The 72,089-nt window shown below is 39.3% G+C and overlaps 1 protein-coding gene, 1 long non-coding RNA gene and 1 other non-coding gene across 4 annotated transcripts; 1 reads left to right on the forward strand and 2 right to left on the reverse strand.

The window, feature by feature from the left end:
* Nucleotides 1-23,818: 23,818 nt before the first annotated feature.
* Nucleotides 23,819-24,373, forward strand: LOC140173212 (uncharacterized). Its single transcript, XM_072195977.1, has one exon. It carries the CDS (start codon nucleotides 23,819-23,821, stop codon nucleotides 24,371-24,373), a length of 555 nt encoding a protein of 184 aa, XP_072052078.1.
* Nucleotides 24,374-53,289: 28,916 nt separating this feature from the next.
* On the reverse strand, nucleotides 53,290-53,393 carry LOC112804382 (small nucleolar RNA R71). The gene has a single exon (XR_003202989.1). It is a non-coding gene; the product is annotated as a small nucleolar RNA R71 (small nucleolar RNA).
* A 14,522-nt stretch (nucleotides 53,394-67,915) lies between these two features.
* Nucleotides 67,916-70,425, reverse strand: LOC112799711 (uncharacterized). Of its 2 annotated transcripts, none has more exons than XR_011881666.1 (3): nucleotides 69,883-70,425; nucleotides 68,959-69,074; nucleotides 67,916-68,144 (listed from the first exon to the last, which is right to left on the reverse strand). It is a non-coding gene; the product is annotated as an uncharacterized lncRNA (long non-coding RNA). The 2 variants fall into 2 exon arrangements; XR_003201181.2 differs by having other exon boundaries at nucleotides 68,074-68,285; nucleotides 69,883-70,392.
* Nucleotides 70,426-72,089: the final 1,664 nt, after the last annotated feature.

The raw sequence follows: 72,089 nt of genomic DNA on the forward strand, positions 1-72,089 counted from the left end.
AACAATTAATCAGAAAGTGTCCCACTGACATGCTTTCTGAATGGAGCATCATAGGTATTTTCTATGATGGTCTCTCTGAACTGTCCAAGATATCTTTGGATAGCTCTTCTGGAGGATCTCTTCATCTGAAGAAGACGCCTACTGAAGCTCAAGAACTGATTGAAATGGTTACAAATAACCAATTCATGTACACTTCTGAAAGAAATCCTGTGAACAATGGGACTAGTCAGAAGAAAGGAGTTCTTGAGATGGATACTCTGAATGCCATATTGGCTCAGAACAAAATATTGATTCAACAAGTCAATATGATTTCTCAAAGTCTGTCTGGAATGCAAAATGCACCAAGCAGTACTAAGGAAGCTTCATCTGAGGAAGAAGCCTATGATCCTGAGAACCCTTCAATAGAAGAGGTGAATTACATAGGAGAACCCTATGGAAACACCTACAATCCTTCATGGAGGAATCATCCAACTCTTTCATGGAAGAATCAGCAGAGACCTCAACAAGGTTTCAATAACAATAATGGTGGAAGAAACAGGTTTAGCAATAGCAAACCTTTCCCATCATCTTCTCAGCAACAGACAGAGAGTTCTAAGCAGAATACCTCTGACTTAGCAACCATGGTCTCTGATCTAATCAAAACCACTCAAAGTTTCATGACTGAAACTAGGTCCTCCATTAGGAATTTGGAAAGACAAGTGGGTCAGCTGAGCAAGAAAATTACTGAACTCCCTCCTAGTACTCTCCCAAGCAATACAGAAGAAAATCCAAAAGGAGAGTGCAAGGCCATCAACATGGCCGAATTCTGGGAGGAAGAAGAGGCAGTGAATGCCACTGAGGAAGACCTCATTGGACATCCACTGGCTTCCAATGAGTTCCCCAATGAGGAACCTTGGGAATCTGAGGCTCAAACTGAGACCATAGAGATTCCATTGGACTTACTCCTGCCATTCATGAGCTCTGATGAGTATTCTTCCTCTGAAGAGGATGAGTATGTCACTGAAGAGCAAGTTGCTAAATACCTTGGAGCAATCATGAAGCTAAATGACAAGTTATTTGGAAATGAGACTTGGGAGGATGAATCCCCTTTGCTCACCAAAGAACTGAATGACTTGTCTAGGCAGAAACTGCCTCAAAAGAGGCAGGTTCCTGGGAAGTTTTCTATACCTTGTACCATAGGCACCATGACCTTCAAGAGGGCCTTGTGTGACTTAGGGTCAAGTGTAAACCTCATGCCCCTCTCTGTAATGGAGAAGCTAGGGATCTTTGAGGTTCAAGCTGTAAAAATCTCACTAGAGATGGCAGACAACTCAAGAAAACAAGCCTATGGACTTGTAGAGGATGTTCTGGTTAAAGTTGAAGACCATTACATCCCTACTGATTTCATAGTCCTAGATACTGGGAAGTGCATGGATGAATCCATCATCCTTGGCAGACGCTTCCTAGCCACAGCAAAGGCTGTGATTGATGTTGATAGAGGAGAGTTGATCATTCAAGTGAATGAAGAATCCTTGGTGTTTAAGGCCCAAAGATATCCCTCTGTCATCATGGAGAGGAAGCATGAAGAGCTTCTCTCAAAGCAGAGCCAAACAGAGCCCCCACAGTCAAACTCTAAGTTTGGTGTTGGGAGGCCACAACCAAACTCTAAGTTTGGTGTTGAACCCCCACATTCAAACTCTAAGTTTGGTGTTGGGAGGTTCCAACACGGTTCTGAGCATTTCTGAGGCTCCATGAGAGTCCTCTGTCAAGCTAATGACATTAAAGAAGCGCTTGTTGGGAGGCAACCCAATGTTTTATAATTAATTATTTTCTTTTGTTATTTTATGTCTTTTGTAGGTTGATGATCATAAGAAGTCACAAAATCCATGAAAAAAGCAAAAACAGAATGAAAAACAGGAAGAAAAACAGCACACCCTGGAGGACGCACCCACTGGCGTTTAAACGCCAGTGAGGTTAGCTGGTGGTCGTTTAACGCCCAGTCTGGCACCATTCTGGGCGTTTAACGCCAGAAAGGGGCACCAGACTGGCGTTAAACGCCAAAAAGGGGCAAGATGCTGGCGTTAAACGCCAGAAATGGGCACCAGCCCGGCGTTTAACGCCAGAAATGGCACAAAACGTGATTTTGAATGCCATTTGGTGCAGGGATGACTTTTCCTTGACATCTCAGGATCTGTGGACCCCACAGGATCCCCACCTACCCTACCACTCTCTCTCTTCTTCACCAATCACCTCAACACCTCTTCCCCAAAAACCCCTCACCTATCAAATCCCATCTTTCTCTTCACCACTCACATCCATCCTTCATAAAACCCCACCTACCTCACCATTCAAATTCAAACCACTTTCCCACCCAAACCCACCCTCAAATGGCCGAACCTCTCTCTCCCCCTCTCCTATATAAACCCTCCTTCACTCCTTCATTTTCACACACCTTAAACACTACTTCTTCTCCCTTTTGGCCGAACACAAAGCCCTCTCCATCTCCTCCATTTCTTCTTCTTCTACTCTCTTCTTTCTTCTTTTGCTCGAGGACGAGCAAACATTTTAAGTTTGGTGTGGTAAAAGCATTGCTTTTTGTTTTTCCATAACCATTTATGGCATCCAAGGCCGGAGAAACCTCTAGAAAGAGGAAAGGGAAGGCAAAAGCTTCCACCTCCGAGTCATGGGAGATGGAGAGATTCATCTCAAGGGTGCATCAAGACCACTTCTATGAAGTTGTGGCCTTGAAGAAGGTGATCCCCGAGGTCCCTTTTTCACTCAAAAAGGGTGAATATCCGGAAATCCGACATGAGATCCGAAGAAGAGGTTGGGAAGTTCTTACCAACCCCATTCAACAAGTCGGAATCTTGATGGTTCAAGAGTTCTATGCCAATGCATGGATCACCAAGAACCACGACCAAAGTGTGAACCCGAATCCCAAGAATTATCTTACTATGGCTCGGGGGAAATACTTGGATTTTAGTCCGGAGAGTGTGAGGGTGGCGTTCAACTTGCCTATGATGCAAGGAGATGAACATCCTTACACTAGAAGGGTCAACTTTGATCAAAGGTTGGACCAAGTCCTCACAGTCATATGTGAAGAGGGCGCCCAATGGAAGAGAGATTCAAGAGGAAAGCCGGTTCAATTAAGAAGGCACGACCTCAAGCCCGTGGCTAGAGGATGGTTAGAGTTCATACAATGCTCAATCATTCCCACTAGCAACCGGTCCAAAGTTACTATAGACCGGGCTATCATGATCCATAGCATCATGATTGGAGAAGAAATAGAGGTTCATGAGGTTATAGCCCAAGAACTCTATAAGGTGGCGGACAAGTCCTCTACCTTGGCAAGGTTAGCCTTTCCTCATCTCATTTGTCACCTCTGTTATTCAGTGGGAGTTGACATAGAGGGAGACACCCCCATTGAGGAGGACAAGCCCATCACTAAGAAGAGGATGGAGCACACAAGAGATCCCACTCATCATGAGATCCCTGAGATTCCTCAAGGGATGCACTTTCCTCCACAAAACTATTGGGAGCAATTAAACACCTCCCTAGGAGAGTTGAGTTCCAACATGGGACAACTAAGGGTGGAGCATCAAGAACACTCCATCATCCTTCATGAGATTAGAGAAGATCAAAGAATCATGAGGGAGGAGCAACAAAGACAAGGAAAAGACATTGAGGAGCTCAAGCACTCCATAGGATCTTCAAGAGCAAGGAAGAGCCGCCATCACTAAGGTGGACCCGTTCCTTGATTTTCTTGTTCTTTATTCTTCTGTTTTTCGAATTTTATGCTTATGTTTATCCATGTTTGTGTCTTGTGATCATTAGTGTCTTAGTGTCTATGCCTTAAAGTTATGAATGTCCTATGAATCCATCACCTTTCTTGAATAAAAATGTGCTTAATTGATAAAAGAAAGAACTGCATGAATTTTGAATTTTATAACAGTTTAATTATTTTGATGTGGTGGCAATATTTTTGTCTTCTGAATGTATGCTTAAACAGTGCATATGTATCTTGAATTTGTGGTTCATGAATGTTGGCTCTTGAAAGAATGATGAAAAAGGAGACATGTTACTGAGGATCTGAAAAATCATTACAATGATTCTTGAAGCAAGAAAAAGCATTACTATTCAAAAAAAAAAATCGAAAAAAAATAGAAAAAGAAAGGAAAACGAAAAAAAAAGAGAGAAAAAAAAGAAATAAAGTTGTGATCCAAGGCAATAAGAGTGTGCTTAAGAACCCTGGACACCTCTAATTGGGGACTTTAGCAAAGCTGAGTCACAATCTGAAAAGGTTCACCCAATTATGTGTCTGTGGCATGTATGTATCCGGTGGTAATACTGGAAGACAGAGTGCTTTGGGCCACAGCCAAGACTCAATAAGTAGCTTTGTTCAAGAATCATCATACTTTACTAGGAGAATCATTAACACTATCTGGATTCTAAGTTCCTAAAGAAGCCAACCATTCTGAATTTCAAAGGATAGAGTGAGATGCCAAAACTATTCAGAGGCAAAAAGCTAAAGCCCCGCTCATCTAATTAATACTGATCTTCATAGATGTTTTTGGAATTCATTGCATATTCTCTTCTTTTTATCTTATTTGATTTTCAGTTGCTTGAGGACAAGCAACAATTTAAGTTTGGTGTTGTGATGAGCGGATAATTTGTATGTTTTTTGGCATTGTTTTTAGTATGTTTTTGGTATGATATAGTTAGTTTTTAGTATATTTTTATTAGTTTTTAGTTAAAATTCACTTTTCTGGACTTTACTATGAGTTTGTGTGTTTTTCTGTGATTTCAGGTATTTTCTGGCTGAAATTGAGGGACCTGAGCAAAAATCTGATTCAGAGACTAAAAAGGACTGCAGATGCTGTTGGATTCTGACCTCCCTGCAGTCGAAGTGGATTTTCTGGAGCTGCAGAAGCCCAATTGGCGCGCTCTCAACGGCGTTGGAAAGTAGACATCCTGGGCTTTCCAGCAATATATGATAGTCCATACTTTGCCCAAGATTTGATGGCCCAAACCGGCGTTCAAAGTCACCCTCAGAAATCCCAGCGTTAAACGCTGGAACTGGCACCCAAATGGGAGTTAAACGCCCAAACTGGCACTAAAGCTGGCGTTTAACTCCAAGAAGAGTCTCTGCACGAAAAATGCTTCATTGCTCAGCCCAAGCACACACCAAGTGGGTCCGGAAGTGGATTTTTATGTCATTTACTCATTTCTGTACACCTTAGGCTACTAGTTTTCTATAAGTAGGACCTTTGACTATTGTATTAGGGAGTCTTTCGATCTTTGGATCTTTTGATCATGTTTTTATGATTGAACCCTCTTTGGGAGGCTGGCCATTCGGCCATGCCTAGACCTCATGCTTATGTATTTTCAACGGTGGAGTTTCTACACACCATAGATTAAGGTGTGGAGCTCTGCTGTACCTCGAGTATTAATGCAATTACTATTGTTCTTCCATTCAATTCCACTTGTTCTTATTCTAAGATATCACTTGTTCTTCAACTTGATGAATGTGATGATCCGTGACACTCATCATCATTCTCATCCATGAACAAGGTGACTGACAACCACTCTTGTTCTACAAGCGATCAAGGCTCTAGTGAATATCTCTTGGATTCCTGATTGCACGATGCATGGTTGATCGCCTGACAACCGAGTGCTCGCCTGACAAACGAGCCAACCATTCCGTGAGATCAGAGTCTTCGTGGTATAGGCGAGAACTGATGGCGGCATTCAAGAGAATCCGGAAGGTCTAACCTTGTCTGTGGTATTCTGAGTAGGATTCAATGACTGAATGACTGTGACGTGCTTCAAACTCCTGAGGGCGGGGCGTTAGTGACAGACGCAAAAGAATCACTGGATTCTATTCCGGCCTGATTGAGAACCGACAGATGAATTCCGCTATGCTGTGACAGAGCATATGCAATCGCTTTCACTGAGAGGATGGGAGGTAGCCACTGACAACGGTGAAACCCTTGCTTAAGCTTGCCATGGAAGGGAGTAAGAAGGATTGGATGAAGACAGTAGGAAAGCAGAGAGACGGAAGGGAAGGCATCTTCATGCGCTTATCTGAAGTTTCTACCAATGAATTACATAAGTATCTCTATCTTTACCTTTGTGTTATTTTCGTTCATCACCATTACCATTTGAGTTTGCCTGACTAAGATTTACAAGATGACCATAGCTTGCTTCAATACTAACAATCTCCGTGGGATCGACCCTTACTCGCGTAAGGTTTATTACTTGGACGACCCAGTGCACTTGCTGGTTAGTTGTGCGAAGTTGTGTAATGCCATGGTATTGAGCTACCACGTTGTTGGAGCCATTACTGGGGATTATGAGAGTTGTGAAAAAGTATTGTTCACAATTTCGCGCACCAGCCTCCCAACACCAAACTTAGAGTTTGACTGTGGGGGCTCTGTTTGGCTCTGTTTTGAGAGAAGCTCTTCATGCTTCCTCTCCATGATGACAGAGGGATATCCTTGGGCCTTAAACACCAAGGATTCTTCATTCACTTGAATGATCAACTCTCCTCTATCAACATCAATCACAGCCTTTGCTGTGGCTAGGAAGGGTCTGCCAAGGATGATGGATTCATCCATGCACTTCCCAGTCTCTAGGACTATGAAATCAGTAGGGATGTAATGGTCTTCAATCTTCACCAAAACATCCTCTACAAGTCCATAAGCTTGTTTTCTTGAGTTGTCTGCCATCTCTAGTGAGATTCTTGCAGCTTGTACCCCAAAGATCCTTAGCTTCTCCATTACAGAGAGGGGCATGAGGTTTACACTTGACCCTAAGTCACACAAGGCCTTCTTGAAGGTCATGGTGCCTATGGTACAAGGTATTGAAAACTTCCCAGGGTCCTGCCTCTTTTGAGGTAGTTTCTGCCTAGACAAGTCATTCAGTTCTTTGGTGAGCAAAGGGGATTCATCTTCCCAAGTCTCATTTCCAAATAACTTGTCATTTAGCTTCATGATTGCTCCAAGGTATTTAGCAACTTGCTCCTCAGTGACATACTCATCGTCTTCAGAGGAAGAATACTCATCAGAGCTCATGAATGGCAGAAGTAAGTCCAATGGAATCTCTATGGTCTCAATTTGAGCCTCAGATTCCCTTGGTTCCTCATTGGGGAACTCATTGGAGGCTAGCGGACGCCCAGTGAGGCCTTCCTCAGTGGCGTTCACTGCCTCTTCTTCCTCCCAAAATTCGGCCATGTTGATGGCCTTGCACTCTCCTTTTGGATTTTCTTCTGTATTGCTTGGGAGAGTACTTGGAGGGAGTTCAGTAATTTTCTTGCTCAGCTGACCGACTTGTCCTTCCAAATTTCTGATGGAGGACCTTGTTTCAGTCATGAAACTTTGAGTGGTTTTGATCAGATCAGAGACCATAGTAGCTAAGTCAGAGGTATTCTGCTTAGAGCTCTCTGTCTGTTGCTGAGAAGATGATGGAAAAGGCTTGCTATTAAACCTGTTTCTTCCACCATTATTGTTATTGAAACCTTGTTGAGGTCTCTGTTGATCCTTCCATGAAAGATTTGGATGATTCCTCCATGAAGGATTATAGGTGTTTCCATAGGGTTCTCCCATGTAATTCACCTCTTCTATTGAAGGGTTCTCAGGATCATAAGCTTCTTCCTCAGATGAAGCTTCCTTAGTACTGCTTGGTGCATTTTGCATTCCAGACAGACTTTGAGAAATCATATTGACTTGTTGAGTCAATATTTTGTTCTGAGCCAATATGGCATTCAGAGTATCAATCTCAAGAACTCCTTTCTTCTGACCTGTCCCATTGTTCACAGGATTTCTTTCAGAAGTGTACATGAATTGGTTATTTGCAACCATTTCAATCAGTTCTTGAGCTTAAGTAGGCGTCTTCTTCAGATGAAGAGATCCTCCAGAAGAGCTATCCAAGGACATTTTGGACAGTTCAGAGAGACCGTCATAGAAAATACCTATGATGCTCCATTCAGAAAGCATGTCAGTGGGACACTTTCTGATTAATTGTTTGTATCTTTCCCAAGCTTCATAGAGGGATTCTCCTTCCTTCTGTCTGAAGGTTTGGACTTCCACTCTAAGCTTACTCAATTTTTGAGGTGGAAAGAACTTTGCCAAGAAGGCATTGATTAGCTTTTCCCAAGAGTCCAGGCTTTCTTTAGGTTGAGAGTCCAACCATGTTCTAGCTCTGTCTCTTACAGCAAAAGGGAATAGCATAAGTCTGTAGACCTCAGGGTCAACCCCATTAGTCTTGACAGTGTCACAGATTTGCAAGAACTCAGCTAAAAACTGATGAGGATCTTCCAATGGAAGTCCATGGAACTTGCAATTCTGTTGCATTAGAGAAACTAATTGAGGCTTAAGCTCAAAGTTGTTTGCTCCAATGGCAGGGATAGAGATGCTTCTCCCATAGAAATCGGGAGTAGGTGCAGTAAAGTCACCCAGCACCTTCCTTGCATTGTTGGCATTGTTATTGTTTTCGGCTGCCATTTGTTCTTCCTCCTTGAAGAGTTCGTTCAGGTGCTCTAAAGAGAGTTGTGCTTTGGCTTCTCTTAGCTTTCTCTTCAAGGTCCTTTCAGGTTCAGGATCAGCCTCAACAAGAATGCCTTTGTCTTTGCTCCTGCTCATAAGAAAGAAGAGGGAACAAGAAAATGTGGAATCCTCTATGTCACAGTATAGAGATTCCTTTAGGTGTCAGAGGAAAAGAAGAGTAGAAGACAGAAGTGGAAAATTCGAACTTAACAAAGAAGATGGAGTTCGAATTTTGCATTAAGGGATAGTGTTAGTCCATAAATAGAAGGATGTGAGAAGGAGGGAAGTAATTTTCGAAAATTAAGTGAAAAATTTTGAAAACATTTTTGAAAAACACTACTTAATTTTCGAAAATGAAAATGGAAAAGAAATCAAGTGATTTTTGAAAAAGATTTTGAAATTAGAAATCAAAAGGATTTGATTGAAAACTATTTTGAAAAAGATGTGGTTAAGAAGATATGATTGATTTTAAAAAAAATATGATTGAGAAGATATGATTTGAAAACATAAAAAAAAAGATTTGGTTTGAAAATTAAAAACTTGACTAACAAGAAAAGATATGATTCAAACGTTAAACCTTTCTCATCAGAAAAGGTAACATACTTGAAATGTTGAATCAAATCATTAATTGATAGTAAGTATCTTTAAAAATGGAAAGAAATTGATTTTGAAAGATATTTGATTGAAAAATTGATTTGAAAAAGATTTGATTTGGAAAAGATTTTGAAAACCTAAAAAAAAAAAATTTGATTTGAAAACAAAATCTTCCCTTCTAGCCATCCTGGCGTTAAACGCCCAGAATGGTATCCATTCTGGCGTTTAACGCCCAAAATGCTACCCTTTTGGGCGTTAAACGCCCAACCAGGTGCCCTGGCTGGCGTTTAAACGCCAGTCTGTCCTTCTTCACTGGGTGTTTTGAACGCCCAGCTTTTTCTGTGCAGTTCCTCTGCTGTATGTTCTGAATCTTCAATTCTCTGTATTATTGACTTGAAAAGACACAAATTAAAAATAATTTTGGATTTTTAATAATAAGGACAAACCAAAATGCAACAAGAATGAAATAACAATGCATGCAAGACACCAAACTTAGCAGTTTGTATACTACTGACACTAACAAAATGGAAATGCATATGAGACACACAAAACACTCAAGTCAATAGAATTCAAAGATCAGAGCAAGTAAATCATCAAGAACATCTTGAAGATCACTAAGACACATGCATGCAATTGACACCAAACTTATGATGAGACACTAGACTCAAACAAGAAATATTTTTGGATTTTATGATTTTGTAAAATTTTTTTGTGTTTTTCGAAAATGAAGTGAAAAAAAGGTATCAAAATTCTTAATGAGAATTCCAGGAATCAGTGCAATGCTAGTCTAAGACTCCGGTCCAGGAATTAGACATGGCTTCACAGCCAGCCAAGCTTTCAGAGAAAGCTTCGGTCCAAAACACTAGACATGGCCAGAGGCCAGCCAAGCCTTAGCAGATCACTGCTCCAAAAGCAAGATTTGATAAAAATCAACAAGCTCTTGTGGTGATAAGTTGAAACCTCGGTCCAATGAGATTAGACATGGCTTCTCAGCCAGCCAGATTTCAACAAATCATCATGAAACTCTAGAATTCATCTTCAAGAATTTCGAAAAAAAATAAATACCTAATCTAAGCAACAAGATAAACCGTCAGTTGTCCAAACTTGAACAATCCCTGGCAATAACACCAAAAACTTGATGTTGTTGCCGGATCTTGGCACTGATGTTACCAAAAGCTTGCTCAAAACTTGAACAATCCCCGGCAACGGCGCCAAAAACTTGGTGCGCGAAATTGTGAACAATACTTTTTCACAACTCTCATAATCCCCAGTAATGGCTCCAACAACGTGGTAGCTCAATACCATGGCATTACACAACTTCGCACAACTAACCAGCAAGTGCACTGGGTCGTCCAAGTAATAAACCTTACGCGAGTAAGGGTCGATCCCACGGAGATTGTTAGTATTGAAGCAAGCTATGGTCATCTTGTAAATCTTAGTAAGGAAAACTCAAGTAGTAATGGTGATGAACGAAAATAACACAAAGGTAAAGATAGAGATACTTATGTAATTCATTGGTAGGAACTTCAGATAAGCGCATGAAGATGCCTTCCCTTCCGTCTCTCTGCTTTCCTACTGTCTTCATCCAATCCTTCTTACTCCTTTCCATGGCAAGCTTAAGCAAGGGTTTCACCGTTGTCAGTGGCTACCTCCCATCCTCTCAGTGAAAGCGATTGCATATGCTCTGTCACAGCATAGCGGAATTCATCTGTCGGTTCTCAATCAGGCCGGAATAGAATCCAGTGATTCTTTTGCGTCTGTCACTAACGCCCCGCCCTCAGGAGTTTGAAGCACGTCACAGTCATTCAGTCATTGAATCCTACTCAGAATACCACAGACAAGGTTAGACCTTCCGGATTCTCTTGAATGCTGCCATCAGTTCTCGCCTATACCACGAAGACTCTGATCTCACGGAATGGTTGGCTCGTTTGTCAGGCGAGCACTCGGTTGTCAGGCGATCAACCATGCATCGTGCAATCAGGAATCCAAGAGATATTCACTATGGCCTTAGTTGCTTGTAGAACAAGAGTGGTTGTCAGTCACTTTGTTCATGGGTGAGAATGGTGATGATTCGTGACAATCATCACCTTCATCAAGTTGAAGAACAAATGATATCTTGGACAAAGAACAAGCGGAATTGAATGGAAGAACAATAGTAATTGCATTAATACTCGAGGTACAGCAGAGCTCCACACCTTAATCTATGGTGTGTAGAAACTCCACCGTTGAAAATACATAAGCATGAGGTCTAGGCATGGCCGAATGGCCAGCCTCCCAATGATCTAAGATAGCATACAAAACGAAGATAGCTACCAAAGTCTTCTTTAATACAATCGTAAAAGGTCCTACTTATAAGAACTAGTAACCTAAGGTGTACAGAAATGAGTAAATGACATAAAAATCCACTTCCGGGCCCACTTGGTGTGTGCTTGGGCTGAGAAATGAAGCAAATTTCGTGCAGAGACTCCTCTTGGAGTTAAACGCCAGCTTTAGTGCCAGTTTGGGCGTTTAACTCCCATTTGGGTGCCAGTTCCAGCGTTTAACGCTGGGATTTCTTGAGGTGACTTTGAACGCCGGTTTGGGCCATCAAATCTTGGGCAAAGTATGGACTATCATATATTGCTGGAAAGCCCAGGATGTCTACTTTCCAACGCCGTTGAGAGAGCGCCAATTGGGCTTCTGTAGCTCCAGAAAATCCACTTCGAGTGCAGGGAGGTCAGAATCCAACAGCATCTGCAGTCCTTTTTGGTCTCTGAATCAGATTTTTGCTCAGGTCCCTCAATTTCAGCCAGAAAATACCTGAAATTACAGAAAAACACACAAACTCATAGTAAAGTCCAGAAAAGTGAATTTTAGCTAAAAACTAATAAAAATATACTAAAAACTAACTAGATCATAACAAAAACATACTAAAAACAATGCCAAAAAGTATACAAATTATCCGCTCATCAATACTCTAAAGAAAACTTGTAAGTGAAAACTAACAAACAAGTAATAAAGAGGCAAGAAAGCACTCAAGCAAGAATCAAGCAATTGTGAAATGGATAATGAATGGACATAGATCGATGTGCAAGGAAGCTTAATGAACAAAATGGAATATGAGACTTACACATCAATCAATGACACTTTGAATTTTATTTGCGATACCTAATTGACATAGAAGTGGGAGACATGGGTGCTATAGAACTTAGGAAAAAGAAGATGGAAATTAAAATCAATCACATAGCAAGCATGATCAATTCAAAGCTTTAAAAAGGCTAAAAAATATGTCATTAGGTAAGCTTACCATCCAAATTCACAATTCCAAAATCTTAATGCATGAACTAGATGACAAATAAAAATCAACCATAGCAAAGCATCACCTAACAAAAGTGCATTGAATAGAAGTAATTGCCTAATAATAGATAATGAACTTAAATCACGTGCTGGCCAAAACATGCAATTCAAAAGATTTAAAATGCTTGAAGGCAATTCAAAAGTACTTATTATGCATAAATGTTAAGCATGATCAATTCAAAACCAAGTAACAATAAGTAGCCTCAATAAAGAGATCCAAAAATGACTATCAAAAATAGTTATGCTAGAATAGCATCAAGTTAATAATAAGCAGTAATAACAGCAAACAAGATGAATAATCCAACACTTACTGCCAAAAACCAAAATTAAACTAACTAACTAACTAACTAATTAACTAACTAAATAAGGTGATGGTGGATGGTGATTAGTAGTGTTGGATGATGGTTAAAGGAGGGAAAGAAAAGAAGAGAAGAGGGAAGAAGAGAAGAAAAGAAGTGAGTGAAACAGGACAGGGGGTAATGCATACACGTCATGTCACGCAACGTGTGAATGGCAGAAATGGGGTGCGACGCGTACGCATCATTGAAGCACACGTGTGATGGGAGAGAAAAGAAGATGACGTGTATGCGTGAAGCACGCGTACGCGCGGGGCCAAATTGTGCTAAACGCACAATTTTAGCACACTTGTCGCACAACTCTCTGGTTTTTTTACTACACCTGGAACTTTTGGGGGTCACGCATACACGTGGGCGATGCGTACACGTGAAGGGTTGGAAACTTGGGGTCACGCATACGCATGGGTGATGCGTACGCGTGGGTGGGTGCTCTGTTTTTTCAAAATTTTCCAAGTTCTAGCACCAAACCAAGCATTCCAAACATCCAAACAGCTACCAAATCACCATCAAACCTTATTTAACATACTAGACTCCGAAATAAACTCAACAAACTAAACTAAACTTGAAATTAAACTAATTTACCAATATGTACAAAAGAGAAAAATGAAAAGAGTTTACCATGGTGGGGTGTCTCCCACCTAGCACTTTTATTTATTGTCCTTAAGTTGGACAATTGATGGGGTCCGTGCTATGGTGCCTTATGCTTGAACTCTTCCTTGAATCCCCACCAATGTTTGCATATCCAATGTCCACCGGGATCCCAAATTAGGTGCATAAAGCCTTCAAGCAAGTTTAAACAAGTGACAAGGCCCCAAGCATGTTGATTGTTGAAATGAATTCCGGGGTTCCAAACCTTATTTTTGCACTTATCTTCTTGTTGACAACCATAGTTCAATCCGGGTGACAAGACTTGTGAATTTTCATTGAAGCAGCAAACTCGCCTAGATCCTCTGAATTGAATACTACACCATCCCTTGCACTTAGATTTTGGTGATTCAAACATAGTGAACCTTGAATTATGGTGCCTACCACTAACCAACTCTTTCTTGCTTTTCATATCACAAAGATTCCTAAGTTGACCATCCGTTTCCAGAAAACCATATTCAAGTGGAATTACAAAGCTTAGGGATATGAATTTCACCCACTTGAATGGTGCAAAGGATGATGGTGACTTAGGAAGAGAGACCTCCCCACACTTTGAGAATGTGAGGTCCACTCCCTTGTGCTCTTCTTTAGTTACCTCCACCTCTTGACAACCATCTTCCATGTTCACCTCTTGACAAGGTTCTTCACATTCAATCACTTCCTTACCAACCTCTTTTAGCTCTTCTCCATCCTTCATGTCACAACTTGAAGGTAATGTGGAACTTATCTCAACATCAACCTCAATTTTATTGGAAGAAGACGCCTCAAATACAAAGGGACCATGTGTTAGTATGGAATCATCATTGTTCATACCTTGGGACGAGCTAGACGGTTCGGGTTGGACGAAGACAAGAAACGACCGATCTCTTATAAAGTTGGACGTCTCCAACCTCTTTCTAAAGAGCTCAGCCAAATCTCCATAAAGGCCCAAGCAGGCCCAAAGCTGAGGATTACGCCCCTCTAAAGGCAGCTAGCCAGAAAGATAAGGTGACCTCACCCACAAAAGATAAGATAAGATAACAAACTTATCTCAAAGGAAGGTCATCAAATACAACTATAAATACACTGGAGCACCCAAGTATAACTCATACTCTTATTCTACAAAACCCTGCCTAAAGCACGTGCTAACTTAAGCATCGGAGTCTCTTGTAGGTACCACCACCACTGGGCGAACAAGGATCAACAACATTTCAAGATTCAGCAAGTCGGACACGACAACTCCGACCACGATAGAAGATCTTATCCGAGATCAACCTTCAGTTTCAGGTAACCCTCGGAACATTAGCGCCGTTACCGGGGAACCTGGAAGTCATCCCATCATCATGGAGGACAACCTTGACAACGATCACGACTCTAGCTTGGAAGACAGAATGCCACATAAGAACACGGATACCACACCAAAGGATACACCTCAAAATAAGGAAGATAAGCAACCCCAAAATACAGAAATCTTAGAGGACATTCATGAATAGTATAATCGCCTTAAACAGCTGGAACAAGTAGCCGACCAATAGCGGAAGGCTGGGCGAGATCTTTGAAGGGAAACTAGAAGGCATCGAGAACTGGAAGACAAACTCCTCAAACTTGAGGCCGATTTCAAAACAAAAGCTACTGGGTCCAATCGCGAAGATAGCCCCCACAAGGATCAAGACCCGTTCACAAAGGAGATCATGAAAGCTAAAGTTCCAAAGGACTTCAAAGCCCCTGACATGACCTGTATGACGGTAGGTCTGATCCAAGCCATCATCTCAACAATTTCAGAAGTCGGATGTATCTTACGGATGCCTCAGATGTAATCCATTGTAAAGCTTTCCCAACCACTTTGACCAAGACGGCAACAAAGTAGTTCGACAGTTTGCCGCCAAGGTCAATAACAAGCTTCGATGACCTCGCCAAAAAATTCTTAGCTAGATTCTCCATCCAGAAAGTCAAAGCCAAGCAATGTCCAAGCTTGCTAGGGATTAAGCAAGGAGATCGGGAAAGCCTCTACAGTTACATGGAGAGGTTCAACAAAGCATGTCTGGACATACAAAATCTTCCAACAGAAGCAGCCATCATGGGTCTCATCAATGGATTACGAGAAGGATCCTTTAGTCACTCCATATCCAAAAAGCACCCAACATCTTTCAACGAGGTTCAAGAACGGACGGAAAAGTTCATTAATATGGAGGGGAACTCCCGATTAGGAGAAACCTCAAAGATTGGATTCTCCTACCCACCTCGCGACAAGGATAAAGAGTCCAGGAAGAAGGAAGACCAACCCACTGAGAAACCCAAAAAGTACCACAATTTCACCCCTCTTCGGGTGTCTCTTGTGGACGTTTACCGGGAGATATGTAACATTGAGAAGATCCCACCGCCTCGCCCAATTAAACACAAGAGAGGAGGAAGTCAGACAGTGTATTCCGAATACCATCGAATCTATGGGCATTCTACCAACGAGTGCTACGACCTAAAGAATGTCATAGAAAAGTTGGCACGAGAAGGTAGATTAGATTGGTTCCTAGACAATAGAGCAGATGAACCAAAAAAGAGAAGAAGGGATGAAGAGGTCAGACGAGCTGAACGTCCCCCTCATACCCCTCAGAGACATGTTCACATGATAAATGGAAGACTCGCAGGAGGAGGGATCTCTAAATCATCCCGCAAAAGATACCTCAAGGAGGTGTATCATGTCGGAGAGGGGGACGGGACACCCGACCTCCCCACTATTACCTTCACTCAAGAAGATGCAGTAGGCATCATCCCAGGGCATGATGACCCCGTGGTCATTACCATCATACTCGCCAACGCCAATCTCCACCGAACGTTGGTAGACCAAGGAAGCTCTGCAGATATCCTATTCAAATCTGCCTTCGACAAGCTCAGCCTACAAGAGAAAGAGCTCAAAGCTTATCCAAATAGCTTGTTCAGACTCGGAGATGCCCCAATCCAACCACTTGGGTATATCCCACAGCACACAACATTTGGAAAAGGAATATGGTCTAGAACAATGAGCATAGACTACATCGTAGTCGACCTGAACTCCGCATACAACGCTCTTATAGGACGGACAACGTTAAATCAGCTTGTCGTAGTGGTCTCCACTCCACACTTATGCATGAAGTTCCCAACTACATAAGGGATCACTACCAGAAAGGGGGACCAAAACCTCGCGCGAGGCTGCTACAACGAAGGTCTAAACCTTAAAGGCGACCCCAGAGGAAAGGAAACCAATACTATAAAACTCGGTAGAATCCGAGCTCGTGAAGAACTCCGCCCTCAACCCGAAGGTGAGACGGAAGAAGTTCAAATCGGAGACACTCGAGGCAAAACAACAAATATAGGGGCGAATCTACGAGGATACCTAAAGGAGCTGCTAACAAAGCTCCTAAGGGATAATTCCAACCTCTTTGCATGGAAGGCCGCCGACATGCCCGGTATTGATCCCGAACTAATGTGTGATAAGTTAGTCGTATATCCTGGGTCTCGGCCAGTGCAACAGAAGCGCAGGAAACTCGGCCCGGAGAGGTCGCAAGCCGTGGAGGAGCAGGTAAAAGCCTTGTTGAAAGCAGGGTTCATAAGGGAGGTAAAACACCCATTATGGCTAGCCAATGTAGTATTGGTCAAGAAGTCAAATGTGAAGTGGCGGATGTGCACTGATTACACCGACCTCAACAAGGCCTACCCAAAATATCCCTACCCACTCCCGAACATAGACACACTAGTCGACGCTTCATCAGGATATCAGTACTTCTCTTTCATGGATGCTTACTCGGGATACAATCAAATCCCAATGTGTCAACCTGACCAGAAGAAAACCTCATTCTTAACCCCAAAAGCGAACTACTGCTACATAGTCATGCCCTTCGGACTCAAGAATACAGGGGCTACATACCAGAGACTGATGAACAAAGTTTTTGCCAATCACATTGGGAAGCTGATGGAAGTTTATGTAGATGACATACTGGTAAAGACACCATAAGAAAGCACGGGATGAGACTTAACCCTGCAAAATGCACTTTTACGGTGGAAGCTAGCAAATTCCTGGGCTTCATGCTCACCCAGAGAGGAATTGAAGCATATCCAGATAAATGCTAGGCCATACTTGGCATGAAAAGTTTGAGCTGTGTCAAAGAGATCCGGCAGCTTAATGGAAGACTAGCGGCTCTGTCTAGGTTCCTAGCTGGATAAGCCTTGGATCTCTTTCTTTCTACGAAACACTAAGGAAAGGAAGAAGATTTGAATGGATCCCGGAATGCGAACAAGATTTTCAAGACTTCAAGACATTTCTAGGGCAACCACCCATATTAGCCCGACCTAGGGAAGGCGAGGAACTAATCCTATACCTCGCTGTAGAAAGTCGGGCAATAGTCACATCACTAGTAAGAGAAGACGAAAATGGACAACAATCTATCTACGTCATCAGTAAGGCTTTGCAAGGGGCTGAACTGAACTATCAGAAGATAGAAAAGTTCGCCTACGCCTTTATACTTACTTCCCGACAACTCCGACCATACTTTCAAGCTCACACCATCAGAGTACGGACTAACCAACCCGTAAAAGGTATCGTATAGAAAACAGACTTAGTTGGAAGAATTCTACAATGGGTAGTCGAGTTATCCGAATTCGACCTCAAATATGAAGCTCGAACAGCCATCAAGTCTCAGTATCTAGCCGACTTCATCGCAGAGTACACTGAAACCCCGGGCACCCCTACAGAGTGGAGCCTTTACGTAGATAGCTCCTCAAACAAAACCGGGAGTGGCGCAGGCATATTACTACAAAGCGATCAGGGAACCCAAATCGAGCTCTCATTAAAGTTTGAGTTCCCTGCCTCAAATAACCAAGCTGAATACGAAGCTCTACTGGCTGGTTTGAGGCTGGCTAGGGAGGTAGGAATTCAAAAGCTTACCATTTTTAGCAATTCACAAGTAGTCACCTCACAGGTAGAGGGGAGCTATCAAGCTATGGATCCCACCATGCAAAAATACATGGACAAAACAAGAGAACAACTCAGACAATTTGGGGGGTATGAGGTCCGACATATACCTCGGGAACAAAATGCCCAAGATGATGCACTTTCGAAACTAGCCAGCACCAAACCAGGGGGCAATAATAGGAGCCTCATTCAAGAAACAATGCAAAATCCATCAATCTCCGAGAAAAAAAAAATCCTAACAATATTAGGGCAGGACTAAGGATGGATGAATCCCATAATCAACTACATCAAGTCTGAAATACTTCCCACAGATAGGAAGAAGGCAAAAAGACTAGTACGAGAAGCATAGTACTACACCAAAATGCATGACGTCCTATATAGAAGAGGAATCTCTACACACCTCTTGAAACGTGTACCGACCTCTACTATAAGGGACTTCTTAGAGGAAGTCCATGGAGGCATGTGTGGCAACCACCTTGGAGCATGAGCTCTTTCCAAAAAGGTACTCCGAGCCGGCTTTTATTGGTCGACCTTGCAAAAAGAAGCAACAAAGTTTGTCAAGACATGCCCACCATGTCAGAAGCATGCTAACTTCCATGTAGCTCCACCTGAGGAGCTCATCTGTGTTACTTCGCCATGGCCATTTGCAAAGTGGGGGGCTCGACCTCCTCGGACCCTTCCCCAAGGATCGGGACAAATCAAGTTTCTCATTGTAATAGACTATTTCACAAAATAGATTAAAGCAGAGCCACTGGCTACTGCCACTGTCCAAAGAAGCTGGAGATTTCTATATAGAAATATTGTCACAAGGTTTGGGGTTCCATAATCCATCACCACAGATAATGGTACTCAATTCAACAACACGGGCTTCAAGAACTTGGTAGCTGACCTAAAAATAAAGCACCAATTTACCTCTGTAAAACACCCACAGGCCAACAGACAGGCTGAAGCCGTTAACAAAGTAATATTGGCCGAGCTAAAATGGAGGCTACAGGATGCAAAGGGAGCTTGGGCTGAAGAGCTCCCACAAGTCCTATGGGCATATCGAACAACACCACATTCCACTACCGGAGAATCATCCTTTTGACTTGCGTACGGCATGGAGGCTATGATTCCAGTAGAAGTAGAAGAAGGATCCCCAAGGGTGATCCTCTACAACGAAGATATCAACTCCCAAACTCAAAGGGAAGAGCTCGACCTACTTCCAGAAGCTCGAGATAGAGCTCGGATTAGAGAGGAATAGGTTTATATGATGAAATCCTCTCAATTCTAACAAAAAATTATCGTAAAATATGGATTCATCAATCTTTTCCAAGCTTCATAGAGGGATTCACCTTCTTTTTGTCTGAAGGTTTGAACTTCCACTCTAATTTCGCTCACCTTCTGAGGTGAAAAGAATTTGGCCGAGAAGGCATTGACCAATTTTTTCCAAGAGGCTAGGCTTTCTTTAGGTTGAGAGTCCAACCATATCCTAGCTCTGTCTCTAAATGCAAAGGGAAAAAGCATAAGTTTGTAAACCTCAGGATCCACTTCATTCGCCTTAACAGTGTCACAGATTTGCAAGAATTTAGATAAGAATTGATGTGGATCTTCCAGTGGAAGTCCATGGAAGTTGTAATTCTGTTGCATAAGAGAGACTAACTGAGGCTTAAGCTCAAAGTTATTTACTCTAATGGCAGGTATGAAGATACTTCTTCCATAGAAATCAGAAGTTGGTATGGTATAGTCACCAAGAACTTTTCTTGCATCTCCTCCATTATTAGGCTCGGCTGCCATGTTTTCAACTTCTTGTTCGAAAATATTTATGAGGTTTTCTTCGGAGTGTTGTACTTTAGCTTATTGCAAACGCTTCTTTAAGGTCTTCTCAGGTTCAGAATCAAGATTAAAGAAAGGTTCTTTATCTCTGTTCCTGCTCATAAACAAGAAAAAGAACACAATAAAGAGGAAGAATGGGAGCTCTATGTTCAAGAACACAGGACTCCTTGTGTGATGTGAAGAAGAAAGAAGAATGAAGATAGAGAAGAGAGATGAAGAATTCGAAAAAAAAAAGGAAGAATAATTTGAAAATTAGAAGTAAAAAGAGAAATAAGAAACAAATATATTTTATTTATTAATTGAATTCAAAAATTAAAAGTTAATTAACTAAAAAGATTTGAAAATTAAAGTGTGATTTTTGAAAAAGAAGAGAGAAATAGAAGAGGAATTTTCGAAAATAGAAGAGAGATGAGTTAGTTAGGAAGTTTTGAAAAAGAAGAAAGAGAAAATAAGTAACTAATTAAAAAGATTTGAAATTAAGATAAGATAGAAAATTAGAAAATATTTGAACTTAAAATTTAAATTTGGAAAAGATAAGATATAAATTGAAAAGATTTGAAAAAGATTTGATTTCAAAATTTGAAATTAAAAAAGAGAAGATAACAATTTGAAAAGATTTGAAAAAGATTTGAAAGAGATAAGATTTGAAATTTGATTTTTTGAAAAATATTTTATCTTGAAATTTGAAATTTTAAATTTGGAAATAGAATTTTAAAATTTGAATTTGAAATAATATAAGATAAGATTTTTGAATTTAAAAAAAAGATAAAAAGATAAAATAGTAAGTTGAAAAAGATATGATTTTTTTTGAAAATATTTGATTTTAAAAATATTTGAATTTGAAATTTAAAATTAAAATAAGATAAGATAATGATTTTGAAATTAAAATTTGAAACATTTTGTTGAAATTTTGGAAAATTAAAGTAAAAAGATAGAAAAGATATTTTTTTATTTTTTGAATTAATGAAGAAAGAGAAAAATAACCAAAAGACCTGAAACTTAAAATTTTTAGATCTAAGACACTAAATTTTTGAAAACTTAAAAAAAAATTACCAAAAGACACCAAACTTAAAAATTTTAAAGATCAAAACAAAAAGAAAAACAAGAACAACTTGAAGAACAAGAAGAACACCAAGAACAAAATCAAAAAGTTCAAAGCAATTAAAGAACATGCATTGGACACCAAACTAAAGATTTAACACTAGACTCAAACAAAAGACACTATTTTTGAAAAATTTTTTGAAAAAGAAAGCAAAAAATTCGAAACTTTCACAAAGAACAAGAACAACGACTCAAACAAAAAGATAAAGATTAAAAAAAAGATTTTTAGAAATTTTTTTTTCAAAAAGAAAATAAAAGACTCAAACAAAATTAAAAACAATACCTAATCTAAGCAACAAAATAATCCGTTAGTTTGTTCAAACTCGAACAATCCCCGGCGATGGTGCCAAAAACTTGGTGCGTAGATTCACACTCCGCACAACTGAACCAACAAGTGCACTAGGTCGTCCAAGTAATACCTGAGGTGAGTCAGGGTCGATCCCATGAGGATTGTCGGCTTAGATCAAACAGTAGTTATCTTGTAAGTTTTAGTCAGGCGGATAGAAAAGTTGTTTGGTTGTTTAAAGCGCATAAAAGTAGAATAAAGATAAAAATAACGTTACTCAGTGGTTGTGAATTCAATGAGAAGAAGATGGTTAAGGCTTCATAGATGCTTTGTTCTTCTGGATCAATACTTTCTTACTGTCTACTCCAACTGTGAATGATTTCTTCTATAGCAGGCTGTATGTGATCAACGCCGGTTGAGAGGCTGCCAATCTTCCTCTAGGCTTAACACCAGGTTTAATGTGCATCCAGTCTAAATGAGGGAAGCTCCTGTAGTTCATCCCCTTGGTGATCCTACTCAAAATGCCATAGGCAAGGTCGAATCTTCCGGATTAGAGAATGCTGCTCTTTGATTCTAGCCTTTACCACAAAGACTCTAATCTCCCCATACCTCGGCTAAACTGATGTTTTGAGAAGTCCCCAACGAAGTCGTGGATTAGCCGTCTAAGAGATGTATCCTTAAGCTAGTGGTTCATTGATATCCGATGAAAGACACTCGCTAAACCCATATAGAATAGAGATAACTTGTGACGGTTCAACTCATTCATAAGGTTGAAGAACGAAGATACATCTTACGAGATAATCAATCACAAATTGAAATAGAACAGTAGTGCTTTTATTAATCCATAAAACTCAACAAAGCTCCTAACCTTAACCTAGGACGTTTAGAGACTCATACTGTACATAATGGTGTTCGAAAATATGATATGCTGGAGAGAGATCCTAAATACTTTTAATTTCAATTAATGCAATTTGATATTTTATGTTTCTTTCTTGCTTGTTTGAGTTGTTATTTTCATTTTCTTGCATTGGTTAGTTGTAGAATTTATTATTCCTTGCAATTGTACTATGCTTTCCTTTTATGCCTTCCATGTGTTTGACAAAATGCTTGGTTGGACTTTAGAGTAGTTTTTGAGTATTCTTGGCTTCGAAAGAGAAATTGGGCAATCTTGAGTCATTAATACCCAATTTAGATTGGTTATCTAGAGTGATTAGTTAGTCTTGTATCCATTCACATTACTTATGGATTGGGATTAATTAGTCATATTTGACTTTCTCTCAATGTAAAGAAAACATAATACCTTCTTCCGATGTTGGAAATGATGAAATAGGATTAGATCTTATTAACTATTGTATGATAATTAATAACTAGGATAGAAAGCCTTGATTCTTAATCCTTGCCATGAATGTCTCTTTTTAGTAATTGCTTTCCTTAGTTGTTTCTTTTTTTATTGTCATTTAAATTCTCGCTTCTTTATCAACCCAACCCGTGAAACTCATAACCAATAATTAAGCACTAGATTGTAATTCCTAGGGAGAACGACCTGGGACTAATACTCTTGGTTATTTTTATTGGGTTGAATTTATGACAACCAAAATTAAACTGTGATTGAGGATCCATTGTTGGTCTAGACTATACTTGCAATGAAGTGATGCAATTTATTAAGGAATTCTAGATCAACATAAATCCTTACATCAACCTATATTGTAGCATCTAGAAGGATCCGACCTTACTTCCAGACTCATACCATAAAAATCTGAACAGACCAGCCTATGAAGTAGATCCTTCAAAAAATGGATATTTCAGGCAGAATGGTTCAGTGGGCTATAGAGTTATCCAAGTTTGACTTGAAATACAAAATTCGGACAGTAGTTAAAGTCCAATGCCTCACCAATTTTGTCACAGAATACACAGGCGATCAGAGCGAAACCTCCATGACCTGGGAGCTCTATGTAGATGGATCTTCTAATAAGGTTGGAAGTGGAGCTGACTTAATACTAGTCAATGAAGAAGGTACTCAAATAGAGGTGTCATTGAAATTTAAGTTCCACGCTTCCAACAACCAGGACGAATACGAAGCTCTGATCGTAGGACTAAAACTTGTTAAAGAAGTTGGTGTTAACAAGGTAATAATTTTCAAGATTCTCAAGTAGTAACTTCTCAAATTAACAGAGAATACAAGGCAAAAGATCCCAACATGAAAAAGTACTTGGAAAAAATGCTAGAGCATCTCAGGCAAATCATGGAAACCGAGGTTAGGCACATAACTGGAGAACTCAACAGCCAAGCTGATGCTCTCTCCAAGCTAGCAAGTACCAAGCCAGGAGGAAATAATAGAAGCTTGATACAGGAAGCTCTCCAAGAGCCCATAGTTACAAGGATAGACAGCAAAGTGGACGTCCTACATGTCTCAGGCTTAAAACTGGGATGGATGAATCCTCTAGTCGAATATCTAAAATTCGACATCCTCCCCAAGGAGAAAAAGGAAGCCAAAAAACTCAGAAGGGAAGCCCAGAACTATACTTTGGTGCACAATGTCCTTTACAGAAGAGGGATATCTATACCATTGCTGAAGGGCGTCCCGACTTCTAAGATTGAGGAGGTCCTGAAGGAAGTACACGACGGCGTTTGTGGGAATCACCTTGGAGCGAGATCTTTATCCAGAAAGGTGATACGAGCCAGGTTTTTTTGGCCGAATTTGCAAAAGGAAGCAACCGACTTCGTTAAAAAGTGCCAACCTTATCAGATGCACACAAACTTTCACGTCGCGCCCCCCCCAAAGAGCTCATCAGCGTGACTTCTCCTTGCTACAAATGACTTAATTCTCATTCGACATGACATCGGAGTAAACAAGTCAAGTGAAGGGAAGCTCGCTGCAAACTGGAAAGGACCTTTCAAGATTACTGAAGTCTTGGGAAAGGGTTACAAAAAAGTGTCCGACTTGAACAGAGCTGAGTTCTCAAGGTCGTGGCGTGCTTGCAATTTGAAGAGATATGATAGCTAGAAGCATACTCTGTTCTCTGATGTACTCTTTTTTCCAATTTCATGGTTTTTTTTAAGAGGGATTTTCTGAAGGAGATTTTAATGAGGCATCAAAGCGGGGGCTAGAGGCATGAAAATTATTCCCTTAGTAGCCAAAGCATCTTTGTAAAAGTCATATTCCATTAATGATGATACTTCTCTTTCTTAAAATTTCTATTATTATTAGTACGATACGCACCGACTTAAGCTTGAAAAAATGCAAAAATCTATTGCCCGACCTAGGTGGTCAGCAAGATAAAGTGACGAGGTACAAGTCGGTGTAAAGAGGTTATAAAAGAACGATCACAGCAACTCGGTCATGAAAAGACAAACGACTTACAAGTCAGAGAGTCCCCGAGCAGAGTAAAATGCATTACAAAAATAACCTAAGTTTAGAAAATGATTCAAAGGTAAAACAAATTAAATGTTTATGTCCAATTAATGGAAAACAAAAAGGTCATTGTAGGGTTGCTACATAAAAGTTTTCATAAAAAACTTTGTGAAACAGAAACCGTAAAAAATTATTTGGTTGAAAGTTTTTCTTTCGTAAAAAAGCTTTGCAAAAGGCGTTCATAAAGTTTTATAAAACTAAGGGACATCAAGCAGAAGCATTGCTCCCTCCAAAAAGCTTTGTGAAATAGCAGAAGATCTATCATACCAACATTCGCAAATATATGAAACAACTACCTTGTTACGAGTCCCATGAAAGGGACTAAACATCGAGGAAAGACAGTTGTTAAAGATTCTTTCAAAAGGATCAAGAGTCAGAAAACATAGGAAAAAATATTCAGAACATACATAAAAATTGTTCATAAAATGGTCCCACAGATCGGGCCTTAACAAGAAATATTACTTAAGCCCTAAGAGAAGATTGGGGTCATTAACAGGAGAAGGGGTCAGGTTAGACAGAAGAGCTCGGCTGTAACTCCTCGGGTGCATTAACTTCATGAGGAGAAGACTCAATGATGTACTACCCTGCAGTCTTCCATTCAGAATCAGTAAGAGGGCAAGGAGGAAAAACAATCTCCCCATCAATAACAACCTTGTCTGGGTGAATGCGTGAAAAATGATCCAACACAAAACTCACCAGCAAGTGTATCGGGTCGCATCAAGTGGTAATTACCCACATGAGTGAGGTCGATCCCACATGGATTGAAGGATTGAGCAATTTTAGTTAGGTGGTTGATTTAGTCAAGCAAACAAGTGCTGATTTGAGTGATTTGTATTCAACAGAAGCTAAATTGCATGAAATTTAAAGGGAAAGGGGTAATTGACTGTAAATTAAAGAGGAAAGGAAATAAAGAAGTTGAATCTTAAAGTGCAAGTAATATAAATGACAGAAGCTTAGATTGCAAGAAATGTAAATAGCTGAAGCTTAGAGTGTCAGAAATGTAAATTGCTTGAATCATAAAGGGCTTTGGGAGCTGGGATTTCAGAAATTAAACAAGAGAAAGTAAATGACAATCAACAGAGAAGTAAAAGATGAATTAAAGTGCAGCAGATCTAAACAGAAAAGAAGAATTGCTTGAAGAAGCAAAACAGAAAGTAAATTCAGCTCAAATGCAATAACAAAAAGAGAAGTTGAAGATCTTAGGGGTTTGAATGAGACTAGAGAACAAGCCTAGATCTCAATTCCTTCCTTGATCCAACAGAGAACAATTGTAGAAGAAGTAGAGATGAAAACATTAAAGGAAACTTAGATCCAAATCACAATTCCTTGAAATTATGCAGAAAGTAAGTAAAGAGAGATCTCAGATCAAGAATGAAACAGAATTCCTTCAATTCTCAATCCAAGATTGAAAACAAAGAGTGAAGAGTGTAGAAGTAAGAACAGAGAAGAAGAGAATTCAATTCTCGATCCCAATTCCCAAACCCAAAGCTAAAAATCTAAAATGAGCTCAAGAAATGAAAAATGAAAAGTAAAAATTGTCAAAAACATCAAGATAGCCCCCCTCTAAATCAAACTAACTTCTATTTATAGACTTCCTATTTTTGAATTTTATAATTTGGAGTGGGCCTTTCAATTTTGTGAAGAATTGAATTTAAATAGAATAGAATTTTAATTGAATTTTGGGCCATGGTTGCACTCCCAGGGTAGCGCTCGGTTGACAAGGAGAGCGCAGCACTCTCCTTGCCAAGGCCTTCCAATTTTTGTGCGTGACAAGCCCTCCTTGCGCCAGGCCTTCATAGCGCTCGGTTGTCACATAGAGCGCAGCGCTCCCTGGGCCTTGGCCTTTCCAACTCTTGATAGCGCTCAGTGCATGAAGAGAGCGCATCTTCTTTATTATGTTGGTGAGGTCCCCAGCTTCGAGCTCTTGGGAAAGCAATTCAGTGTCCAATGTGAGGAATCACCAAAGGCAGCGCTCCTCCAGCTCCTTGGTTCAAACCCCCCGTAAATGCAATTCAGGAAATTTTTGTTTATTTTCCTTGCAAGGAGCGCTTCTCTTGGTCCCTTGGCTCATGGGTTCAAACCTTGTGGCCTCCACTAGTAAACATTTACCCTTGTGTTTTCTTGTGTCCAGCCCCGATAAAGTGAACAACGTTAACCGAGCGCTATGCTTTTTCTCTTGTTTCCTTGGATCCTTGTGGCGCTCAGTTGACAAGGAGAGTGCAGTATTCCTTGCTTTGCTTTCTTGGCCTTGAGTAGCGCTCTTATAGAGAGCGTTGTCCTCACTAAGAGAGTGCTATCGCTTTTATTTCCTTTGGCTACGCTTCATAGGCCACACTTTTTGGTTTTTTTCTTTTCTTCATCTACAAGTAATTAAAACAACCAATCAAAGTATCACCAATTTTTCACAAAGTTTATAAATCATTCAAAAACCAATTAATTTTAGCTTAAACCTCATGATTTATTCAAAAACCAATTAATTTTCTTGCTTTTATTCCTCCTTTTTGGTGATCCTTCTCCTTTGACAGTGGGCTGCATTTCATTTTCTTCTTGTTTTCCTTCATCATTCAGCATAGTTTCATTCTCCTTTTGTCCTGCTTTTTTGCTTATTTCTTGCTTTGGAAGGGAATTAATGAGTATCTTGTTGGTTTCTTCCTTTCACTGCAAGTCTTCTTTGTTGATATCCATGCATTCTTTCTTTTCATCAGAGTGTTGTATTTCTGGAAAGACATTTAGAGTAATGCTTTCATCATGCACTCTTAAGGTCAATTCCTCTTGTTCCACATCTATAATAGCCCTTGCTGTAGCTAAGAATGGTCTTCCTAGTATAATGGAATTACCTCTTTCCTCATCTAGGTCCAGAATCACAAAGTTTGCAGGAAATATAAACTTATCCACTTTGACCAAAAGGTTTTCAATCACACCTTTGGGAAACACCATAGTCTTGTCCACTAGCTCTAGTGACATCTGTATGCGCTTTACCTCCTCTATGCATAGCCTTTTCATCAGAGAAGAGGGCATTAGATTGATGCTAGCTCCTAAGTCACACATTGCTTTATTGATGCTTATGTTGCCAATGGTACAAGGTAGGAAAAAGCTTCCAGGGTCCTCAAGTTTTGGGGGAAGCCCTTTCTGGATTGATGCACTGCATTCTTCAGTGAGCAATATAGTTTCCTTTTCATGCCAACTTCTCTTTTTATTGATGAGCTCCTTCAAGAACTTGGCATATAGAGGCATCTGCTCTAATGCCTCAGCCAGAGGATATTAATCTCCAATTTCTTGAAGATTTCAAGGAATTTAGGGAAGTGTTGGTCGTTGGTCTCCTTGTTAAACCTTTGAGAATATGGCAAGGGAGGTGTGAAAGTCTTCTCCTCTTGCTTCTGTCCTTGAGATGGTCCTTCTATTGCTTCCTTCCCTTTCCTTAAGTTTTGTGGCTGGCCATCCTTCTCTTTAAGCTTTTCTGAAGTTTGGTTGCTTGCTGTCACTTCTTTGTTGCTGGCTTTCTCATTCTCTATTGGCTTTTTGTTGCTTTCCATAGGATTCTTGGTTGCCTCCTTGTCATTCACCAAGGTTCTTCCACTTCTTAGCTGTACGGCTTTGCACTCTTCTTTAGGATTTGGAATGGTATCACTTGGGAGTGAGCTTGATGGCCTTTCAATCACGGCTTGCTTGAAAAGCTGTCCAATCTGCCTTTCTATGTTTCTTATAGAAGCTTCATTGTTCTTGTTTGTAAGTTCTTGCTGTTTCATCATTTTTCCATCAATATCTCTAGGTTGGAGATTCTCTAAGTGTCTTGTGATGCTTGTGGCTGGTTGTGAATTATTGAGGGTGGATGATAGTTGTTGTGGTTGGTGGTTTGGTTATTGGATGGATAATGGTTGGAATTAGGGTAATTGTTTTGGGGTTTTCTATATGGATTATGGTTAGTGTTCTGTTGGTTGTTTCTTGAGTTGTTTTGGTTTGAATTTCTTTGCCATGGCTGCTGATTTTGATTGTGGTTATTGGTGCGCGAAATTGTGAACAATACTTTTTCACAACTCTCATAATCCCCAGTAATGGCTCCAAAAATGTGGTAGCTCAATACCATGGCATTACACAACTTCGCACAACTAACCAGCAAGTGCACTGGGTCGTCCAAGTAATAAACCTTACGCAAGTAAGGGTCGATCCCACGGAGATTGTTAGTATTGAAGCAAGCTATGGTCATCTTGTAAATCTTAGTCAGGCAAACTCAAGTAGTAATGGTGATGAACGAAAATAACACAAAGGTAAAGATAGAGATACTTATGTAATTCATTGGTAGGAACTTCAGATAAGCGCATGAAGATGCCTTCCCTTCCGTCTCTCTACTTTCCTACTGTCTTCATCCAATCCTTCTTACTCATTTCCATGGCAAGGTTAAGCAAGGGTTTCACCGTTGTCAGTGGCTACCTCCCATCCTCTCAGTGAAAGCGATTGCATATGCTCTGTCACAGCATAGCGGAATTCATCTGTCGGTTCTCAATCAGGCCGGAATAGAATCCAGTGATTCTTTTGCGTCTGTCACTAACGCCCCGCCCTCAGGAGTTTGAAGCACGTCACAGTCATTCAATCATTGAATCCTACTCAGAATACCACAGACAAGGTTAGACCTTCCGGATTCTCTTGAATGCTGCCATCAGTTCTCGCCTATACCACGAAGACTCTGATCTCACGGAATGGTTGGCTCGTTTGTCAGGCGAGCACTCGGTTGTCAGGCGATCAACCATGCATCGTGCAATCAGGAATCCAAGAGATATTCACTATGGCCTTAGTTGCTTGTAGAACAAGAGTGGTTGTCAGTCACTTTGTTCATGGGTGAGAATGGTGATGATTCGTGACAATCATCACCTTCATCAAGTTGAAGAACAAATGATATCTTGGACAAAGAACAAGCGGAATTGAATGGAAGAACAATAGTAATTGCATTAATATTCGAGGTACAGCAGAGCTCCACACCTTAATCTATGGTGTGTAGAAACTCCACCGTTGAAAATACATAAGCATAAGGTCTAGGCATGGCCGAATGGCCAGCCTCCCAATGATCTAAGATAGCATACAAAATGAAGATAGCTACCAAAGTCTTTTTTACAATAGTAAAAGGTCCTACTTATAAGAACTAGTAACCTAAGGTGTACAGAAATGAGTAAATGACATAAAAATCCACTTCCGGGCCCACTTGGTGTGTGCTTGGGCTGAGCAATGAAGCAAATTTCGTGCAGAGACTCCTCTTGGAGTTAAACGCCAGCTTTAGTGCCAGTTTGGGCGTTTAACTCCCATTTGGGTGCCAGTTCCAGCGTTTAACGCTGGGATTTCTTGAGGTGACTTTGAACGCCGGTTTGGGCCATCAAATCTTGGGAAAAATATGGACTATCATATATTGCTGGAAAGCCCAGGATGTCTACTTTCCAACGCCGTTGAGAGCGCGCCAATTGGGCTTCTGTAGCTCCAGAAAATCCACTTCGAGTGCAGGGAGGTCAGAATCCAACAGCATCTGCAGTCTTTTTTGGTCTCTGAATCAGATTTTTGCTCAGGTCCGTCAATTTCAGCCAGAAAATACCTGAAATCACAAAAACACACAAACTCATAGTAAAGTCCAGAAAAGTGAATTTTAACTAAAAACTAATAAAAATATACTAAAAACTAACTAGATCATAACAAAAACATACTAAAAACAATGCCAAAAAGTATACAAATTATCCGCTCATTACAACACCAAACTTAAATTGTTGCTTGTCCTCAAGCAACTGAAAATCAAATAAGATAAAAAGAAGAGAATATGCAATGAATTCCAAAAACATCTGTGAAGATCAGTATTAATTAGATGAGCGGGGCTTTTAACTTTTTGCCTCTGAATAGTTTTGGCATCTCACTCTATCCTTTGAAATTCAGAATGATTGGCTTCTTTAGGAACTCAGAGTCCAGATAGTGTTAATGATTCTCTTAGTAAAGTATGATGATTCTTGAACATAGCTATTTATGGAGTCTTGGCTGTGGCCCAAAGCACTCTGTCTTCCAGTATTACCACCGGATACATACATGCCACAGACACATAATTGGGTGAACCTTTTCAGATTGTGACTCAGCTTTGCTAAAGTCCCCAATTAGAGGTGTCCAGGGTTCTTAAGCACACTCTTATTTGCCTTGGATCACAACTCTTTATTTCTCTATATATATATTTTTTTCGTTTTTTTTTTTGAATAGCTTTTTCTTGCTTCAAGAATCATTTTAATGATTTTTCAGATCCTCAGTAACATGTCTCCTTTTTCATCATTCTTTCAAGAGCCAACATTCATGAACCACAAATTCAAGATACATATGCACTGTTTAAGCATACATTCAGAGAAAAAAATATTGCCACCACATGAAAATAATTAAACTGTTATAAAATTCAAAATTCATGCAATTCTTCCTTTTTCAATTAAACACATTTTTATTCAAGAAAGGTGATGGATTCATAGGACATTCATAACTTTAAGGCATAGACACTAAGACACTAATGATCACAAGACACAAACATGGATAAACATAAGCATAAAATTCGAAAAACAGAAGAATAAAGAACAAGGAAATCAAGGAACGGGTCCACCTTAGTGATGGCAGCTCTTCCTTGCTCTTGAAGATCCTATGGAGTGCTTGAGCTCCTCAATGTCTCTTCCTTGTCTTTGTTGCTCCTCCCTCATAATTCTTTGATCTTCTCTAATCTCATGAAGGATGATGGAGTGTTCTTGATGCTCCACCCTTAGTTGTCCCATGTTGGAACTCAATTCTCCTAGGGAGGTGTTTAGTTGCTCCCAATAGTTTTGTGGAGGAAAGTGCATCCCTTGAGGAATCTCAGGGATCTCATGATGAGTGGGGTCTCTTGTGTGCTCCATCCTCTTCTTAGTGATGGGCTTGTCCTCCTCAATGGGGGTGTCTCCCTCTATGTCAACTCCAACTGAATAACAGAGGTGACAAATGAGATGAGGAAAGGCTAACCTTGCCAAGGTAGAGGACTTGTCCGCCACCTTATAGAGTTCTTGGGCTATAACCTCATGAACCTCTATTTCTTCTCCAATCATGATGCTATGGATCATGATAGCCCGGTCTATGGTAACTTCGGACCGGTTGCTAGTGGGAATGATTGAGCGTTGTATGAACTCTAACCATCCTCTAGCCACGGGCTTGAGGTCATGCCTTCTCAATTGGACCGGCTTTCCCCTTGAATCTTGCTTCCATTGTGCGCCCTCTTCACATATGACTGTGAGGACTTGGTCCAACCTTTGATCAAAGTTGACCCTTCTTCATGGCCACAACTTCATAGAAGTGGTCTTGATGCACCCTTGAGATGAATCTATCCATCTCCCATGACTCGGAGGTGGAAGCTTTTGCCTTCCCTTTCCTCTTTCTAGAGGTTTCTCCGGCCTTGGATGCCATAAATGGTTATGGAAAAACAAAAAGCAATGCTTTTACCACACCAAACTTAAAATGTTTGCTCGTCCTCGAGCAAAAGAAGAGAGAAGAGAGTAGAAGAAGAAGAAGAAATGAGGAAGAGGGAGATGGTGGTGTGTTCGGCCAAAGAGGGGGAGAAGTGGTGTTTAGGTTGTGTGAAAATGAAGGGTTGAAGAAGGGTATATATAGGAGAGAGGGGGGGTAATGGTTCGGCCATTATGGGTGGGTTTGGGAGGGAAAGTGGTTTGAATTTGAAGGGTGAGGTTGGTGGGGATTTATGAAGGATGGATGTGAGTGGTGAAGAGAAAGATGGGATTTGATAGGTGAAGGGTTTTTGGGGAAGAGGTGTTGAGGTGATTGGTGAATGGGGGAAGAAGAGAGAGAGTGGTGGTGGGGTCCTGTGGGGTCCACAGATCATGTGGTGTCAAGGAAAAGTCATCCCTGCACCAAATGGCATCAAAATTCACGTTTTGAGCCAATTCTGGCGTTAAACGCCGGGCTGGTGCCCATTCCTGGCATTTAACGCCAGGTTCTTGCCCTTTCCTGGCGTTTAACGCCAGTCTGGTGCCCCTTTCTGGCGTTAAACGCCCAGAATGGTGCCAGACTCGGCGTTAAACGCCCAATTGCTAGGCTTACTGGCGTTTAAACGCCAGCAGCATCTTCCTCCAGGGTGTGCTATTTTTCTTCCTGTTTTTCATTCTGTTTTTGCTTTTTCAATTAATTTTGTGACTTCTCATGATCATCAACCTACAAAAGAGATAAAATAACAAAAGAAAATAATTAAATATAAAACATTGGGTTGCCTCCCAACAAGCGCTTCTTTATTGTCACTAGCTTGACAGAGGACTCTCATGGAGCCTTAGAAATGCTCAGAACCATGTTGGAACCTCCCAACACCAAACTTAGAGTTTGAATGTGGGGGTTCAACACCAAACTTAGAGTTTGGTTGTGGCCTCCCAACACCAAACTTAGAGTTTGACTGTGGGGGCTCTGTTTGGCTCTGTTTTGAGAGAAGCTCTTCATGCTTCCTCTCCATGATGACAGAGGGACATCCTTGGGCCTTAAACACCAAGGATTCTTCATTCACTTGAATGATCAACTCTCCTCTATCAACATCAATCACAGCCTTTGCTGTGGCTAGGAAGGGTCTGCCAAGGATGATGGATTCATCCATGCACTTCCCAGTCTCTAGGACTATGAAATCAGTAGGGATGTAATGGTCTTCAATCTTCACCAAAACATCCTCTACAAGTCCATAAGCTTGTTTTCTTGAGTTGTCTGCCATCTCTAGTGAGATTCTTGCAGCTTGTACCCCAAAGATCCCTAGCTTCTCCATTACAGAGAGGGGCATGAGGTTTACACTTGACCCTAAGTCACACAAGGCCTTCTTGAAGGTCATGGTGCCTATGGTACAAGGTATTGAAAACTTCCCAGGGTCCTGCCTCTTTTGAGGCAGTTTCTGCCTAGACAAGTCATCCAGTTCTTTGGTGAGCAAAGGGGGTTCATCCTCCCAAGTCTCATTTCCAAATAACTTGTCATTTAGCTTCATGATTGCTCCAAGGTATTTGGCAACTTGCTCCTCAGTGACATACTCATCCTCTTCAGAGGAAGAATACTCATCAGAGCTCATGAATGGCAGAAGTAAGTCCAATGGAATCTCTATGGTCTCATTTTGAGCCTCAGATTCCCATGGTTCCTCATTAGGGAACTCATTGGAGGCCAGTGGACGCCCAGTGAGGCCTTCCTCAGTGGCGTTCACTGCCTCTTCTTCCTCCCAAAATTCGGCCATGTTGATGGCCTTGCACTCTCCTTTTGGATTTTCTCCTGTATTGCTTGGAAGAGTACTAGGAGGGAGCTCAGTAATTTTCTTGCTCAGCTGACCCACTTGTCCTTCCAAATTTCTGATAGAGGACCTTGTTTCAGTCATGAAACTTTGAGTGGTTTTGATCAGATCAGAGACCATGGTAGCTAAGTCAGAGGTATTCTGCTTAGAGCTCTCTGTCTGTTGCTGAGAAGATGATGGAAAAGGTTTGCTATTGCTAAACCTGTTTCTTCCACCATTATTGTTATTGAAACCTTGTTGAGGTCTCTGTTGATCCTTCCATGAAAGATTTGGATGATTCCTCCATGAAGGATTGTAGGTGTTTCCATAGGGTTCTCCCATGTAATTCACCTCTTCTATTGAAGGGTTCTCAGGATCATAAGCTTCTTCCTCAGATGAAGCTTCCTTAGTACTGCTTGGTGCATTTTGCATTCCAGACAGACTTTGAGAAATCATATTGACTTGTTGAGTCAATATTTTGTTCTGAGCCAATATGGCATTCAGAGTGTCAATCTCAAGAACTCCTTTCTTCTGACTAGTCCCATTGTTCACAGGATTTCTTTCAGAAGTGTACATGAATTGGTTATTTGCAACCATTTCAATCAGCTCTTGAGCCTCTGTAGGCATCTTCTTCAGATGAAGAGATCCTCCAGAAGAGCTATCCAAGGACATCTTGGACAGTTCAGAGAGACCATCATAGAAAATACCTATGATGCTCCATTCAGAAAGCATGTCAGTGGGACATTTTCTGATTAATTGTTTGTATCTTTCCCAAGCTTCATAGAGGGATTCTCCTTCCTTCTGTCTGAAGGTTTGGACTTCCACTCTAAGCTTACTCAATTTTTGAGGTGGAAAGAACTTTGCCAAGAAGGCATTGACTAGCTTTTCCCAAGAGTCCAGGCTTTCTTTAGGTTGAGAGTCCAACCATGTTGTAGCTCTGTCTCTTACAGCAAAAGGGAATAGCATAAGTCTGTAGACCTCAGGGTCAACCCCATTAGTCTTGACAGTGTCACAGATTTGCAAGAACTCAGCTAAAAACTGATGGGGATCTTCCAATGGAAGTCCATGGAACTTGCAATTCTGTTGCATTAGAGAAACTAATTGAGGCTTAAGCTCAAAGTTGTTTGCTCCAATGGCAGGGATAGAGATGCTTCTCCCATAGAAATCGGGAGTAGGTGCAGTGAAGTCAACCAGCACCTTCCTTGCATTGTTGGCATTGTTATTGTTTTCGGCTGCCATTTGTTCTTCCTCCTTGAAGAGTTCGTTCAGGTGCTCTAAAGAGAGTTGTGCTTTGGCTTCTCTTAGCTTTCTCTTCAAGGTCCTTTCAGGTTCAGGATCAGCCTCAACAAGAATGCCTTTGTCTTTGCTCCTGCTCATAAGAAAGAAGAGGGAACAAGAAAATGTGGAATCCTCTATGTCACAGTATAGAGATTCCTTTAGGTGTTAGAGGAAAAGAAGAGTAGAAGACAGAAGTGGAAAATTCGAACTTAACAACGAAGATGGAGTTCGAATTTTGCATTAAGGGATAGTGTTAGTCCATAAATAGAAGGATGTGAGAAGGAGGGAAGTAATTTTCGAAAATTAAGTGAAAAATTTTGAAAACATTATTGAAAAACACTACTTAATTTTCGAAAATGAAAATGGAAAAGAAATCAAGTGATTTTTGAAAAAGATTTTGAAATTAGAAATCAAAAGGATTTGATTGAAAACTATTTTGAAAAAGATGTGGTTAAGAAGATATGATTGATTTTAAAAAAAATATGATTGAGAAGATATGATTTGAAAATATTTTAAAAAAAGATTTGGTTTGAAAATTAAAAACTTGACTAACAAGAAAAGATATGATTCAAACATTAAACCTTTCTCATCAGAAAAGGTAACATACTTGAAATGTTGAATCAAATCATTAATTGATAGTAAGTATCTTTAAAAATGGAAAGAAATTGATTTTGAAAGATATTTGATTGAAAAATTGATTTGAAAAAGATTTGATTTGGAAAAGATTTTGAAAACTAAAAAAAAATTTGATTTGAAAACAAAATCTTCCCTTCTAGCCATCCTGGCGTTAAACGCCCAGAATGGTATCCATTCTGGCGTTTAACGCCCAAAATGCTACCCTTTTGGGCGTTAAACGCCCAACCAGGTGCCCTGGCTGGCGTTTAAACGCCAGTCTGTCCTTCTTCACTGGGCGTTTTGAACGCCCAGCTTTTTCTGTGCAGTTCCTCTGCTGTATGTTCTGAATCTTCAATTCTCTGTATTATTGACTTGAAAAGACACAAATTAAAAATATTTTTGGATTTTTAATAATAAGGACAAACCAAAATGCAATAAGAATGAAATAACAATGCATGCAAGACACCAAACTTAGCAGTTTGTATACTACTGACACTAACAAAATGGAAATGCATATGAGACACACAAAACACTCAAGTCAATAGAATTCAAAGATCAGAGCAAGTAAATCATCAAGAACATCTTGAAGATCACTAAGACACATGCATGCAATTGACACCAAACTTATGATGAGACACTAGACTCAAACAAGAAATATTTTTTTGATTTTATGATTTTGTAATTTTTTTGTGTTTTTCGAAAATTAAGTGGAAAAAGATATCAAAATTCTTAATGAGAATTCCAGGAATCAGTGCAATGCTAGTCTAAGACTCCGGTCCAGGAATTAGACATGGCTTCACAGCCAGCCAAGCTTTCAGAGAAAGCTTCGGTCCAAAACACTAGACATGGCCAGAGGCCAGCCAAGCCTTAGCAGATCACTGCTCCAAAAGCAAGATTGATAAGAAATCAACAAGTTCTTGTGATGATAAGTTGAAACCTCGGTCCAATAAAATTAGACATGGCTTCTCAGCCAGCCAGATTTCAACAAATCATCATGAAACTCTAGAATTCATCTTCAAGAATTTCGAAAAAAAATAAATACCTAATCTAAGCAACAAGATGAACCGTCAGTTGTCCAAACTTGAACAATCCCTGGCAATAACACCAAAAACTTGATGTTGTTGCCGGATCGTGGCACTGATGTTACCAAAAGCTTGCTCAAAACTTGAACAATCCCCGGCAACGGCGCCAAAAACTTGGTGCGCGAAATTGTGAACAATACTTTTTCACAACTCTCATAATCCCCAGTAATGGCTCCAAAAACGTGGTAGCTCAATACCATGGCATTACACAACTTCGCACAACTAACCAGCAAGTGCACTGGGTCGTCCAAGTAATAAACCTTACGCAAGTAAGGGTCGATCCCACGGAGATTGTTAGTATTGAAGCAAGCTATGGTCATCTTGTAAATCTTAGTCAGGCAAACTCAAGTAGTAATGGTGATGAACGAAAATAACACAAAGGTAAAGATAGAGATACTTATGTAATTCATTGGTAGGAACTTCAGATAAGCGCATGAAGATGCCTTCCCTTCCGTCTCTCTGCTTTCCTACTGTCTTCATCCAATCCTTCTTACTCCTTTCCATGGCAAGCTTAAGCAAGGGTTTCACCGTTGTCAGTGGCTACCTCCCATCCTCTCAGTGAAAGCGATTGCATATGCTCTGTCACAGCATAGCGGAATTCATCTGTCGGTTCTCAATCAGGCCGGAATAGAATCCAGTGATTCTTTTGCGTCTGTCACTAACGCCCCGCCCTCAGGAGTTTGAAGCACGTCACAGTCATTCAGTCATTGAATCCTACTCAGAATACCACAGACAAGGTTAGACCTTCCAGATTCTCTTGAATGCTGCCATCAGTTCTCGCCTATACCACGAAGACTCTGATCTCACGGAATGGTTGGCTCGTTTGTCAGGCGAGCACTCGGTTGTCAGGCGATCAACCATGCATCGTGCAATCAGGAATCCAAGAGATATTCACTATGGCCTTAGTTGCTTGTAGAACAAGAGTGGTTGTCAGTCACTTTGTTCATGGGTGAGAATGGTGATGATTCGTGACAATCATCACCTTCATCAAGTTGAAGAACAAATGATATCTTGGACAAAGAACAAGCGGAATTGAATGGAAGAATAATAGTAATTGCATTAATATTCGAGGTACAGCAGAGCTCCACACCTTAAACATAAGGTCTAGGCATGGCCGAATGGCCAGCCTCCCAATGATCTAAGATAGCATACAAAATGAAGATAGCTACCAAAGTCTTTTTTACAATAGTAAAAGGTCCTACTTATAAGAACTAGTAACCTAAGGTGTACAGAAATGAGTAAATGACATAAAAATCCACTTCCGGGCCCACTTGGTGTGTGCTTGGGCTGAGCAATGAAGCAAATTTCGTGCAGAGACTCCTCTTGGAGTTAAACGCCAGCTTTAGTGCCAGTTTGGGCGTTTAACTCCCATTTGGGTGCCAGTTCCAGCGTTTAACGCTGGGATTTCTTGAGGTGACTTTGAACGCCGGTTTGGGCCATCAAATCTTGGGCAAAGTATGGACTATCATATATTGCTGGAAAGCCCAGGATGTCTACTTTCCAACGCCGTTGAGAGCGCGCCAATTGGGCTTCTGTAGCTCCAGAAAATCCACTTCGAGTGCAGGGAGGTCAGAATCCAACAGCATCTGCAGTCTTTTTTGGTCTCTGAATCAGATTTTTGCTCAGGTCCCTCAATTTCAGCCAGAAAATACCTGAAATCACAGAAAAACACACAAACTCATAGTAAAGTCCAGAAAAGTGAATTTTAACTAAAAACTAATAAAAATATACTAAAAACTAACTAGATCATAACAAAAACATACTAAAAACAATGCCAAAAAGTATACAAATTATCCGCTCCTCAGTTATCTTCCCATCTAAGGTTGGGGTGGTTCTTCTATGATGGATTGTAAGTGTCACCATAAACTTCACTTGATCCTGAACCTTGGTTGTGCACATATTGAATTTGTTCCTGCTACTGATCTTCTTGGCTTTCTTCATTCTGTCCCTATGTGGTTGATGGTTAGCTTGTATTCACTACTGCAACTTGGAGACTATCAATCCTCTTGGCCATTTGCTCAAATTATTGCTGAATTTGCTGCTGCATCATTTTGTTTTGAGCTAGGATTGAGTCCACTCCTTCCAATTCTAGCACTCTTTTCCTTTGTGATGTTTGGCATTGTCTTTGATGGGCAAAGAAGTATTGATTGCTTGCCACCATATCAATGAGATTCTGGGCCTCTTCTGTAGTCTTCATCAATTGTAGGGAGCCTCCTGCTGAGTGATCTAGTGCTTCTTGAGTCTTAAGAGTTAAGCCTTCATAAAAATTCTGAAGTATGTTCCATTCATTGAACATTTCAGGAGGGCACTTCCTAATTAGGGTCTTGTATCTCTCCCAAGCCTTATAGAATGACTCTCCATCCATCTGAGTGAATGTTTGGACCTCTATTTTGAGTCTAATGATCCTTTGGGGAGGATAGAACTTGGCGAAGAACTTGTTCACTAGATCTTCCCAATTATTGATGCTATCTCTTGGAAATGACTCCAACCATTGGGTAGCCTTGTCTCTGAGGGAAAATGGAAATAACAGCAGCTTGTAGATGTCAGGATGCACTCCATTGGTTTTGACAGTATCATACATCCTCAGAAAAGTGGATAAGTGTTGGTTTGGATCTTCAAGTGGGCCTCCTCCATAGGAGCAATTGTTTTGTACCAAGGTGATGAGTTGTGGCTTTAGTTCAAAGTTGTTTGCATTGACATTTGGGGTGAGGATGCTACTCCCACAATGCCTTTGATTAGCAAATGTGTAGGAAGCTAAAACTCTTCTCTGAGGTGGATTGTTATTGGCTATTCCTTCTGGTAGGTTAGAGTTAGAAGGATTCCCTTTCATTTCTTGATATTCTTCTTCAGAAGCTTCTTCACCAATGACTCCCTTTCCTCTGGCTTCTCTTCTTATCCTCCTCAGAGTTCTTTCGTCAGTCTCATAGAGGGTAGGGGTTTCCCTCCTTGCTTCTGTCATACAATCAAAACAAAAAGAAACACAAGAGCACGAGTGGGGGTGATGATTAGTTTAAGAAAAACTTCAAACAGTTAGTGTGTTAGTAAAAAAAATAAAGAAAATAAATAAAAAGTGCTTAATCTAGACCACCACCTTACTTAATCATTGTCAATCTAATTCAATCCCGGCAATGGCACCAAAAACTTGATGTGTGGAAAACGATCCAACAAAAAACTCACTGGCAAGTGTACCGGGTCGCATCAAGTACTAATTACTCACATGAGTGAGGTCGATCCCACAGGAATTGAAGGATTGAGTAATTTTAGTTAGGTGGTTGATTTAGTCAAGCAAACAAGTATTGATTTGAGTGATTTGTATTCAACAGAAGCTAAATTGCATGAAATTTAAAGTGAGAAGGGTAATTGACTGTAAATTAAAGGGGAAAGGAAATAAAGAAGCTGAATCTTAAAGTGCAAGTAATATAAATGACAGAAGCTTAGATTGCAAGAAATATAAATAGCTGAAGCTTAGAGTGTAAGAAATGTAAATTGCTTTAATCATAAAGGGCTTTGGGAGCTGGGATTTCAGAAATTAAACAAGAGAAAGTAAATGACAATCAACAGAGAAGTAAAAGATGAATTAAAGTGCAACATATCTAAACAGAAAAGAAGAATTGCTTGAAGAAGCAAAACAGAAAGTAAATTCAGTTCAATTACAATAACTAAAAGAGAAGTTGAAGATCTCAGGGGTTGAATGAGACTAGAGAACAAGCCTAGATCTCAATTCCTTCCTTGATCCAATAGAGAACAACTGCAGAAGAAGTAGAAATGAAAACAGGAAGGGAAACTTAGATCCAAATCACAATTCCTTGAAATTATGCAGAAAGTAAGCAAAGAGAGATCTTAGATCAAGAATGAAATAGAATTCCTTCAATTCTCAATCCAAGATTCAAAACAAAGAGTGAAGAGTGTAGAAGTAAGAACAGAGAAGAAAAGAATTCAATTCTCGATCCCAATTCCTAAACCCAAAGCTAAAAATCTAAAATGAGCTCTAGAAATGAAAAATGAAAAGTAAAAATTGTCAAAAAGATCGAGATAGCCCCCTTCTAAATCAAAGTAACTTCTATTTATACACTTCCTATTTTTGAATTTTAGAATTTGGAGTGGGCCTTTCAATTTTGTGAAGAATTGAATTTAAATGGAATTTTAATTGAATTTTGGGCCATGGTTGCACTCCCAGGGTAGCGCTCGGTTGACAAGGAGAGCGTAGCACTCTGCTTGCCTTGACCTTCCAATTTTTGTGCATGACAAGCCTTTCTTGCACCAGGCCTTCATAGTGCTCGATTGTCACAAAGAGCGCAGCGCTCCCTGGGCCTTGGACTTGCCAAGTCTTGATAGCGCTCAATGCTTGGAGAGAGCGCATCTTCTTTATTGCATTGGTGAGGTCCCAACTTCGAGCTCTTGGGGAAGCAATTCAGCGTCCAATGTGAGGAATAACCAAAGGTAGCGCTCCTCCAGCTCCTTGGTTCGAACCCCAATGAATGCAATTAAGCAAATTTTGCTTTATTTTCCTTGCAAGGAGCGCTTCTCTTGGTCCCTTGGCTCATGGGTTCGAACCTTGTGGCCTCCACTAGTAAACATTTACCCTTGTGTTTTCTTGTGTCCAGCCCCAATAAAGTGAACAACGTTAACCGAGCACTATGCTTTTTCTCTTGCTTCCTTGGATCCATGTGGCGCTCGGTTGACAAGGAGAGCGCAGCATTCCTTGCTTTGCTTTCTTGGCCTTGAGTAGCGCTCTCATAGAGAATGCTGTGCTCACTGAGAGAGCGCTATGGCTTTTCTCCCTTGATGTGCCACGCTTTTTTTCCTTTGGCTACGCTTCATAGGCCATGCTTTCTTGTTTTTTTTCTTCATCTACATGTAATTAAAACAACCAATCAAAGTATCACCAAATTCACAAAGTTTATAAATAATTCAAAAACCAATTAATTTTAGCTTAAACCTCATGATTTAGTGTCAAATGAAGGATGGTTGATTGATTCAACAAAACCATGCAATTTCACTCCAAATCACTTACTTATAATGCAAGAAAGTGCATAAAACCTAATGAAACAAGTGAAAAATGCTTGAAAAGCTAGCATAAGATGACTTGTCATCAAGGGGTGACGAATCCATGTCGGGAGCCAAAACATGGACTTGTTCTTTCAACACCTCAAAAGTTGCCTCGGTTCCCTCGGCAACAGATTCCTCCAAGTCCTGGTACCCCTCCCTGAGCCAATCCAGTTCCTCCCTCAGCTCTATTTTATTTGAAAATAAACAAACATAGTTCTGCTCAGCCTTCTCCTTCAAGCCTTCAGCCATAGCACAAGAGGCCATCAGCTGCCTCTCCCCCTCACCGAATTTGGAGAGCTCATATTTCAATCGATCTCTCTCTTCCATCAGCCTCTTCTCATCCTCTCAGAACATAGTCAATTGGCCTTGAAGAGTCTCCAAAGAATGTTGAGTAGAGAGGTACAAACCCCAGCAGTACGAATTCCTCCCCGGATCAAGATCTGAAGGTGAGTTCAAATGGAAGCATCATCCATAGCAATAGAACTATGGGGAAGAATGTGCCTCTCACTGAACTTCACCCCGACATAGCCAGTGTCACCAACATTAGACACAATAGCTTCCAAGGTCTTGCAATTTTTTAAATAGGCTCCGAGGAGGGAACAACCGGAGGGGTATGGGCAAAAGGAGGAGGAGGAGGAGGAGGGGTAGGAAGAGTTACCAACCTGGCCAAACCCGAAGAAGTTGCCACCGCATCTGACTTTTGTTGAAAAGGAGTGGCCGATGTCCCGCCTTCCTGCAGCTGAGCAACTCGGGCTCGGGCGTTCCTCTTAGCCTCCTGCACTTTTTGGTATGCCATATAACTGCCTTTCATCTTATCTGGAAAAGAAAATCAGAAAGTGATTAGCATACAAGTCGGAAGAACAAATCGAAAGACAATAAAAGTACCTATAAAGTTAAAAACAAAAGCTACCTAGCTCGGTCCGGATATAGCTCAGAGTTCTGAGAAGAAATTTCTTGGTGTCGAGGTTTGGAGCCCGTTGATGAGCGGATAATTTATACGCTTTTTGGCATTATTTTTAGATAGTTTTTAGTAAGTTTGAGCTAATTTTAGGGATGTTTTCATTAGTTTTTAGGGAAAAATCATATTTCTGGACTTTACTATGAGTTTGTGTGTTTTTCTGTGATTTCAGGTAATTTCTGGCTGAAATTGAGGGAGCTGAGCAAAAATCTGAGTTAGGCTGAAAAAGGATTGCTGATGTTGTTGGATGCTGACCTCCCTGCACTCGAAATGGATTTTCTGGAGCTACAGGAGTCCAATTCGTGCGCTCTCAACGGCTTTGGAAAGTAGACATCCAGGGCTTTCCAGCAATATATAATAGTCCATACTTTGTACGAAGATAGACGACGTAACTTGGCGTTGAACGCCAAGTACATGCTGCTGTCTGGAGTTAAACGCCAGAAAAACGTCATGATCCGGAGTTGAACGCCCAAAACACGTTACAACTTGGAGTTCAACTCCAAGAAAGGCCTCAACTCGTGGATAGCTTTAGTCTCAGCCCCAGCACACACCAAGTGGGCCCCAGAAGTGGATTTCTGCACCAATTATCTTAGTTTACTCATATTCTGTAAACCTAGGTTACTAGTTTACTATTTAAACAACTTTTAGAGACTTATCTTGTACCTCATGACATTTTCAGATCTGAATTACATACTTTTTGACGGCATGAGTCTCTAAACTCCATTGTTGGGGGTGAGGAGCTCTGCAGCGTCTCGATGAATTAATGCAATTGTTTTTATTTCTCCATTCAAACGTGTGTGTTCCTATCTAAGATGTTCATTCGCGCTTAATTATGAAGAAGGTGATGATCCGTGACACTCATCACCTTCCTCAATCCATGAACGTGTGCCTGACAACCACCTCCGTTCTAGATCAGAATCTTCGTGGTATAAGCTAGATTGATGGCGGCATTCATGAGAATCCGGAAAGTCTAAACCTTGTCCGTGGTATTCCGAGTAGGATTCCGGGATTGAATGACTGTGACGAGCTTCAAACTCCTGAAGGCTGGGCGTTAGTGACAGACGCAAAAGAATCATTGGATTCTATTCCAACCTGATTGAGGACCGACAGATGATTAGTCGTGCTGTGACAGAGCATAGGAACGTTTTCACTGAGAGGATGGGAAGTAGCCATTGACAACGGTGACACCCTACATACAGCTTGCCATGGAGGGAACTTTGCACTTTTCCATGGATGGAATATTACATTACAGGAATAAATCAGACAAAGCATCTCCAAAACTCCAACACATTCTCCATTACTGCATAACAAGTATTTATTTTATGCCCTTTTTCCTTTCTTCACTGAACTTGAAAAACACTGTTGTTAGTATCCTAACTAAGAATAATAAGATAAACATAGCTTGCTTCAAACCAACAATCTCCGTGGGATTCGACCCTTACTCACGTAAGGTATTACTTGGACGACCCAGTGCACGTGCTGGTTAGTTGTACGGATTACAAATTCGTGCACCAAGTTTTTGGCGCCGTTGCCGGGGATTGTTGAGTTTGAACAATTGAAGGCTTATTTTATTTCTTAGATTAGGAATAATTTTTTTTTGTTGTTATAGAGTCATTAAATTTTGATAGGATAGTCTCTTTTCAAAAATTTCTTTTCAAAAAAAATTATTTTTCTTAATTAATTGTTAATTTTTCGTGAGTCTAGTGTCTTGTTCTAAATTTGGTGTCAATTGCATCTTTTATAATTTTTTTCTAAAATTTTCGACTTGTGTTCTTTGTTCTTCATTGATCTTCAAGTTGTTCTTGTGTATTTTTCTTGATTGATCTTTAATTTTTCTTGTTCTGTGTCTTTTCTTGTTTTTCTTATACTAATCCAAAGCATTAGTCTTCTAAAAGGAATATACCCATTCAGAACAATTGTTACCTTTTCTGCCCATTTGGCTAGAATATTGGTTTATATTCTTGATAAGGGAGCACCAATACTTTTGAAAATCTTTTTCAAAATTAATTTTTCTTTGATTTAATCTTGTGCCAAACTTTAAGTTTGGTGTTTTCTTGTTAATCTTTTCATAAATTTCGAAAATTTATTTTGATTTTCTAAAAATTTTAAGTTTGGTGTTCTTTCTTTTGTTCTTGGTGTTCTTGTGAATCTTCAAAGTGTTCTTGAGTTTTTCTTGTGTCTTGATCTTAAAATTTTTAAGTTTGGTGTTCCTTGGTGTTTTCCCTCCAAAAATTTTCAAAAATAAGGAACATTGGATCTAAAAATTTTAAATCTTGTGTCTTTTGCATATTTTTCTCTTTCATCATAAAATTCAAAATTCAAAATTCAAAAAAAAAATATTCTTCCTAACTAATTTTAAACTATTTTTTTCGAAAATTTTATATAAAAAAAATTTCAGATTTCAATTTGAAAATATTTTTCAATTTCTTTTATTTGTTTCGTTTTTATTTTATTTTATAAAAATTAATTTTTTTTTATAAAATAAACAATAGCAACATACATATCATCTCTTTTATTCCATTATGGAATTAAGTGGGAATGATCAGTCCAGGAGGACTCTGGGGTCATATGCTAACCCCACTACTGCTTCGTATGGGGGTAGTATCTGTATACCCTCCATTGGAGTTAGTAGCTTTGAGTTGAATCCTCAGCTCATTATCATGGTGCAGCAAAACTGCCAGTATTCTGGTCTTCCACATGAAGAGCCTACAGAGTTTCTGGCACAATTTTTACAATTTGCTGACACAGTACATGATAAAGAAGTGGATCAGGATGTCTACAGATTATTACTGTTTCCATTTGCTATAAAAGATCAAGCTAAAAGGTGGTTAAATAACCAGCCTAAGAACAGCATAAAAACATGGAAACAGCTGTCAGAAAAATTCCTGAATCACTATTTCCCTCCAAAACGGATGACACAGCTAAGGCTAAGCATCCAAGGCTTCAAACAAGGAGATAATGAATCCCTTTATGATGCCTGGGAGAGATACAGAGAGATGCTAAGAAAATGCCCCTCTGAAATGTTTTCAGAGTGGGTGCAATTAGACATCTTCTACTATGGGCTTACAGAAAAAGCTCAGATTTCTCTAGACCACTCAGCTGGTGGATCTATACATATGAGAAAAACAATTGAAGAAGCTCAAGAGCTTATTGATATAGTTGCCAGAAATCAGCATCTGTACCTAAGCAGTGAATCTTCCATGAAAGAAGAAGCTAAAACAGTAACTGCTGAACTCAGTCCTGTAGATCAGGCTAATGAATTCAATCAGCAATTAGACTTTCTAACTCAACAGCTAGCCGAATTCAAGGAAATACTACAGGAAACAAGAATGGCTAACAGGAATATGGAAGTACAGTTAAGGCAAACAGAAAAGCAACTGTCAAAACAAATAGCAGAAGAATGCCAAGCAGTTCAATTAAGAAGTGGAAAAACATTAAATACCTCACTTCAAAACAGTAGGAAGCCAAGAAATGAACAGATGGCTACTCAAAATCCCTCTGAGGACAATCAGAGCCTAGAGAGGAATAATGCTGGCGCTGAACGCCCAGACCATGCTCATTCCTGGCGTTCAACGCCAGAAACAAGCATGAATTCGGCGTTGAATGCCCAAGGGAAGCATAGTTCTGGCGTTCAGACGCCAGTAACAAATAAGGAGTTGGCGTTTAACGCCACTCCAGCTTCCACCCCTGGCATTCAAACGCCAGTGGGAAATCAGTCACATACAATTGCTGATAGCAACCCTTCTAAAAAGGCTTCCCAACCCACTTCTACAGGCAATCAACCTGCAGCAACTAAGGTTGAGGAATACAAAGCCAAAATGCCTTATTCTCAAAAACTCCGCCAAGCGGAACAGGATAAACAATTTGCCCGCTTTGCAGACTATCTCAGGACTCTTGAAATAAAGATTCCGTTTGCAGAAGCACTTGAGCAAATACCCTCTTATGCTAAGTTCATGAAAGAGATCTTAAGTCATAAGAAGGATTGGAGGGAGACTGAAAAAGTTTACCTCACTGAAGAATGCAGTGCAGTCATTCTGAAAAGCTTACCTGAGAAGCTTAAGGATCCTGGGAGCTTCATGATACCGTGCATATTAGAGGGTAACTGCACCAAGACAGCTCTATGTGATCTTGGGGCAAGCATCAACCTAATCCCTGCATCCACTATCAGAAAGCTTGGCTTGACTGAAGAGGTCAAACCAACCCGGATCTGTCTTCAACTTGCTGATGGCTCCATTAAATACCCATCAGGCATAATTGAGGACATGATTATCAAGGTTGGGCCATTTGCCTTCCCTACTGACTTTGTAGTGCTGGAAATGGAGGAGCACAAGAGTGCAACTCTCATTTTAGGAAGACCATTCCTAGCAACTGGACGAACCCTCATTGACGTCCAAAAAGGGGAGATAACCCTGAGAGTCAATGAGGATGAGTTTAAGTTGAATGTTGTCAAAGCTATGCAACATCCAGACACATTAGACGACTGCCTGGGCGTTGATATTATTGACTCCCTGGTGGAAGAGGTCTATATGACTGAGAGTCTCGAATCAGAGCTAGAGGACATTTTTAAAGATGTTCAGCCTGATCTGGAGGAACCAGAGGAAATAAAAGAACCTCTGAAAACTCCTCAGGAAGAGGAGAAACCTCCTAAACCCGAGCTCAAACCACTACCACCATCCCTGAAATATGCATTTCTGGGTGAAGGTAACACTTTTCCTGTAATCATAAGCTCTGCTTTAGGGCCACAGGAAGAGAAAGCATTAATTCAAGTGCTAAGGACACACAAGACAGCTCTTGGGTGGTCCATCAGTGATCTCAAGGGCATTAGCCCAGCCAGATGCATGCACAAGATCTTACTGGAGGGTGACGCCAAGCCAGTGGTTCAACCACAAAGGCGGCTGAATCCAGCCATGAAGGAAGTTGTGCAGAAAGAGGTCACTAAGTTACTAGAGGCTGGGATTATTTATCCTATTTCTGATAGCCCCTGGGTAAGCCCTGTCCAAGTCGTCCCTAAGAAAGGTGGCATGACAGTGGTTCATAATGAAAAAAATGAACTGGTTCCTACAAGAACAGTTACAGGGTGGCGTATGTGTATTGATTATAGAAGGCTCAATACAGCCACCCGAAAGGATCATTTTCCTTTACCATTCATAGATCAGATGCTAGAAAGACTAGCAGGTCATGAATACTACTGCTTCCTGGATGGATATTCAGGTTATAATCAAATTGCAGTAGATCCCCAGGATCAAGAGAAAACGGCATTCACATGTCCATCTGGAGTATTTGCATACAGAAGGATGCCATTTGGCTTGTGCAATGCACCTGCAACCTTTCAAAGGTGCATGCTCTCCATCTTCTCTGATATGGTGGAGAAGTTTCTGGAAGTCTTCATGGATGACTTTTCAGTATTTGGAGACTCATTCAGCTCCTGCCTTAACCATTTAGCACTTGTTTTGAAAAGATGCCAAGAGACCAACCTAGTTTTAAACTGGGAAAAATGTCACTTTATGGTGACTGAAGGGATTGTCCTTGGGCACAAAATTTCAAACAAGGGAATAGAGGTGGATCAAGCTAAGGTAGAGGTAATTGAAAAATTACCACCACCTGCCAATGTTAAGGCAATCAGAAGCTTTCTGGGGCATGCAGGATTCTATAGGAGGTTTATAAAGGATTTTTCAAAAATCGCCAAACCTCTGAGCAATCTGCTAGCTGCAGACACGCCATTTGTGTTTGACACAAAGTGTTTGCAGGCGTTTGAGACCCTGAAAGCTAAGCTGGTCACAGCACCAGTTATTTCTGCACCAGACTGGACATTACCCTTTGAACTAATGTGTGATGCTAGTGACCATACCATCGGTGCAGTATTGGGACAGAGGCATAACAAGCTTCTGCATGTCATTTATTATGCTAGCAGTGTTTTAAATGATGCCCAGAAAAATTACACAACCACAGAAAACGAATTACTTGCAGTGGTTTATGCCATTGACAAGTTTAGATCCTACTTAGTAGGATCAAAAGTGATTGTGTACACTGACCATGCTGCTCTTAAATATCTACTCACAAAGCAGGATTCAAAGCCTAGGCTTATAAGATGGGTGTTGCTTCTGCAAGAGTTTGATATAGAAATAAGAGACAGAAAAGGAACAGAGAATCAAGTAGCTGATCACCTATCCCGGATAGAACCAATAGCAGGAGCATCCCTCCCTGCTACTGAGATCTCTGAAACCTTTCCGGATGAGCAATTGTTTGCTGTTCAGGAAGCTCTGTGGTTTGCAGACATTGCAAACTATAAGACACAAGGTTCTTGATGAGCGGATAATTTATACGCTTTTTGGCATTGTTTTTATATAGTTTTTAGTAAGTTTAAGCTACTTTTAGGGATGTTTTCATTAGTTTTTATGTTAAATTCACATTTCTGGACTTTACTATGAGTTTGTGTGTTTTTCTGTGATTTCAGGTAAATTCTGGCTGAAATTGAGGGACTTGAGCAAAACTCTGAAGAAGGCTGACAAAAGGACTGCTGATGCTGTTGGAATCTGACCTCCCTGCACTCGAAATGGATTTTCTGGAGCTACAGAACTCCAATTGGCGCGCTCTCAACGGCGTTGGAAAGTAGACATCCAGAGCTTTCCAGCAATATATAATAGTCCATACTTTATTCGAAGAATAACGACGTAACTTGGCGTTGAACGCCAAGTACAAGCTGCTGTCTGGAGTTAAACGCCAGAAAAACGTCATGATCCGGAGTTGAACGCCCAAAACACGTCATAACTCGGAGTTCAACTCCAAGAGAAGCCTCAGCTCGTGGATTGATCAAGCTCAGCCCAAGCATACACCAAGTGGGCCCCGGAAGTGGATTTATGCATCAAATACTTACTCATGTAAACCCTAGTAGCTAGTCTAGTATATATAGGACATTTATCTATTGTATTAGACATCTTTGGTCTCAGTTTTGTTTTATTCTTCATCTTAGGAAATCATTGATCACGTTAGGGGGGCTGGCCATTCGGCCATGCCTGAACCTTTTACTTATGTATTTTCAACGGTGGAGTTTCTGCACACCATAGATTAAGGGTGTGGAGCTCTGCTGTACCTCAAGTATTAATGCAATTCTATTGTCTTTTATTCAAATCTCTCTTATTCTTATTCCAAGATATTCATTCGTACCCAAGAACATGATGAATGTGATGATAAGTAACCCTCATTATCATTCTCACTTATGAACGCACGTGATTGACAACCACTTCCGTTCTACATGCAACAAGAGCTTGAATGTGTATCTCTTAGATTCCCCAACAGAATCTTCGTGGTATAAGTTAGATAGATGGCGGCATTCATGAGGATCCGGAAAGTCTAAACCTTGTCTGTGGTATTCCGAGTAGGACTCTATGATTGAATGACTGTGACGAGCTTCAAACTCCTGAAGGCTGGGCGTGATGACAAGCACAAAAGAATCAAGGGATTCTATTCCAACCTGATTGAGAACCGACAGATGATTAGCCGTGCTGTGACAGAGCATAGGAACGTTTTCACTGAGAGGATGGGATGTAGCCATTGACAACGGTGATGCCCTACATACAGCTTGCCATGGAAAGGAGTAAGAAGGACTGAGTTGAAGCAATGGGAGAGCAGGCGTTCTTGAGCCATACAGCATCTCCATTCGCTTATCTGAAATTCCCACCAATGAATCTGCATAAGTATTCTATCCCTTTTATTATTTCTTCTTTTTATTATTAATCTTCGAAACCATAAACAAATTTAATCTGCCTAACTGAGATTTGCAAGGTGACCATAGCTTGCTTCATACCAACAATCTCTGTGGGATCGACCCTTACTCACGTAAGGTTTATTACTTGGACGACCCAGTACACTTGCTGGTTAGTTGAACGGAGTTGTGAAAGCCGCAGTATTGTGCACCAAGCTTTTGGAGCCATTACCGGGGATTATTCGATTTGTGTGAAAGTATAAATCACAATTTCGTCCACCAAGTTTTTGGCGCCGTTGCCAGGGATTGTTCGAGTATGGACAACTGACGGTTCATCTTGTTGCTCAGATTAGGTAATTTTCTTTTCAAAAATCTTTTTCAAAATTTTTCTTTTATTTTTCGTTTTTCCAAAAATATTTTCGAAAACAAAAAAAATTAATAAAAATACAAAAAAAATTAGAAAATCATAAAAATCAAAAATATTTTGTGTTTCTTGTTTGAGTCTTGTGTTAATTTTAAAGTTTGGTGTCAATTGCATGCTTTAAAAATTTTCTTGCATTTTTCGAAAATCCCATGCATTCATAAGTGTTCTTCATGATCCTCAAGTTGTTCTTGACAAGTCTTCTTGTTTGATCTTGATGTTTTCTTATTTTGTGTCTTTCCTTGTTTTTCTTGTGCACTTTTGCATTCATATTTTCCATGCATTAAAAATTTCTAAGTTTGGTGTCTTGCATGTTTTCTTTGCATCAAAAATTTTTCAAAATTATGTTCTTGATGTTCATCATGATCTTCATAGTGTTCTTGGTGTTCATCTTGACATTCATAGCATTCTTGCATGCATCTTGTGTCTTGATCCAAAATTTTCATGTTTTGGGTCATTTTTGTGTTTTTCTTTAAAAATTTAAAAATCAAAAATATCTTTTCCTTATTTCCCTCCAAAATTTCGAAATTTTGGGTTGACTTGGTCAAAAATTTTCAAAATTAGTTGTTTCTTACAAGTCAAGTCAAAATTTCAAATTTTAAAAATCTTATCTTTTTAAAATCTTTTTCAAAAATCATATATTTTTCATTTTTTCGAAAATTTCAAAAATTATCTTTCAAAATATTTTCAAAATCTTTTTCTTATCTTTTTATCAAATTTTCGAAAATTAAGCTAACAATTAATGTGATTGGTTCAAAAATTTGAAGTTTGTTACTTTCTTGTTAAGAAAGGTTCAAATCTTTAAATTCTAGAATCCTATCTTGTAGTTTCTTGTTAGTTAAGTAATTTTTAAAATTAAATCTTTTTCAAAATATCTCTTTATTAAAATTTTTATCTTATCTTTTTATCTTTTATCTTATCTTTTTCAAAATTTGATTTCAAAATATCTTATCTAACTTCTTATCCTCTTATCTTTTTCAAAATTTGATTTCAAATCTTTTTCAAATCAACCAACTAACTTTTTGTTTGTTTCTTATCTTTTTCAAAACCACCTAACTACTTTTCCCTCTCTAATTTTCGAAAATTCTCCCTCTCTTTTTCAAAAATTCTTTTTGTTTTTAATTTTAATTTCAATTACTTTTATCTCTAATTTTTGAAAATCACTAACTCTTTTTCAAAAAATTATTTTCGAATTTCTCTCCTCTTCTCTCCTTTCTTATTCTATTTAATTATTTAATCACTAACACTTCTCTTCACCTCTCTTCATCCAAAAATCCGAATCTATCCTTCTTCTTTCTTCACCCCTTTCTTCTTCTACTAACATAAGGGAATCTCTATACTGTGACATAGAGGATTCCTCTTTCTTTTCTTGTTTTCTTCTCTTTCATATGAGCAAGAACAGGGAAAAGGGCACTCTTGTTGAAGTTGATCCAGAACCTGAAAGGACTCTGAAGAGAAAATTAAGAGAAGCTAAATTACAACAATCCAGAAACAACCTTTCAGAAATTTTCGAACAAGAGAAGGAGATGGCAGCCGAAAATAATAATAATAATAATGCAAGGAGAATGCTTGGTGACTTCACAAAGCCAACGTCCAAGTTTGATGGAAGAAGCATCTCCATTCCTGCCATTGGAGCCAATAACTTTGAGCTTAAGCCTCAACTAGTTGCTTTAATGCAACAAAACTGCAAGTTTTATGGACTTCCATCTGAAGATCCTTATCAGTTTTTAACTGAGTTCTTGCAGATCTGTGAGACTGTAAAGACGAATGGAGTTGATCCTGAAGTCTACAGACTCATGCTTTTCCCTTTTGCTGTAAGAGACAGAGCTAGAATATGGTTGGATTCACAACCTAAGGATAGCCTGGACTCCTGGGATAAGCTGGTCACTGCCTTCTTGGATAAATTCTTTCCTCCTCAAAAGCTGAGCAAGCTGAGAGTGGATGTTCAAACCTTTAAACAAAAAGATGGTGAATCCCTCTATGAAGCTTGGGAAAGATACAAGCAGCTGACCAAAAGATGTCCATCTGACATGTTTTCAGAATGGACCATGTTAGATATATTCTATTATGGTCTCTCTGAATTTTCGAAAATGTCATTGGACCATTCTGCAGGTGGATCTATTCACCTGAAGAAGACGCCTGAAGAGGCTCAAGAACTCATTGACATGGTTGCAAACAACCAGTTCATGTATACCTCTGAGAGGAATTCCGTGAATAATGGGATACCTCAGAAGAAAGGAGTTCTTGAAATTGATGCTCTGAATGCCATATTGGCTCAGAACAAAGTGTTGACTCAACAGGTCAACATGATCTCTCAAAATCTGAATGGACTGCAACATGCATCCAACAGCACTAGAGAGGCAGCTTCTGAAGAAGCTTATGATCCTGAAAACCCTGCCATGGCAGAGGTTAATTACATGGGTGAACCATATGGAAACACCTATAACCCATCATGGAGAAATCATCCAAATTTCTCCTGGAAGGATCAACAAAAGCCTCAACAAGGCTTTAATAATGGTGGACGCAATAGGCTGAACAATAGTAAGCCATATCCATCATCTTCTCAGCAACAGACAGAGAATTCTGAACAAAACACTTCTAATTTAGCCAATATAGTCTCTGATCTGTCAAAGGCCACTTTCAGTTTCATGAATGAAACCAGATCTTCCATCAGAAATCTGGAAGCACAAGTAGGCCAGCTGAGTAAGAAAGTCATTGAAACTCCTCCCAGTGTTCTCCCAAGCAATACAGAAGAGAATCCAAAAGGAGAGTGCAAGGCCATTGATTTAATCAAAGTGGCCGAATGCATAGGGGAGGAGGAGGACGAAAATCCTAGTGAGGAAGACCTCCTGGGATGTCCTTCAAGCAAGAAGGAGTTTCCTATTAAGGATCCTGAGGAATCTGAGGCTCATACAAAGACCATAGAGATTCCATTAAATCTCCTTCTGCCATTCATGAGCTCTGAAGAATATTCATCCTCTGAAGAGGATGAAGATATGACTGGAGAGCAAGTTGCTCAACACTTAGGAGCTATCATGAAGCTGAATGCCAAGCTGTTTGGTAATGAGACTTGGGAAGGTGAACCTCCCTTGCTCATTAGTGAACTGGATACTTGGATTCAGAAAACTCTACCTCAAAAGAAACAAGATCCTGGCAAGTTCTTAATACCTTGCACCATTGGCACCATGATCTTTGAAAAAGCTCTATGTGATCTTGGGTCAGGGATAAATCTGATGCCACTCTCTGTAATGGAGAAGCTGGGAATCATTGAGGTACAACCTGCCTTGTTCTCATTACAATTGGCAGACAAGTCAGTGAGACAAGCTTATGGAATAGTAGAGGACGTGCTAGTAAAGGTTGAAGGCCTTTACATCCCTGCTGATTTCATAATCCTAGACACTAGGAAGGAAGATGATGACTGCATCATCCTAGGAAGACCTTTCCTAGCCACAGCAGAAGCTGTGATAGATGTCACCAGAGGAGAATTAGTCCTTCAATTGAATGAGGAATACCTTGTGTTTAAGGCACATGGCCATCCCTCTGTGACAAAAGAGAGTAAGCATGAAGAGCTTCTCTCAGTTCAAAGTCAAGAAGAACCCACACAGTCAAACTCTAAGTTTGGTGTTGTGAGGCCACAACCAAACTCTAAGTTTGGTGTTAAGACCCCATATCCAAACTCTAAGTTTGGTGTTGGGACTATACAACATTGACCTGATCACCTTTTAGCTCCATGAGAGCCACTGTCAAGCTATTGACATTAAAGAAGCGCTTGTTGGGAGGCAACCCAATTTTATTTATCTAATTTTATTTTATTTTGTTTCTTTGTTATTTTTGTGTTGAATTAGGTACATGATCATGAGGAGTCACGAAAAAAATCAAAGAAATTAAAAACTGAGTCAAAAACAGAAGAAAAAAAAAATTTTCACCCTGGAGGTAGCGCAGACTGGCGTTCAACGCCAGTAAGATGCATCTGGCTGGCGTTCAACGCCAGAACAGAGCATCTTTCTGGCGCTGAACGCCCAAAACAAGCAACAACCTGGCGTTTAACGCCAGGATGTGCACACAGAGGACAATCTGGCGCTGAACGCCAGAAACAAGCATGAAACTGGCGTTCAACGCCAGAAACATGCATTACATGGGCGTTTAACGCCCAGAACATGCACCAATGGGCATTTGAACGCCAGAATGATGCATGAAGGCAATTTACACGCCTATATGGTGAAGGAATGGTATTTCTTTTCACCTCAGGATTTGTGGACCCCACAGGATCCCCACCTCAGGATCTGTGGACCCCACAGGATCCCCACCTACCTTTTCTTTTAATCCTAATCACAACCTTTTCTTTTAATCCTAATCACACTCTCCTAATCCAAATCTCATTTTCAATGTCACACTTCCCAAAAACCTTCACCAATCACCTCAATTCCTCTCCCCAATTACCCCATTCACCATTCACATCAACCTCCTCTTCCCCATAAACCCCACCTACCTCCATAAAATTCAAATTCATTTTCCCACCCATCCCCACCCAAATTGGCCGAACCTATACCCTCCCCTCTCCCTATAAATACCCTTCTTTTCTTCTTCATTTTCACACAACACAAACCCCTTCTTCTCCCACATAGCCGAAACCAATTCTTCCCCTCTCTACTCTATTCTCTTCTTCTTCTTCTACTTTTCTTTTCTTTTTTTTGCTCGAGGGCGAGCAAATTTTAAGTTTGGTGTAGTAAAAAGCCTAAGCTTTTTGTTTTTCATCACCATCAATGGCACCTAAGACCGGAGTATCCTCAAGAAAAGGAAAATGGAAGGCAAAAGCTTCCACCTCCGAGTCATGGGAGAAGGAGAGATTCATCTCCAAAAGCCATCAAGACCACTTCTATGATGTTGTGGCAAAGAAGAAGGTGATCCCCGAGGTCCCTTTCAAGCTCAAAAAGAATGAGTATCCGGAAATCCGACATGAAATCCAAAGAAGAGGTTGGGAAGTCTTAGCCAACCCCATGCAACAAGTCGGAATATTGATGGTTCAAGAGTTCTATGCCAATGCATGGATCACTAGAAACCATGATCAAAGTATGAACCCGAATCCAAAGAACTATATCACAATGGTTCGGGGGAAATACTTAGATTTTAGTCCGGAAAATGTGAGGTTGGCGTTTCACTTACCCATGATGCAAAGTGATGAACGCCCCTACACAAGAAGGGTCAACTTTAATCAAAGGTTGGACCAAGTCCTTGCGGACATATGTGTGGAAGGCGCCCAATGGAGAATAGACTCCAAAGGCAAGCCAGTCCAACTAAGAAGAGTGGACCTCAAGCCTGTAGCTAGAGGATGGTTGGAGTTCATCCAAAGATCCATCATCCCTACAAGCAACCGATCTGAAGTTACTGTGGATCGGGCCATCATGATCCATAGCATCATGATTGGTGAAGAAGTAGAGGTTCATGAAGTCATCTCCAATGAACTCTACAAAATAGCCGACAAGCCTTCACACATGGCACGGCTAGCCTTCCCCCACCTTATATGCCATCTATGTTACTCGGCTGGAGTTATCATAGATGGAGATGTCTCCATTGAAGAAGACAAGCCCATCACAAAGAAGAGGATGGAGCAAACAAGAGAAGTTCCTCACGGCCCTCAAGAAGAACATGAGGAAATTCATCATCAACAAATGCCTCAAGGAATGCACTTTCCTCCCAACAACTATTGGGAGCAACTCAATGCCTCTTTAGAAGATTTGAGTCATAATGTTGAACAATTAAGGGTGGAACATCATGAACACTCCATCATTCTCCAAGAAATAAGAGAAGATCAAAGAGCAATGAGGGAGGAGCAACAAAGGCAAGGAAGGGACATAGAAGAGCTTAAGGACATTGTTGGTCCTTCAAGAAGAAGACGCCACTAAGAGGTGGATTCATTCCTTGTTCTTTATTTTCTTTCTGTTTTCGGTTTTTAATTAGTGTGTTTAACTATGTTTTGTGTCTTTATTTCATGATCATTAGTATGTAACCATGCCTTAAAGCTATGAATAAAATCCATTAATCCTTCACTTCTCTTAAATGAAAAATGTTTTAATTCAAAAGAACAAGAAGTACATAAATTTCGAAATTATTATTGAATTTAATTTAATTATATTGATGTGGTGGCAATAATTTTTGTTTTCTAAATGAATGCTTGAACATTGCATATTTTTGATCTTGTTGTTTATGAGTGTTAAAATTGTTGGCTCTTGAAAGAATGATGAACAAAGAGAAATGTTATTGATGATCTGAAAAATCATGAAATTGATTCTTGAAGCAAGAAAAAGCAGTGAAAAAGGAAGCTTGCGAAAAAAAAAAAGTGGCGAAAAAAAAATAGAAAGAAAAAGAAGGAGCAGTAGAAAAAGCCAATAGCCCTTAAAACCAAAAGGCAAGGGTAAAAAGGATCCAAGGCTTTGAGCATCAATGGATAGGAGGGCCCAAGGAAATAAAATCCAGGCCTAAGTGGCTAAATCAAGCTGTCCCTAACCATGTGCTTGTGTCATGAAGGTCCAAGTGAAAAGCTTGAGACTAAGTGGTTAAAGTCATGATCCAAAAGAGTGTGCTTAAGAGCTCTGGACACCACTAACTGGGGACTCTAGCAAAGCTGAGTCACAATCTGAAAAGGTTCACCCAGTTATGTGTCTGTGGCATTTGTGTATCCGGTGGTAATACTGGAAAACAAAGTGCTTAGGGCCAAGGCCAAGACTCATAAGTAGCTGTGTTCAAGAATCAACATGCTTAACTAAGAGAGTCAATAACACTATCTGAAATTCTGAGTTCCCAGAGACGCCAATCACTCTGAACTACAAAGGAAAAAGTGAGATGCCAAAACTATTTAGAAGCAAAAAGCTACAAGTCCCGCTCATCTAATTAAATTAATATTCATTGATATTCTGGAATTTATAGTATATTCTCTTCTTTTATCCTATTTGATTTTCAGTTGCTTGGGGACAAGCAACAATTTAAGTTTGGTGTTGTGATGAGCGGATAATTTATACGCTTTTTGGCATTGTTTTTATATAGTTTTTAGTAAGTTTAAGCTACTTTTAGGGATGTTTTCATTAGTTTTTATGTTAAATTCACATTTCTGGACTTTACTATGAGTTTGTGTGTTTTTTTGTGATTTCAGGTAAATTCTGGCTGAAATTGAGGGACTTGAGCAAAACTCTGAAGAAGGCTGACAAAAGGACTGCTGATGCTGTTGGAATCTGACCTCCCTGCACTCGAAATGGATTTTCTGGAGCTACAGAACTCCAATTGGCGCGCTCTCAACGGCGTTGGAAAGTAGACATCCAGAGCTTTCCAGCAATATATAATAGTCCATACTTTATTCGAAGAATAACGACGTAACTTGGCGTTGAACGCCAAGTACAAGCTGCTGTCTGGAGTTAAACGCCAGAAAAACGTCATGATCCGGAGTTGAACGCCCAAAACACGTCATAACTCGGAGTTCAACTCCAAGAGAAGCCTCAGCTCGTGGATTGATCAAGCTCAGCCCAAGCATACACCAAGTGGGCCCCGGAAGTGGATTTATGCATCAAATACTTACTCATGTAAACCCTAGTAGCTAGTCTAGTATATATAGGACATTTATCTATTGTATTAGACATCTTTGGTCTCAGTTTTGTTTTATTCTTCATCTTAGGAGATCATTGATCACGTTAGGGGGGCTGGTCATTCGGCCATGCCTGAACCTTTTACTTATGTATTTTCAACGGTGGAGTTTCTGCACACCATAGATTAAGGGTGTGGAGCTCTGCTGTACCTCAAGTATTAATGCAATTCTATTGTCTTTTATTCAAATCTCTCTTATTCTTATTCCAAGATATTCATTCGTACCCAAGAAAATGATGAATGTGATGATAAGTAACCCTCATTATCATTCTCACTTATGAACGCACGTGATTGACAACCACTTCCGTTCTACATGCAACAAGAGCTTGAATGTGTATCTCTTAGATTCCCCAACAGAATCTTCGTGGTATAAGTTAGATAGATGGCGGCATTCATGAGGATCCGGAAAGTCTAAACCTTGTCTGTGGTATTCCGAGTAGGACTCTATGATTGAATGACTGTGACGAGCTTCAAACTCCTGAAGGCTGGGCGTGATGACAAGCACAAAAGAATCAAGGGATTCTATTCCAACCTGATTGAGAACCGACAGATGATTAGCCGTGCTGTGACAGAGCATAGGAACGTTTTTACTGAGAGGATGGGATGTAGCCATTGACAACGGTGATGCCCTACATACAGCTTGCCATGGAAAGGAGTAAGAAGGACTGAGTTGAAGCAATGGGAGAGCAGGCGTTCTTGAGCCATACAGCAACTCCATTCGCTTATCTGAAATTCCCACCAATGAATCTGCATAAGTATTCTATCCCTTTTATTATTTCTTCTTTTTATTATTAATCTTCGAAACCATAAACAAATTTAATCTGCCTAACTGAGATTTGCAAGGTGACCATAGCTTGCTTCATACCAACAATCTCTGTGGGATCGACCCTTACTCACGTAAGGTTTATTACTTGGACGACCCAGTACACTTGCTGGTTAGTTGAACGGAGTTGTGAAAGCCGCAGTATTGTGCACCAAGCTTTTGGAGCCATTACCGGGGATTATTCGATTTGTGTGAAAGTATAAATCACAATTTCGTCCACCAGTTCTCCTTTTATAACCATGGAGAGGAAGCATGAAGAGCTTCTCCCAGTTCAGAGTCAAGAAGAGTCCACACAGTCAAACTCTAAGTTTGGTGTTGTGAGGCCACAACCAAACTCTAAGTTTGGTGTTAAGACCCCATATCCAAACTCTAATTTTGGTGTTGGCAACTATACAACATTGACCTGATCACCTTATGGCTCCATGAGAGCCACTGTCAAGCTATTGACATTAAAGAAGCGCTTGTTGGGAGGCAACCCAATTTTATTTATCTAATTTTTATTTTATTGTTATTTTGTGTTTTATTAGGTACTTGATCATGAGGAGTCACGAAAAAATCATAAAAATTAAAAACAGAATCAAAAACAGCAGAAGAAAAAAATTCGCACCCTGGAGGACGCACAGGCTGGCGTTCAACGCCAGTAAGATGCATCTGGCCGGCGTTCAACGCCAGAACAGAGCACCATTCTGGCGCTGAACGCCAGAAATAAGCAACATTCTGGCGCTGAACGCCAGGAATGTGCCTAGAGAAGAAAAGCTGGCACTGAACGCTAGTAACAAGCATGAAACTGGCGTTCAACGCCAGAAACATGCTTTACATGGGCGTTGAACGCCCAGAATGTGCACCACACGGCGTTTAAACGCCAGAATGGTGTGCAAAGGCATTTTACATGCCTATTTGGTGCAGGGATGGAATTCCTTGACACCTTAGGATCTGTGGACCCCCACAGGATCACCTCAGGATCTGTGGACCTCACAGGATCCCCACCTACCTCGCCCTCTCTCTCTCTCTCCATTCATGGTCATCTCTTCTGTTTTTCATTCACCACTCACTTCTATCCACTCTTCCCCACTCCCCTTCAAAATTCAAAACTCTTTCCCACCCAAACCCACCCATATAGCCAAATACACACATCCCTCCATCTCTTCTTCTTCTTCATCATCTTTTCTTTCTTCTCTTGCTCGAGGGCGAGCAATTTTCTAAGTTTGGTGTGGTAAAAGCATAGCTTTTTGCTTTTTCATTACCATTAATGGCACCTAAGGCCAGAGAAACCTCAAAGGGAAGACAAAAGCTTCCACCTCTGAGTCTTGGGAGATGGAAAGACTCATATAAAGCCGTCATAGCTCAGTGGTAGAACATGTGGCTGCAAATCAAGAGATCCCTGAGATACCTCAGGGGATAAATTGTCCTCCACACAAATATTGGAAGCAACCAAGGGTAGAAACACCAAAATTACTAGGAATCATTCAACAGAAACAAGGAAGAGACATAGAGGAGCTCAAAGAGCACCATTGGACCTTCAAGAAGGCGCCACCCTCACTCAGGTGGATTCATTCCTTGTTCTTATTTCTTTCTGCTTTTCGGTTTTTAATATTGTATTTATCTATGTTTTGTGTCTCTAAATTCATGATCATTAGTATGTAACCATGTCTCAAAGCTATGAATAAATTCCATTAATCCTTCACCTCTCTTAAAAAAAAATGTTTTAACTCAAAAGAACAAGAAGTACATGAATTTTGAATTATCCTTGAATTTAATTTAATTATATTGATGTGGCGACAATACTTTTTATTTTCTGAATGAATGCTTAAACAGTGCATGTTTTTGATCTTGTTGTTTATGAATGTTAAAATTGTTGGCTCTTGAAAGAATGATGAACAAAGAGAAATGTTTTTGATGATTTGAAAAATCATGAAATTGATTCTTGAAGCAAGAAAAAGCAGTGAATAGCAAAAGCTTTCAAAAAAAAAAAAAGGAGGAGCAGTAGAAAAAGCCAATAGCCCTTAAAACCAAAAGGCAAGGGTAAAAAGGATCCAAGGCTTTGAGCATCAATGGATAGGAGGGCCCAAGGAAATAAAATCCAGGCCTAAGCGGCTAAACCAAGCTGTCCCTAACCATGTGCTTGTGTCATGAAGGTCCAAGTGAAAAGCTTGAGACTGAGTGGTTAAAGTCGTGATCCAAAGCAAAAGAGTGTGCTTAAGAGCTCTGGACACCACTAACTGGGGACTCTAGCAAAGCTGAGTCACAATCTAAAAAGGTTCACCCAGTTATGTGTCTGCGGCATTTATGTATCCGGTGGTAATACTGGAAAACAAAGTGCTTAGGGCCACGGCCAAGACTCAAAAAAAAAAAAGTAGCTGTGTTCAAGAATCAACATACTTAACTAGGAGAATCAATAACACTATCTGAAATTCTAAGTTCCTAGAGAAGCCAATCATTCTAAACTTCAAAGGAAAAAGTGAGATGCCAAAACTGTTCAGAAACAAAAAGCTACAAGTCCCGCTCATCTAATCATAATTAATATTCATTGATATTTTGGAATTTATAGTATATTCTCTTCTTTTTATCCTAATTGATTTTTAGTTGCTTGGGGACAAGCAACAATTTAAGTTTGGTGTTGTGATGAGCGGATAATTTATACGCTTTTTGGCATTGTTTTTAGATAGTTTTTAGTAAGTTTGAGCTACTTTTAGGGATGTTTTCATTAGTTTTTAGGGAAAAATCATATTTCTGGACTTTACTATGAGTTTATGTGTTTTTCTGTGATTTCAGGTAATTTCTGGCTGAAATTGAGGGAGCTGAGCAAAAATCTGAGTTAGGCTGAAAAAGGACTGCTGATGCTGTTGGATCCTGACCTCCCTGCACTCGAAATGGATTTTCTGGAGCTACAGGAGTCCAATTGGTGCGCTCTCAACGGCGTTGGAAAGTAGACATCCAGGGCTTTCCAGCAATATATAATAGTCCATACTTTGTACGAAGATAGACGACGTAACTTGGCGTTGAACGCCAAGTACATGCTGCTGTCTGGAGTTAAACGCCAGAAAAACGTCATGATCCGGAGTTGAACGCCCAAAACACGTTACAACTTGGAGTTCAACTCCAAGAAAGGCCTCAACTCGTGGATAGCTTTAGTCTCAGCCCCAGCACACACCAAGTGGGCCCCAGAAGTGGATTTCTGCACCAATTATCTTAGTTTACTCATATTCTGTAAACCTAGGTTACTAGTTTACTATTTAAACAACTTTTAGAGACTTATCTTATACCTCATGACATTTTCAGATCTGAATTACATACTTTTTGACGGCATGAGTCTCTAAACTCCATTGTTGGGGGTGAGGAGCTCTGCAGCGTCTCGATGAATTAATGCAATTGTTTCTATTTCTCCATTCAAACATGTGTGTTCCTATCTAAGATGTTCATTCGCGCTTAATTATGAAGAAGGTGATGATCCGTGACACTCATCACCTTCCTCAATCCATGAACGTGTGCCTGACAACCACCTCCGTTCTACATCAGAATCTTCGTGGTATAAGCTAGATTGATGGCGGCATTCATGAGAATCCGGAAAGTCTAAACCTTGTCCGTGGTATTCCGAGTAGGATTCCGGGATTGAATGACTGTGACGAGCTTCAAACTCCTGAAGGCTGGGCGTTAGTGACAGACGCAAAAGAATCATTGGATTCTATTCCAACCTGATTGAGGACCGACAGATGATTAGCCGTGCTGTGACAGAGCATAGGAACGTTTTCACTGAGAGGATGGGAAGTAGCCATTGACAACGGTGACACCCTACATACAGCTTGCCATGGAGGGAACTTTGCACTTTTCCATGGATGGAATATTACATTACAGGAATAAATCAGACAAAGCATCTCCAAAACTCCAACACATTCTCCATTACTGCATAACAAGTATTTATTTTATGCCCTTTTTCCTTTCTTCACTGTACTTGAAAAACACTGTTGTTAGTATCCTAACTAAGAATAATAAGATAAACATAGCTTGCTTCAAACCAACAATCTCTGTGGGATTCGACCCTTACTCACGTAAGGTATTACTTGGACGACCCAGTGCACTTGCTGGTTAGTTGTACGGATTACAAATTCGTGCACCACCCGTCCCCAACCCTCTCGAAAAAACTCAACCACAGCCTCCTCTACTTAGTCGGGAGGATAGACCATCCTCCTTAGTTGGATTAGTTGAGCCTTTTTGTCATTTTTCCACTGTGCTCTGGGGAGACATATGTCCTTTAAGACTTGGTCTAGCCTTGGATTAGCGTGTACTCTCCTATTAAAAGAGTTAGGGTCATCCTTCAGTGGGGGTAATTTGAAAATCTCCCTCACTTTATCTAGATCGAAATGCAGAGTCTTTCCTCGGACCATGGTGCGCCATAGGTTGAACTCCGGTCTCTCTTACTTTTGTCTATCCATCATCCATAAATTTTCATAAAACTCTTGGACTTTTAGAACTCCAACCTTAGTTGCAGGGTTGGCCAGAATTTTCCAACCCTTCATTCAAATTTGCTCTTGAATTTTTGGGTATTCATCATCCTTCAATTCGAACTTGACTTCCAGAATTACTATTTTCTTGCTTACTACATTGTAGTAATGTTCCTCATGAAGCTTGGAATGAAACCAGTAAGGTTTATAAGTGACTGTTGAGGGGTCTCTTTCATTCTTGTTTCTTGGGATGGATCCTCTGACCTTTGGTGCCATAGGAGATGAAAAAGGTGAGAAAGTGGAGCGTCCTCAACACCAAACGTAAGAGTTTTGCTCATCCCAAGAAAGAGAGAAGAAAACAGAGGGAGAAGAAGTAGAAGATGCGCAGGAAAGAGGAGTGGGGGCGTAAGAGATAGGAGGGGTGAATGTGTATTAATAGGAGCAGGAGGGTGTAAATTTCAAAATTGAATTTAGAATGAAAATGTGATAAGATAACAAAATTGAGATTTAAGGGAAAGAAGATATGAGTGAAAAGATATGGTATGCAAAGATATGAGTTGGAAAGCTATAAAAGATTTGAAAAAGATTGGAAAAAAAGAAGAGTTGCTTTTGAAAAGATTTGAAATGGGAAGATATGGAAGGAAAAGATATGAGGTGAAAAGGATATGGTTTGAAAAGATAACATTGCAAAGGATTTGGTTAAAAAACATTTGAATTAAAGAGGTTTAATTTTGAAATGTAGTTTGAAAAAGATATGATATGGAAAGATATGTTTTGAAAACATAGGGTTGGAAAAGATTTGGTTTGAAAAGTTAACTCCCTCTCTCTCTCCCTTGAAAATTCGCAACCTTGCCCTCCCCCTTCTGGGCGTTTAACGTCTAGATCTGGCGTTGAACGCTAGTTGGGGACCCCCTTTATTTATTTATTTATTTATTGGTGGGGCCTTTAACATCAAGAGTGGGCATTGAATGCCCTAAGAAGATAGAAAAATGGTCTTGGGGCTTCCCAATGGGCATTGAACGCCCTTGTTTCCTCCCCCTTCTGGCGCTGGGCGTAAGTTCTAGCGTTCATCGCCAGGAAGGTCTCCCTCCAGGGTGTTTTGCTTGCAATCCTAAGTGTTTCTGCTTCTGTTCTAGGTGCTACACATGATCACACACATTAAAAAGAAATGGAAAATTATAGAAATAATTGAAAAATAAAATAATATTCAATCAAACCAAAATAAACGAAAGAAAGAAAATACAAGTATTATATGTATGGTTGGGTTGCCTCCCAACAAGTGCTTCTTTATTGTTAGTTGTTGGACATTACTGTTGTCATGTCACCAGGAGGGTGGAATCCTCTTGTTCAATTGGATCCCCTAGATAGTGTTTACTCACTTGCCATTGACGGTGAAACTTTTATCAGAATATCTGCTCTGGAGTTCTATATGACCATAGGGTGACACTCCAATGACCACAAAAGGTCCTGTCCATTGTGACTTGAGATTCTCGGGGAATAGTTTGAGCCTGGAATTAAAAAATTAAACTTGCTGGCCAGGCTGGAAGACTCTGGAAGATATCTTCATATCATGCCATTTCTTAGATCTTTTCTTGTAGATTTTAGTATTCTCAAACGTAGCATGTCAGAGTTCATCCTGTTTATTTAATTGGAGTAATATCTTTTCTCCTGCAGTCTTGGCGTCAAAGTTGAGGAACCTTATTGCCTAGTAAGCTCTGTGCTCCAATTCAACGGGTAGGTGGCATGCTTTATCATAGACCAGCTGATAGGGGAACATCCTGATGGGGTTTTTGAATGCAGTCCGGTATGCCCAGAGAGCATCATCATGCTTCCTTGCCCAATCCCTTCTAGAGTCACTTAGTGTTCTCTCCAGGATTCTTTTGAGTTCCCTATTAGAGACCTCAGCTTGTCCATTTATCTCTGGATGGTAGAAGGTTACTACTTTATGACGAATAGCATATCGCTGAAGAATGGAGTCAAGTTGTCTATTACAGAATTGGCTACCTCTGTCACTGATCAGTATCTATGGAACACTAAATGTAAGACCCAAGAATTTTGAAACGTCCTATTTTGAACTAATCTCAAATCATATATTTATTTACAGTTTTAATTTCAGAAATTATTTTATTGAAAATAATTAAAGGCAGTTTTGATTAATTGGATCTGAAATAAATTAAGGATTTTTATCCAAACTCTATAATTATGTATTATTTTTCTATTTACAATTTAAAATTTTAGAAATCCAAAAATAATTAAATTTGGATATTTAAACTAGGACTTTATCTAATTTTATAATTATTGAGTTATTCTCCATATTTAAATTATAAAGTTAGTAGTTGTCAATTAATAAAAATTTTATATGATTTAATTTAAATACTTTATATTTTAATAATTTAGTGCTTTAAGTTTTAGGAATCAAGAAAATTAATTATATTATCTTATATTTTTAATTAGAGTATTTGATTGGGAATCAAATTAGTACTTTGATACAACAAATAATATTTTAAAGTAATTTTAGAGATTTAATTAGATTTCAAAATTTATACTCCATGCCCCAATTTTATTAAAATTACTTTACTCTAATTAAACCCAAAATCTTAATTTTATACACAAACTCTAATCCTAATTAAACCACAATTTTTCCCTTTACTCCAAATGAAACCCTAGCCACCACCCCTCCATCAGCAAGCAAAACACCAACCAGCACACAAACCCAGCAAAGGAAAGAAACAGAAAGGGAAGCAAGAAGAGGGATCCGTAGAGAAAGAAGGAAGAAAGGGGAAATGGAAGCAGGGGAAGGGGAGAAGAGAGGGAGTTGCGATCCACAGAGGAAGGAGGAGGGAGACCGCTGCTGCAGCTGCGCCACCGCCACCGCCACCACGTCCTGCTACTTGCGCCGCCACTGTCTAGCTCAAGCCACCACCGGGCCATTCGTCACCATCGTAAGGAAGCCCAAAACTGAGGGAGAGAGCCGCACGAGGAGAAAGAAGCATCGTTGTCCGTAGAGCCCACGTCGTTGCCGTCGCCGTCGAGGTCTTCTCGTCGCCGTTCCTCGCCACTGCCGAGTCGCCATCGACGTGGATCTGACCAGAGGGGAAGAGGAAAACACGACCAGAACGGGATGGAAGGGAAGGAAGCCACTTGCATTGCCACCGTCGAGCCATGTCCGCCGTTGCTGCCTTCGAAAACCGCCACTGAAGCTTCTATTTTCATGGTAAAGCTCTAACCTTTCTTCAATTCTTCCTTATCCCTTAAGTTCGTTAGTTCAATGAGTATTGTTACTGAAGTCACTACAAGAAAAAGTAATATTTGTAACAAAAAAAAATTGTTACAAAAGACCGAAATTTTAAAACAAAAGGAATTTGTAACAAAAAAAGGCCTGTTGCAGTATGTCTCATTACAAAAAGTTTTTGTAACAAAAAAATAAAACTGTTACAATACAAAGTATTATTTTGTAACAAATTTTTTTGATACAAAAACTAAAATTTGTTACAAAAGTGATAACAAATTTAACAAATAAACACTTTTTTGTAACAATTTAGATTTGTGTTATAATATTTTGTTACAAAATGCTACTTACTTTTGTAACACTTTTTATTCTTAGTTACAAAAATAGATTCATTTTGCAATATTTATTTAAATAATTGATATATCAATTAATTTTCTAAATGTGTTAACTCAACATTTATATAATATATAATCATATAGATAATTAACATATCTTACATATAATTAAGATTCTTTTACAATAGAATAAGTTCTATAAATTCAACTAAATACAACTTTTTGCTAACATAAAATTTGTATCATGTAGAATCTATAATCCTTGACTCTTCTAGCATGTTTCAGTCAATGTAAAGCCTAGCATGTTGCCATCAATTTTATACCCCTGCAAACATAAACAATGAAAACCAAAATTATATGTAAAGCCTAACATAAAATTTGTATCATGTAGAATTTATAATCCTTGACTCTTCTAGCATGTTTCAGTCAATGTAAAGCCTAGCATGTTTCCATCAATTTTATACCCCTGCAAACATAAACAATGAAAACCAAAATTAGAAATAACACATAACACTATTTTCGTCCAAGTGAAAATTAAGATAGAAGTTAAAATTAACTAATTCTTTGAGAATATATTCTCAAACTTTAAACCAACTAATCAAGGATACAAATTATCAAGAATTGACAATTTAATACATAAAACTTGGGCTAATTAATCATCGTTCAATCAAAAATATACTTAACTTATTTTTCATGCTTTTACACTCACGAAGTTCCATACAAGGAAAGTGAGATTCATGTCAAAACACAAGAACAAGAACATGAAGAACAACCAAAAGAAACCAAATTTAAATTACTTCCTTTGAACCAAAAGAGAAACTCTGACAAGATAATAGCTCACTTTCTACGTGCACAGATGCACTAGGCCATATCAGATCAAGCTTAGGTCCTTGTAGTTTTATATAAGCTAAAACAAGGAATCTCTAGTAAAGTATCCCAACAAGAATAGAAGAAAATACAATTGGGTGAACTGCCAGTTATACTTACACATATGAAGTCAAAACCAACATTAATAAAGAAGAGACATTAATGAACTAAAGCATATGCTCTAAGATCAACATGCTACTAATACTTTACATAGGCAGTTCAGAGAGCATCTATTGAAAAAGCATTTAACTCGATATAAATTCAAATCTCACTTAGAGTTCAAATGATGGGCAATAGAAAAACCAATCCAGTTCATGTGATGATTTGGTTTCAGAGTCAAAAGTTGCTGTCTCGTCTCAACAAAGCCACTTAAATCCCGCATTTGAGCCTGCGAGCGAGAATAGAAAAGCAACATGAGAAAAACAATTACATCATAAAAGAATTCTCCACCTATATACATACTACACGAAAAATAGGCATACAACAGTACAACATAGCAGAACTTTATGCGCTCCGGTTCATGTCTTCAAACTAAGGGCAAGATCATTTTCTATGAAACCTTAATATATTTTTCGTTCATCAAACCTCAATTTCCATAATTCACTGATCTTTTTCTCAACAACTCAGCAAGGTTCTCAAACCATTCAATTTAATAACAAAAGGTATTGATAATATAACCAAAATTTACAACAAGAACTCATTCTCAATAATCAGAAAACAGTCACAATTAAACCATCATCACAATAATTCCAGACTGAGCAAAGACTAAATCAATTTAACACTCAACACAATATTATCCAGTCAAATTAACATATCCAGTAACCAATAATTTCTCAAACAATCTTGCCACAATATCCACCATCATCAAATAAATGTCAATTTCACCACTAAATCAAGAAATCAGTGTAACCAGGAATTCGAGTAATTAGTCACTTTCAAACAATTAAATCATTATTCACAAATCACAGCCTCAAATCAAAATAGTCTCAACACCACACCAATCACATTTTCACAACCTCAATCCAAGCTTAAATCTACCAATTAATCTCTCATAACAACAAAATCAGTTACATTCACAGCAATAATCCAAACTTAATAACATTACGATTATTAATAACAGCAAAATGGAGAATTCAAACTCAATGGAATAAAAAATAGAAATGAATTCAATGGAACTGAAAACAGAGATAGCTTACGATAAAAGAACGAAACAGCAGCAATAGGAAAGGCAGCCTCATTCTCTCCAGTCCGTGATTCCAGCGACCAGAGGTACGGCGGTAGTTCCCCCAGTGACAATCGACGGCGGCGGCTCCGCGGACGGTAGCTGGGCACAACAACTCGAACAGCGCCTCCTTCTTCTCCCTCAATCTTCCTCCCTCTACGCGTCTGCTCGCGATTTACGGCGGCGGCAGAAGCTTCATCGACTGTGACTTGGCAGCGGCTTGAACGGCAAACAGCGGCGACTGCGTGACATTGGCTCCGACAGCGCACGGGTCTCCTTCCTCCTCCTCTCTTCAATCGCGTTAATCTCTCTGTCCGTGGTGACAACGCCTGCGACTGTTCGATGGCAGACCGGCAGCAAAGCGCGGCTCCACGGAATGGCGATGCGTGCGACAGCGGCAGCAGCGAGGCAGCAGCCCTCCACCTTCTCCTCTGTTCTCTCGGATCCTCTCTTTCTCTTTCTCTCTTCTCCGCTGTAAGGGGTATGTGTGTTGAAGGCTATTATGCGACGCTGAAAGGGGGGGGTTTTAGGGTTAGGTTTCTCAATTTGAGAATTAGGTTTTTTATTTTTAATTTGGAAATTAAGATTAAAAATTAAGAATTTTATAAAAGAATAAAGGATAGATATGAATGGATATTTTGATAAAATTAAATAGTAGAATAATTTTAAAATTAAATATGATTTTATAAAAGAATAAAGGATAGATATAAATAAATATTTTGATAAAATTAGAGGATAGAATAATTTTAAAATTAAATGTACTCTATTAAAAATATTTAAGAACATTATTTATCAATATATTGTTAAGTTCAATTAATTATTTTTAATTTAAATTATAAAATAAACATATTATCACATTTTATAAAATATAATTTAAACTCAAAATATTATTTATTCAAATTAAATGATATAACTTTTTATTATTTTTCAATAACTGAAACTTTAATTTCAATTTATAAAATAACTAATTATAATAAAAATTATACATAAATATTAATTGACCTAAACTTAAAATATTTATAAAAATCAATCTAATCATTTCTAATAAATTAATCTCTAAGAGTGCAAATTAATAAAATAGAACATAATTCATTCATAATAGAAATTACTTAAATAGAAATTACTTAAATTGAATGGTACAATTCTTTCTTATTTTTCAAATACAAAAAAGATAATTTCTCCTAATTATTTTTAAATTCAAAGTATCATAAAGTTTTTATTTAATTATTTTCAATAAAATAATTTTTTTAAAATAAAATCATCAACAAATATAATAAATTTAATTATCCAAAAACTCGGGATGTTAGAGAGTGGGGTGTGTGAGTTGTATTACAGTTAGGAATTGGGTAATTTAAGCATTTTCAATAAAAATAAAGGTAGTATAATAATTGAAAATTAATTTTAATTTAATAATTATATACATATATTATCTAACTATAAAGTTTTAAAATATTTTTAAATAAATATTTTAATTTTAAGAATTAGAGTAATTAAATTAATTATTCTGGAAATATTATTTTATTATTATTTTATAATTATTTTTAAATAATTACTAATTAAGATAAAATTGCAGATAATCAAATTAATTTTTTTATTCATAAAATTTAAAGTATTAAATGCAAAAAATATTAAATATTTAAATTAAATCATCTAAAATTTTTATATTTTTTTTAATTACTAAAATTTTAAATTATAAATAAAAAAATATTCTATTTAATATATAAATCTCTAAAAAATTATTTTGAATAAATATAATAAATCATAAATGACTTATTATTTAATTTTTAAAATAATTTTAAATTCAAAGTATCATTAATTTGACTTAAATACTTTTAGTAAAATAAATTTTTGAATATAAAATCTTAAATAAATATAATAAATCATTATATTAATTTTTAAAAATTTGAAGTCTTACATTTAATATGTTGAAACAAAATTTTTTATTAGTTACAAAAAATCTTTGAATTTTGTGACAAATAAATAATTTGTTACAAAAATATAGTATTTTATGACAAATTAATTTTTTGTTACAAAATATTTAGAGCTTTTGAAACAAATAGATATTTTGTTACAAAATGTTATGAATTTTTGTAACAATAGAATCTTTTGTTACACAATATTATAGCATTTTGCAATAAAACAACGAGTTGATACGAAAGCCAATATAATTTGTAACAAAAG

The sequence above is a fragment of the Arachis hypogaea genome, chromosome 5 (assembly GCF_003086295.3).
Source record: "Arachis hypogaea cultivar Tifrunner chromosome 5, arahy.Tifrunner.gnm2.J5K5, whole genome shotgun sequence".
NCBI classification, from domain to species: domain Eukaryota; kingdom Viridiplantae; phylum Streptophyta; class Magnoliopsida; order Fabales; family Fabaceae; genus Arachis; species Arachis hypogaea.

Coding starts and splice junctions, on each gene's coding strand:
- LOC140173212 (XM_072195977.1), top strand. CDS start 23,819: ATGGAAACCGAGGTTAGGCACATAACTGGAGAACTCAACAGCCAAGCT.